The sequence below is a fragment of the Cyprinus carpio genome, chromosome B22 (genome assembly GCF_018340385.1).
Source record: "Cyprinus carpio isolate SPL01 chromosome B22, ASM1834038v1, whole genome shotgun sequence".
In the NCBI taxonomy this organism is placed as follows: domain Eukaryota; kingdom Metazoa; phylum Chordata; class Actinopteri; order Cypriniformes; family Cyprinidae; genus Cyprinus; species Cyprinus carpio.
The window spans coordinates 27079079-27151167 of record NC_056618.1 but is presented as its reverse complement, the minus strand read 5'-3'; the positions used below and the strand labels follow the sequence as shown (position 1 = coordinate 27151167).

Below are 72089 nucleotides of genomic sequence, written 5' to 3'. Positions count from 1 at the left end.
GAACAATGGCAGTTGGAAGCCCAGCATTCATTTAAAGGGGGTCTCCCCTGTGGTTTGTTTCATGATGGAATTCTGTGTATATTCCGCCCAAAACAAGTACCTGCTCCAGTCTGATTGTCGTTGTTGGCAATATGATCGAAGGAACCGGATAATTTCCTGATTCAGGCATTCTGTTTGTCCACTGGATTGAGGATGGTAGCCAGATGTGAGGCTGATGTTTACATTTAGGTGTTTGAAGAAGGCGGTCCATACCCTTGAGGTGAACTGGGGACCCCGTTCTAAGACAGTGTCCTTGGGTAAACCATAGAAACGAAACACATGATTGCACATTAGTTCAGCCGTTTCGAATGATGTGGGGAGTTTAGGTAGGGAAATTAAATGGCATGCTTTGGAAAATCTGTCTGTAATTGTGAGTATAGTGGTATTACCTTGAGAGTTGGGCAGGTCAGTGATGAAGTCGATGGCAATATAAGACCAAGGGTGTTGTGGCGTGGGCAATGGTTGTAACAGGCCTGCTGGTAGTTGTCTGGGTGATTTAGAAGTGTAGAAGGTAATACAGTTTTTGACGAATTTGGTGGTATCAGATAACAGAGTGGCCCACCAGAATTGATTCTTGAGCAGATGTGCAGTGGCAGTGATTCCGGGGTGTCCTGAACTGGACAGAACATGTACCTGTGTCAATAGGCGTTCTCGTAGTGATTTTGGAATGTAGGTGAGATTAATGGGACTTTCAGGAGGTGGCGGGTTCTGGAGATTCAAGTTGTTTGCTTTGGTCATGATGTCCCACTGCACAGGTGCGATGAGAAGTTTCTCAGGATGGTATTTGTAGCTTAACTTCTTCGTGATACGTAAAACTTTACCATCTCCAATGGGTTGGCCGTCTAGCACCTCCACTGCCAAAGGGAAATCACAAGGGGTGAGTTTGAGTTCATGTTAAACAAAGTTATCAGCTCCCCCGGAATCTAACAGGGCAGTAGTGGAAATCGCTTTACCATTGACAGTTATTTCAACCGGCAACTTTATGCTTGAGGAAGAGGTAGTGACTAGGGTGTTGACGCTGACCGTTCGGGGGTTTGGATGATGGACGGACTGAGCAAGAGGAGATCATGTGTCCAGCCTGACCACAGTAGAGGCACAGTTGGTTCTGCATGTGGCGTTCACGTTCTTCGGGAGTGAGGTGAGTGAATCCTAGCTGCATCGGCTCTGTTGCAGTATTGGTTTCTAATGTGAATCAAGACATGGACCGGGTAGGATGTTGTAAGCAAATCAAATTGTCAATTTGAATGGTGAGATCAATGAATTCACTCAAGCTTTTCCCCTCATCTCGACAAGCCAATTCAGACTGGAGTTCCGAGTTTAGTACCCTTCGGAAAAAAACTTATTTTTAGTGTGTCCTCGACCCAAACTGTCTGAGCAGCGAGAGTGCGAAAGGACAAGGCATACTCGGCCCTGGTCTCCTTCCTTGTGAAAGTGTTAACAGTTGGTCCCCTGCACTTTTCCCCTCCGCAGGATGTTCAAAGACTTCACAAAAGTGTTGAAGAAATGTTGAAAAGTCCAAATCATCCAAGTGGATGCTGCACACTGGTGGTGGTTGAGGAGAGACCCCCCCACATGATTGTAAAGCGCTTTGGGTGTACAACAATACACAATAAAGCGCTATATAAATGGATCATTCATTCATTTATTCAAAAGGTGGGAAATGTGGAGCCGTCCATTCCCCAAACAGCGGTAGCCCAATCCTGCACCCTCCCGGTAAGCAGTGAACACACAAAGGCAATGCGGCTAGAATCCGTGGGGTATAGTGAGGGCTGTTGGTTAACGAAAAGCGAACACTGAAGCAAAAACCCTTTGCATCTGGCAGGGTCTCCATCGAATTTCTCCGGGAAAGCTAGTTGTGGGCTTACTGGTGATGTTATTCGTGGTGTGACTAGGCGCCGGGGCTTGAGCGGTTGTGACCGGGGCTGGTGTTACTTGAAGGCCTTGCAGTGCCTTCACTAACTCCTCTGTGAGTGTGGTAAGCCGATTTAGCTGATGGTGATGCATGGCGAGCTGTGTGGCCTGCGCAGATAGCTCATTGGAGAATTGCATGAGTGCTGGTGGATCACTGTGCGGCAAAGCCTTCTGTTGCGGAGCATCAGCAGAATCGGGATCCATTTGCAGCTTTATTGGATAACCAGACAAGACAGGGTCAATCACCAGTAGATACAATAGTAGAGCCTCCGTGAAGTTGGCCCCCCACTCAACGCAAAACATCAGCAAAATAGTCTCAATCTATTTTTTGCTCCGTTTGTGCTGTAAAAAGTTTTGTTTGTGCCGCTTTGTTTTTTTTTTAGATATTAAAATAATATTTATAGGTCATTCTGAGGTCACTCAGCCCCATACATGCTCCAAATTCACAAAAGTGGTCTTGTTTGTTTGTGCTTCATTTGTGCTGGTTTGTGCTGCGTAAAACATTTGCTTGTACTGCTTAGGTTTTTAAGATATTAAAATAATGTTTAGTGGTCATTTTCTGATGTCACTCAGCACCCCACATGCTCCAAATTTACCCCAAATATTCTTGTTTGTTTGTGCTTCGTTTGTGCTGGTGATATTTTCTTTTTTGCTACTGTGTTTTTTAAAAGATCTTTTTCCTAGTCAACTAGTCCCATGTTTATATTAAATTGATTAATATAATAACCTATTAAACCATCCTTTAATATATAGGCATTTATAGCCTATTCCATTTAAGGTTTATATAGATCTAAAAGCATTGTGATGACGACTTTCATACCTTTTACCTTGGATACTGCTCCGAGTAAACTTTGCAGTTTTTCGTCTGTTTTTACTTTTTTTTTTGTTGTTCTACGTGTTGGATGTTGTTTGTATAACTGTCTACGATAGACACACGCTTCTGAACATCTGTTGGTTCCTACGTCGCGAAATGCGGTCTTTGTTTTATTTATTGAAGGCGGTTTGTTTGTTTACACCGCATCAGAGCCCTTTGTCTGGGCTGCGCGGGCGCGACCGAGGAAACGCCGCCGGAAAAGAGGAAAGAGAGCCGGCGTCCTTGTCAGACTCAGACGTCGTCCCCTCCGACCTCCTCTCTCCCATCCATTTTGCTGGCTAACGTTCAGTCACTGGACAACAAACTTTGCGAACTGCGGGCACGTATCTCATACCAACGAGAAACAAGGGACTGCTGCATTGTTTGCCTCACAGAAACCTGGATGTCTGCAGTGGTTCCAGACTCAGCCATCGAGCTTATGGGGTTCTCCGTGCACCGCTCGGACAGAATGAACGAGTTCACAGGGAAAAGCAGAGGTGTGATGAAAGGAACCTACACTCTATTAAATCCTTCTGCTCCCCTGATCTGGAATTTCATATGCTTCTGTGTCGACCATTCTGGCTACCGAGGGAATTCACAGCGGTCATAATCACCGCTGTTTACATTCCCCCTCAAGCCAACACAGACCAGGCACTCAAGGAACTGTATGGGAATATAAGTGAGCAGGAAAACCGCGTACCCAGATGCAGCGTTTATTGTTATGGGGGACTTTAACAAAGCCAACTTCAGAACAATAGCTCCGAAATATTTTCAACACATCACCATCAACACGCGTGGTGATCGTGTTCTGGACCACTGCTACTCTCCTTTCCGGGACGCCTACAAATCTCTCCCACGCCCACCTTTCGGCAAATCGGATCACTCTTCCATTCTGCTGCTGCCTGCTTATAGGCAGAAACTGAAACGGGAAGCACCCGCCCTCAGGACAATTCAGTGCTGGTCGGACCAATCAGACGCTATACTACAAGACTGTTTTGATCACGTGGACTGGGACATGTTCCGGGCAGCGTCTGTTGACGACATAGAGGCGTACTCAGAAACTGTAACGTGTTTCATCAGGAAGTGTGTAGAAGATGTAGTGCCGACAAAAACAATCCACATCTACCCCCAACTAAAAACCGTGGATTAATAGCGATGTTCGAGCAGCCTTGTCAGCGCGGACATCCGCTTTTAAATCCGGAAACGCTGATGATCGCAAAAACAAGCCAGTTACGATCTCAGGAAATCCATCAAAGCCGCAAAAAAAGACAATACAAAAACAAAGTTGAAGAACAATTCAACACCAGCGATGCAAGAGGCATGTGGCAGGGAATCAATAAAATCACAGACTTTAAAGGGAACAAACCAGCTACTGTGAACATTGCCGCCTCTCTACCGGACGAGCTGAATAACTTTTATGCTCGTTTCGAGGCTCACAACACCGCCCACACAGAGAGCGCTCCCGCAGCTGCTGCAGAAGAGGTGAGTGCACTCTCCGTCTCTGTCGCGGATGTAACCCGATCCTTCCGACGGGTGAATATCCGCAAGGCAGCGGGTCCTGATGGCATCCCAGGCCGTGTGCTCCGAGCATGCGCATTCCAGCTAGCGGTGTTTTTACAGACATTTTCAACCTCTCCCTCTCTCTCTCTGTGGTTCCCTCGTGCTTCAAAAAAATCCACCATTGTGCCCATACCAAAGAAAAATAAAATCACATGCTTGAATGACTGGAGGCCTGTTGCTCTCACACCCATCTTCAGTAAGTGTTTTGAGAGACTCGTCAGAGACTACATCTGCTCTGTGCTGCCTGCCTCACTGGATCCGCTGATATTTTCATATCGTAGCAACCGTTCTACAGACGATGCTATTGCTTTCACTCTACACACTGCTCTCTCCCACCTGGAAAATAAGAACACCTATGTGAGAATGCTGTTTGTGGACTACAGCTCAGCATTTAACACCATAGTGCCTGCCACACTTGTTGCGAAGCTCCAGACTCTGGGACTAAACAGATCTCTGTGCAGCTGGATCCTGGACTTCCTAACAGGCAGAAGTCAGGTGGTCAGAATGGGCAAAAACACTTCATCCCCGCTGACCCTCAACACTGGTGCTCCTCAGGGCTGTGTCCTCAGCCCGCTCCTGTACTCCCTGTACACACATGACTGTACAGCCACACACAGCTCCAACGTCATCATCAAATTCGCTGATGACACAACGGTGATTGGCCTGATCACCGACAACGATGAGACGGCCTACAGAGAGGAGGTGAGCACCCTGACTAAATGGTGTCAGGACAACCACCTCTCACTCAACATCGACAAGACCAAGGAGCTGGTGGTGGATTTCAGGAGACAGAGCAGAGAACACACACACCCATCACCATCGACAAGACACCTGTGGAGCGGGGGTAAGCAGCTTCAAGTTCCTCGGTGTTAACATCAGTGAGGATCTCACCTGGTCTACACACACTGATGCAGTGCTGAAGAAGGCACATCAACGCCTCTTCTTCCTGAGACGGCTGAGGAAGTTTGGAATGAGCCCCAGCATCCTCAGATCGTTCTACACCTGCACTGTAGAGAGCATCCTGACGGGCTGCATCACTGCCTGGTTTGGAAACAGCACCGCTGGCAACCGCAAAGCTCTGAAAAGGGTCGTGCGAACTGCCAGCCACATTGTTGGAGGTGAGCTTCCCTCCCTCAATGACATCTACACCAGGCGGTGTATAAGGAAATCCCGGAGGATCATCAGTGACTCCAGCCATCCTTCCCACAGACTGCTCTCTCTGCTGCCCTCAGGAAGACGTCTCCGCAGCATCCGATCCCGCACTAGCCGACTGAGGGATAGCTTTTTCCCTCAGGCTATCCGACTTATGAACAGTCTGAACTAATACACCCTACAGCATACTCCACAATATGGTATGCCACACACTGCACTTTAACTTTGACAGTTCAACACCGAACTATTTAACACAATAATCTACCTGCTACCACTGGATTCCATCCAATGCACATCCATAACATTTCTGTATCCAGCCCACGTACACTTAGCATATTTTCATGCGTATATATGTCTACATAATCTAGAATGTGTACATTCTGTGTATAGTGTATAATGTGTAGTGCTAACTGTATGTATGTACATATTGCGTAAAATGTGTAGTGCTAACTGTAAGTATGTCCAATAGTACACTGTGTGTACTGACTATATGTATTGTGCATATTGCATATTTTCACCTGTTGAAGTCTGTATGGTTATATGTTAACTGTTTCTGCAATTTCTGGTGCACGCTCCCAAGAATTTCACTCACCAAGGCACATGTGCTGTGGTGATGTGACAATAAAGTGACTTGACTTGACTTGACTTTTTTATATGTGCTGTGGTGATGTGACAATAAAGTGTGATGTGCCCCATTAACGAAGGCTGCATTAGACGACAGAAAGCACATCCAAAAAAAAATTTCTGCAGGGGCAAAAAAAAAAACAATACGAGGGATTACGCGGGCGCCTCCATATCATACAGTAACCGCAATAATACTCCCACACTCCTCATAAACACTTGAAATGTGCCTACAGTGATTTTATTATTCATATAAAAATAATAATAATACCCTATTTCGGTCATATTCACTATTAATGGCCCAGCTCCCCATCAATGGTCTAGCACAGAGACATATAGAATATAGAATATTAGAACAGATATAGTTCTAATAGTAATAAGTAATAAATAATTACAATGTCTTCTTTTTCCCCTACGCATTCAATCAATACTTTCGTCAGTGCTTTGCGGCAAGCTTTATGCGCGCGCTTGAGCGTGGAATAGGCTATAAATGCCTATATATTAAAGGATGGTTTAATAAGTTATTATATTAATCAATTTAATATAAACATGGGACTAGTTGACTAGGAAAATTAAAAAAAAAAAAAACACAGTAGCAAAAACAAAAATATTACCAGCATAAACGAAGCACAAACAAAGAAGATTATTTGGGGTAAATTTTGAGCATGACCTCAGAATGATCACTTAAAATAAAATAAAAAACGAAGCATCACAAACAACATTTTGACGGCACAAATGAAACATAAACAAAGAAGATTATTTTGGGTGAATTTGGAGCATGTGGGGGGTTGAGTGACGTCATCGTCTATAATTCATTATCAAGTCAAGTCAAGTCAAGTCTGCTTTATTGTCAATTCTTCCACATGTACAGTACAAACATACAGAGAATTGAAATTGCGTTACTCTCAGACCCATGGTGCATACAGATAACACTAACAGTAGAGCCTAAAAATACAGATAGATACAGATCAAATCTATCAAATATAAAATACAACTATACAAATAAGGGCATGTAAAATATAATAAAAATAAAAATAAAGTTAAATAAAGCAGCGCAAGGCACATGGCAGATAGAGTGCAAAACCAGTGAGGTGTACAAACAGTGCAGATAAAAATTGTAGTGCAAAAAAAAAAAATAGCTTATTCAGTCTGATTAAAGTGAGGAGGGCTCAGAGAGCAGTTCTTTTATTTAACTGAATGAAGAAGTAGTAGAATGATGTCAGTTCTATGCTGAATGAGGTAGTGAGCAGACCAATGCTGCACAAAGCGACTGGTGCATGTCATCATATGTTAGTGGGAGGGGGGGGGAGTGGAAGAACCTGGGGATGTTGGACCTGGGGGGGGGGGGGGGGGGACATAGTTCAGTGGTGCCTGGGGCAGAAGAGGGAAGGTGCGGGGGGTGCAAGTTCGGGAGCGAGTTCAGCTTCCTGACAGCCTGATGAATGAAGCTGTCCTTCAGTCTGCTGGTCCTGGCCTGGAGACTCTGCAGTCTCTTCCCTGATGGCAGCAGACTGAAGAAGCTGTATGATGGGTGTGTGGGATCACCTGCAATGCAGAGGGCTTTGTGAGTGAGATGGGTTCCGTAAATGTCCTGGAGGGAGGGGAGAGAGACACCAATGATCTTCTCAGCTGCTGTCACTATGCGTTGAAGAGTCTTCCAGGCAGGACGTATTGTAGGTGCCATACCACACAGTTTGCGGAGGACGTAGAGATGTTGCTGTGCTTTCTTGGCCAGTGCTGCGGTGTTGTCGGTCCAGGAGAGGTCCTCTGTGATGTGCACACCCAGGAACTTGGTGCTGCTCACTTTCTCTACAGTCGCACCGTTGATGGTCAGAGGAGCATGCTGAGTGTGCACTCTCCTGAAGTCAACAACAATCTCCTTCATCTTCTCCACATTCAGAGAGAGATTGTTGTCACTGCACCACCCAGCCTGGCGTCTCACCTCGCTCCTGTAGTTTGTCTCATCTCTGTTGCTAATGAGACCCACCCACAGTCGTGTCATCTGCAAAATTAATAAAGAGGTTGGAGTTGTGTGACGGTATGCAGTCGTGGTTCAGCAGAGTGAAGAGGAGGGGGCTCAGCACACATCCTTGGGGGGCCCCAGTGTTCAGTGTGATGGTGCTGGATGTGTTGCTGCCGACCCGTACTGCCTGAGGCCTTCCAGTCAGAAAGTCCAACAGCCAATTGCACAGCGAAGTGTTGAGCCCCAGCTCGACCAGTTTGTAAATGAGCTGTTGAGGTATGATTGTGTTGAATGCTGAACTGAAGTCTATGAACAGGATTCTGACATATGAGTCCTTTTTGTCTGTATGTGTGAGTGCTGAGTGGAGGGCAGTTGCGATGGCGTCATCGGTCGAGCGGTTGGACCGATATGCAAACTGGAAGGGGTACAGGGAGGTGGGGAGGGCAGACTTGATATGGTGCACGACTAGCTGTTCAAAGCACTTCATGAGGATGGTAGTCAATGAAGCAAGATGGAGACGGCTTCTTCGGGACTGGAATGATGGTGGTTGCTTTGAAGCATGTGAGAACAACAGTCTGACTAAGCGAGATGTTGAAAATGTCTGAAGACATCAGTGAGTTCCACTGCACAGTCTCTCAGTACACACCCAGGGATGTTGTCAGGATCCGGAGCTTTGCGTGCATTGAGCCTGCTGAAGGATCTCCTCATGCTGTCTGGGGTCAGCGTCATCACCTGGTCTCCAGGAGGAGGTTGAGTCTTCTGTGCAGTGGTGCTGTTTTGTGCCTCAAAGGGAGCGAAGAAGGTGTTCAGCTCGTTCTGCAGGGAGATGGTGCTGTCACAGGTCCGCGGTGGGGGCTTGTAGTCCGTAATGGTTTGTATCCCCTGCCACAGGCTCTGAGTGTCTCTGCTGTCGCTGAAATGATGGGCTATCCTCCTGGAGTATTGTCTCTTAGCCTGTCAGACTGATGGCGCAGGATAATGATGTGGCAGCCTGCTTTACATCTACATTTACATTTAATCATTTAGCAGACACTTTTATCCAAAGCGACTTACAAATGAGCACAATAGAAGCAATCAGAACAAACAAGAGAACAACAACAGTATACAAGTGCCATGACAAGTATCAGTTAGTCTAGCACAAAACAAGTTTTTTTTTTTTTTTTTTTTTAAATAGGATAGACAAGAAAAGAAAAGGGCTAGTATTAGTTGGTCAAGTGCTGGCGAAAAAGATGAGTCTTTAGATGTTTTTTGAAAATGAGTAAAGACTTGGATGTTCGAATTGAGATTGGGAGGTCATTCCACCAGCCACGCACAGTCCAGGAAAAGGTCCGTGAGAGTGATTTTGAACCTCTTTTGGGATGGCACCACAAGGCACCGTTCACTTGCAGAACGCAAGCTTCTGGAGGGCGCATAAGTTTGAACTAGTGAGTTTAGGTATATTAGTGCCGTATTCCAGTCAGCTTAAACATATTCCAGTCAGTTATGTCAAAACAGTCTTGAAGAGCCTCTGACGACCCTTCCGGCCACCCTTGAATATGTTTGTGAACTGGTTTGGCGAATTTAACGAGCGGTCTGTATGCAGGCATTAGCATGACAGTGATGTGGTTTGAGGCACCAAGGTGGGGGAGGGGGAGGGATTTGTAAGCTCCCCTCTGTGTGGTATAAACAAAGTCTACAATGTTTTTACCTCTTGTTGGAAAGTTCATGCGTTGGTGTATTTTTGGAAACACACTCTTTAAGTCTGCATGGTTGAAATCCCCAGCTATGCTAAGAAAAGCATCAGGGTGGGCTGTCTGCTGCTCACTGATGTGCTGGTACAGTTCATTTAGTGCATCGTTCCATCGTTCCATTATCTAATATTTTAAAAACCAAAGCAGCACAAACGAAGCACAAACAAACAAGATAATTTGGGGTACATTTGGAGTATGTGGGGTGTTGAGTGACATCAGAAAATGACCACTAAACATTATTTTAATATCTAAAAAACCAAAGCAGCACAAACTAAAATATTACCGGTACAAACCAGCACAAATGAAGCACAAACAAACAAGACCACTTTCGTGAATTTGGAGCATGTATGGGACGTCATCGCCTATAATTTAATGTCTAATATTTTAAAAACCGAAGCAGCACAAACAAAAATATTACTGGGACAAACCAGCACAAACGAAGCACAAACAAAGTCTATTTGGGGTGAATTTGGAGTATGTGGGGGGCTGAGTGACGTCATCGCCTATAATTCAATGTCTAATATTTTAAAAACCGAAGCAGCACAAACGAAAAAATTACCGGCACAAACCAGCACAAACGGAGCACAAACAAACAAGACTATATGGGTTGAATTTGGAGTATGTGGGGGGCTGATTGACCTCAGAATGACCTATAAATATTATTTTAATATCTAAAAAACCAAAGTAGCACAAACAAAAATATTACTGGCACAAACCAGCACAAACGAAGCACAAACGATTGAACCTGTTTTGGGTGAATTTGGAGTATGTGGGGGGCTGAGTGACATCATCACCTATAATTCAATGTCTAATATTTTAAAAACTGAAGCAGCCCAAACAAAAATATTACTGGCACAAACCAGCTCAAATGAAGCACAAACAAACGAGTCTATTTGGGGTGAATTTGGAGTATGTGGAGTAGGCTTGAGACAAATCTAGGGACAGGCTGAAGGTCGAGGCAGACGACAAACAATCACAGTGGCAGAACCATCTGAGTCAGGGCAGGCAGAGAACAATCAGAAAACAGTAAACAGTCCAAGGTCAAAACAAGTAGGCAGAATACAAGGGGATAAACGCTCAGTAGTGACAGCCGGGGCAAATCAAGATTTCACAGTGAGCTGGCGTGAGTGTGAGGCTTATATGTGTAAGTGTAATTAGATGCAGGTGTGTGTGTGCAATCAGTCCCAGGTATGAGACATAAGGGGAACTGGAATCCAAATTGATATAGTCAATATTCAGGAGAGAGTTCCCTCTGGTGGTGAGGAGGCGGCGGTACGGGAGCCTCCTCTGTAACAATATGACTGCGCAACTCCCTGCTAATGTGATCCCTTTTTTGGGGGGGGGTAGTTGACTTTTGGGGAAGTGAGGCAGAGAAATATTTACTGTTGCAGTACCTCCTATGGGCTGACAGCTGTATCAGTGCTGAATTACCAGTAAATTGCATATGCTATGAGTATTTTTGCATATGAGTATTTTATTGAAGTTTACTACTTACGAGATTAAAGGGACTGGTACACTGAACTCTCTTTTTTGACGGGGCTAATATTAGTGTTTTTTTTTTTTTTTTTCTAGTATTCCGTCTTCATTTTGAGTTCAGTTTGAGGACTGAGCACTGAGATTTGGTAACTGTGGTATAAAATAAAACCTACATTTTCACTAGACCATTCAGACAGCATCATCTACTTTTTGTTTTTTTTTCATGGAGTGCCCCACTGCACCTTCAGTAACATCAGACATCCTCAAATAGTGGAGCACAGTCCAGTTCCAGATGCTGGCTTGGTTAGGCAGACTGTGAGAAATATTTTACTGTTTCTATTGTTTAAAATGAGCAGCACATCAAAACAACAGAATGTACATAATATGTACATAATAATACATAATAATAATAGTATGGCACCATTTTATCTAATATTATTATCCAGGGCCAAAGGTACTTCATTCAAGCCCCTTCTGCTTCTGCACGTTGCATCTCTGCCCTCCAAGCACTACAAGAGCTGCAGATAACACGGTTATATTAACAACAGTAACAGAACACATTGAGGCTGTAATAGTACAAATAACATTAAATATGCCTTTTTGCATCCAACTTTTTTCTTTTTTTTTTTGTTAAGTGCTTTGAACTATTTTTCATCTGTTTATTTATAATGAGACAAAGCAAAACACTGTTTTGACTCAAACATTAAAAAGGTTACTTTTTGGATGAAAGGTCTGTACAGTACTAAAATAGAGTTGTCCTTGCTGATCTGAGGTGATCTCACTAGTTATCAAGTTATAAAATTATAAATTATATACAATTATCGAAAATATGAAAGTTATTATTAACAGTCTCTGCAAATATGATTTCATCTTTAAATAAAATTATTTAAGTGTGAGGTGCCATGCTCAATGGTAATAAAGTCTACTGCTGTTACTGAATATTTGCAATAATACCCTTTCTTAATGTGTTTAATAAAAATAACTTTATTTAACAATTATAAAACTGTCCACAGATCCTGCCATGTCTAGTTCCAAGGTTCATCCAATGTTACTGCAGTTTCACATTAAAATAGATAAACTAATATGGACTTTAACAATTTTTGAGATTAAGGGCCAGGGTAACCTAACCTGGAACTGATAGGCTCTGATTTGGTCCTCAAGCCAGGTCTGTTAACAAAAATGATTATTTGTATAAAAAAAGTACAATAAAAATTTAATTTTCTGTATTATACCTTACTCCATAGCTATCTATTAAAAACTCTAATTTTGTTGCTTCAGCATTGTTTCATGTGTGTGACAGAACTGGAAAAAGAATTACCTATTTGAATATAAAATGAACAGCATTTCACTGTGGACGTTGGCATGAAGAATGTCACTATGTCAGGCCAGGTTAACCTAACTTTTAACTGATATTTTATGTTCAAATAAGTTGACTTAAGTTTTTTTCTTGTGTGCAATTTGATATGCACTTAAATACATTGGTTAATAATTAATTTAAGACTTAATACTTGGTCAGCAAGAAACCACTATAAAAGGTCTGTTTCTCTGAAGTGTTCTTTACAAACCATCAGCATGAGAGCTGTTGTGCTTGCCCTGACTGTGGCCCTTGTGGGTAAGTGAAAATATATTTATATATTTTTTCTCATTTTCTCTCTTTATACTCTTTTTTTTTATATAAAAAAAAACTCTTAGAACCTCTTAGAAAAATAAAAAAAGCTTTTTTATCTTTATTTCTTTCAGCAAGTCAACAGATCAACCTTGGTAAGTAATATGACTTGGAAAATGAGTTTGTAAGTGGTAACTTACACTGCATTACTGCTTAAAGTTAATGGTCATGACAACAAACTTAAATCAAAAATACTCTACTCTTTTCAGTCCCTGAGTTTACCCCTGGTAAGACCTATGTGTACAACTATGAGGCTCTACTCTTGGGCGGTCTTCCTCATGAAGGTCTGGCTAGAGCAGGTATAAAAGTCAACAGCAAGGTTCACCTCAGTGCTGTGACAGAGAACACCTTTCTGATGAAGGTAATTATTATTAAGAACTGTAGAAATTGCAAGATTTTCACACTGAAAGAAAACAACAACAACAAAAATATGCCATCATTGGATGTTAAAAGCAACAATGCCCTCATTTAAATGGAAAATATCCCCTTACAGCTCATGGACCCTCTAATCTACGAGTATGCTGGTATTTGGCCCAAGGATCCATTTGTTCCTGCCACTAAGCTCACCTCAGCACTGGCTGCTCAGCTTCAGATTCCCATCAAGTTTGAGTATGCTAATGGTGTGGTTGGAAAGGTATTTGCCCCTGCAGGAGTCTCCCCTACTGTATTGAATTTACACAGAGGTATCCTCAACATCCTTCAGCTCAACCTCAAGAAGACCCAGAACATCTATGAGCTGCAAGAGGTGAAAAATTAATCCTAGTACATTTATAAAGGCATTAAGAAAGTCTTTTTGAGTTATGCAATCGTATTTAATTATTTATTTTTGACTTGTGCTTTGGCTGGAGCTCAGGGAGTGTGCAGGACCCACTATGTCATCAGTGAGGATCCAAAGGCCAACCACATTACTGTTACCAAGTCTAAGGATCTGAGCCACTGCCAAGAGAGAATCATGAAGGACGTTGGCTTGGCATACACTGAGAGGTGTGCTGAATGCACAGAGGTAATGAACAAGACTGGAAAGACTTGAAATATTTACTCAACAATACAATTTTTTTTTTTTTAAATGTTAAATTCATCATATACCTTTCTCTCAACAGAGGATCAAGAGTCTGATTGAAACTGCAACTTACAATTACATCATGAAACCGGCGTCCGCTGGTGTACTGATCACTGATCACTGAAGCAACAGTTGAGGGAAGTGCATCAGTTTTCACCCTTCAATGAGATCCATGGTGCTGCCCAGATGGAAGCAAAGTATGACTGATCCTCTGTGAGAAATATGAACTAACAATATTCCCAACACATTTCATTACTTAAAATTAATTATTTGTTTCAGACAAACCTTGGCTTTTGTTGAGATTGAGAAGACCCTTGTTGTTCCAATCAAAGCTGATTACTTGGCTCGTGGATCCCTGCAATATGAGTTTGCAACTGAAATTCTTCAGACCCCCATTCATCTAATGAAGATCAGTGATGCACCAGCCCAGGTATTACTTTAAACAATCTCAGAGTCAAAGCCTTTGAACCAAGCTGAAGACTTCAGCTGAGACTAGCTCTTACTCTCTCTAGATTATCGAGGTCCTTAAGCACCTTGTTGCAAACAATGTGGCCATGGTCCATGAAGACGCTCCACTTAAGTTTGTTCAGCTCATCCAGCTCCTGCGTGTTTCCACCCTGGAGAACATTGAGGCTATCTGGGCCCAATTCAAGGACAAACCAGCTTACAGGTACAATTTGTCAGCAATAAATTAATAAGACTTTTTTAAATTATGTATATATTTTAAACAATGACTCTGGTAGGCGCTGGCTCCTGGATGCTCTTCCTTCTGTTGGCACACCAGTCATTATAAAATTCATCAAGGAGAAGTTCCTGGCTGGTGAACTTACCCTTCCAGAGTTCATTCAGGCTCTTGTGGTTGCTCTGCAAATGGTCACTGCTGATTTGGACACCATCCAATTGACAGCTGTGAGTAAATCTTAACTATACTCAAAATGCTCTTCTTCAAATCTTGCCTAATTCAAACTAATAATTTCTTTATCTTAACAGAGTTTGGCTATGCACGAGAAAATCGCCAAAATGCCAGCTCTCCGTGAAGTTGTAATGCTTGGATATGGTTCCATGATTGCCAGGCACTGTGTTGCAGTTCCCACTTGCTCTGCTGAGCTCCTCAGGGTAAACACATCAAGTCTTACATTTCTACCAGTCACTTACTTTTTAATATTTGTCTAACTGTATGTGCCTCAATCTCCTCAGCCCATTCATGAGATTGCTGCAGAGGCAACTTCTAAGAATGATATTCGTGAAATCACTTTGGCTCTTAAAGTTCTGGGCAATGCTGGTCACCCTGCTAGTCTCAAACCCATCATGAAGCTCCTGCCTGGTCTGAGAACTGCAGCTTCATCTCTGCCCCTTAGAGTCCAGGTTGATGCCATCTTGGCCCTGAGGAACATTGCCAAGAAAGAACCTAAACTGGCAAGTGTCAGACATTGTAGGAATTATTTATTGTAAAATGGCCCTTTTTCTTCCAATAATAAGCTGAACTTGTTTCTTGCCACAGGTTCAGCCAGTGGCCCTGCAGCTTGTATTGGATAGAGCTCTCCACCCAGAGGTGCGCATGGTTGCTTGTATTGTGTTGTTTGAGTCCAAGCCATCAGTGGCTCTCGTCTCCAGTCTGGCTGGTGCTTTGAAGACAGAAACCAACATGCATGTTGTGAGCTTTGCTTATTCCCACATCAAGTCCTTGACCAGAATCACTGCTCCTGATATGGCAGCTGTGTAAGAAAAACAAAACATTTTTGCTTAATTTACTTTACCATGCCAAATGAGCACAATCCAAAAGTAATAATGGTTGTCTATTTCAGTGCTGGTGCAGCTAATGTTGCCATCAAGCTCATGAGCCGCAAGCTAGACAGACTTAGCTTCCGTTTCAGCAGAGCCCTTCAGCTGGACTACTATCATAGTAAGTGTTGCAAAATTCTTAAGAAAGCTAACAAATGATGTGTTGGGTGTTTATTAAAATGTTTAAAAGACTGCATCAATGGTATTCTTACCTATGTCTCTGTGCAGCTCCTCTTATGATTGGAGCTGCTGCCAGTGCCTACATGATCAATGATGCTGCCACCATCCTTCCCAGAGCTGTTGTAGCTAAAGCACGTGCTTATCTGGCTGGAGCTGCTGCTGATGTTCTTGAGGTAGGCAAACCATATAAAAAAAAAAATCTGATTCATGGTTTAAAAATGTTTTCGGCCTCCACTCAATTCTTGCTCTCATACAGATTGGTGTGAGAACTGAAGGAATCCAGGAGGCTCTTCTGAAATCTCCTGCTGCAGATGAAAGTGTTGACCGTATCACAAAGATTAAGCGCACCCTGAGAGCAGTACGTTTTCATGTCCAATGCACTGTATAATTTTATACTTATAAGCAATATTACAAACATGACATAGGCAAAATGTGTATGACTTATGTTTTACCCCTTAAGCTCGCAAACTGGAAGGACTTACCAAACGATCAGCCACTGGCTTCAGTCTACATCAAATTTCTTGGACAAGAAGTGGCTTTTGTGAAGATTGACAAGACCATCATTGAAGAAGCTATACCGGTATTGTGTTGTAGTTTATCTCTCCTCTTTCATTACTGTTTCTTTTTGAGATCTGTCTCACAAATAATTTTCACAATTAAAACTACATTTCTCAACAACACTTTACCCAGATTGTGACTGGACCCAAACCACGTGAACTGTTGAAGGCAGCTCTTAAAGCTTTGCAGGAAGGAATTGCCTGGCAGTATGCCAAACCCCTGCTTGCAGCAGAAGTGCGTCGTATCTTGCCAACAGCAGTTGGTGTGCCCATGGAGCTCAGTTTGTACACTGCTGCTGTTGCTGCTGCAAGTGTCAATGGTATGTTTTTTCTTAGAATTTTATATCTTTCTTCTGATATGAGGGGGTCACCACTTTGAGGTGGTCAGTTCCATTTATCCTTTTAGTTAAGGCCACCATTACACCTCCTCTTCCTGAGGAGATTGAGACTATGACTCTTGAGCAGCTGAAGAAAACTGATGTTCAACTCCAAGCTGAAGCTAGACCAAGGTAAATTTTTGCAGCTACATTCATGAAGATGAGATATAATGCACACAACATTCGCTTTACAAACAATCTCCTTTATTCTTTCAGTATTGCTCTCCAGACCTTTGCTGTGATGGGAGTGAACACTGCCTTGATCCAAGCTGCTGTTATGGCGAGAGGAAAGATCCGTACAATTGCTCCTGTAAAAGTGGCTGCAAGAGCAGACATTCTCAAGGGCAACTACAAGGTGGAGGCTCTGCCTGTTGAGGTCCCTGAACATATTGCAACTTTGAGGTAATGAAATCTTAGTGATGCCAGGGTAGCAAACATTTTGAATCAATGATTAATTTATATTGTTTCTGAAAAGTGAAATGCAAGTCACCTTCTTGTTCTGACAGCTTTGAGACTCTTGCTGTGGTCAGAAACATTGAAGAGCCCACTGCTGAGAGGACTGTTCCTTTAGTACCCGAGTTGGCTGTGCAGAATTCCCAGACACATTCTGATTATTTGGTAAACTTTGAACAGAAAAACCCAATTTATATATGTTAGTATGCTGAGAATTCATTTGTTTCATGTTGTAAGACTCGTTACAAATACTTGATTTTTCTTTCCAGTCATCTGAGAATCAAGATGAGGTTCCTGTGAGAGCTCCTGCTCCATTTGACAAGACACTCTGTCTTGCTGTCCCATACATTGAAATCAAGGGATGCGTTGAGGTGCACTCTCACAATGCTGCTTTTATAAGAAATGATCCTCTGTACTACATAATTGGACAACACTCAGCCCGTGCTACAGTGGCAAGAGGTATACTTACAGAAATTATTACATCCATGAAACTCAAGGATTTTCAAATAAAATGACAATTATTTGTTGTTTTGGCTGTAGCGGAAGGTCCTGCTGTTGAAAGACTGGAGCTTGAAGTCCAAGTTGGTCCTAGAGCTGCTGAGAGGCTCCTTAAGCAAATCAGTCTCATTGATGAGGAGACTCCAGAAGGAAAGGCTTTCCTGTTGAAACTGAAGGAAATCCTGGAGACTGAAGATAAAAACAGGCCCGTCTCTTCTGAAAGCAGAAGCAGCAGCAGCAGCCGCAGCAACCGCAGCAGCAGCAGCAGCAGCAGCAGCAGCAGCAGTAGTTCAAGCTCCTCCATGTCCAGCTCTCGTGTGTCCAAGGTGAGGACAAGGAATGTCATGTGTTGGTTAAATCGCCAATGTATGTGTCATAAATCTGTATATTCATTTGCACTGAATTATTTTTTATTTATTTTCAGACTGCCACCATCATGGAGCCTTTCAGGAAATTCCACAAGGATAGGGTAACTACTGGAAATAATTTTGTCAACAATATAGTTTCTTTAGATCAGACACTTATCATGTTTATAACCTTATTTTGCTTGCAGTATTTGGCACCCCATGGTGCCTCAAAGAAAGTTAGCAGTGGAAGTTCCGCATCTAGCTTTGAGCGTATCCAGAAACAGGTGAATCAGTTAGTGTAATTTGTCTGGTCATAATAACACAAAACTACAATTATATTAATATTTGTATGGTTTATGCTTACAGGCCAAGTTCCTTGGAAATGCAGTTCCACCTGTTTTTGCTGTCATTGCCCGTGCTGTGAGAGTTGACCACAAACTGCTGGGCTACCAACTTGCTGCTTACTTTGACAAACCAACTGCAAGAGTGCAAATTGTTGTTTCTTCCATCGCTGAAAATGACAATCTGAAGATCTGTGTTGATGGTGCTCTGCTGAGCAAGCACAAAGTGACTGTAAGACTGGAAAATAACTAAAAAATAAATTGTTGGGATATATTTTTCATGTTAAAGTGAGCACAAATCTGTTTTTCAGGCCAAGCTTGCTTGGGGTCCAGAGTGCCAGCAGTATGCAGTCACTGCTAAAGCTGAGGCTGGTGTACTGGGTGAATTCCCTGCTGCACGTTTAGAGCTGGAATGGGAGAGGCTGCCGATTACTGTCACCACCTATGCTAAAAAGTAACATTCATCAGCACAGACCAACAAATGTGTAGTGCAGAAAATGGCACTGGTTTAATTATCTACTCTTCTCTGTGTATCCTGTCACAATCAGAATGTCCAAACACATCTATATGGCGGCTTTCCAGGCGGGATTCAGACTTGAAAGAGTAATGAACAGTGAGAAAGAGATTGAACTTACTCTAGCCTTGCCAAATCAGAGGTCCTTGAATGTCATTTTTAGGATTCCAGAGGTGAAATAGTTTTCCTTCAAATTATGACTCTCACAGAGAGAGAAAAAAACACAAATAATTAAGTTTCTTCCTCCTGCTCTAGATGACACTGTCAAGAATGGGTATTCATCTCCCCTACGCCATTCCCATCAATCCAGATGGATCTCTTTCCATTCAAATCGATGAGGACATTCTCTCCTGGATCCAGAGACATATAAAGGAAGAATAAGATGTGAAGAATTACATTTTACATTTAAGAAAATGTGAGTTGTATTCACATGTAATTGACTGGTTTTTGACAGTTTAATTGAATTTTACCACTGCTGTGATGTTACACTAATAAACACCCTGCAAGTTAATGAGTTGCCAATTGTTTTGACTTCACAGTAATTTCCAGTATTGCTTACTGATTGTTAAATAATGTGAATGTACAGGTGGAATGGCATTTTCGAGAAACTTGAAATAATGATTATAAATAATTATGTTGAATTTGGCTCTACATTCTTATAAGGATAAACTGGTACACATACTAGATACCAGAGCAATATTACAGCAAGAACAATTACAAGAAGGTTCTTCTCAGACTGCCACAAAAAAATCAAAGACATTGACCAGTATTTTAAAGAACCATGAGAAAATCAAGAAACCTTAGGTTTACCTTAACATGGGAAGTGTTGATCCTGATAATTTTTATTTAAATGAAGATATAAATATCCAAAAATCTCCTTTGCACAACTGACCTATCAATAAGCCCCTCCCCTTGAACACAGATGAGCCAATGGCAGTTGAGTGTCAGTTGCACGGGGACCAGCTCGGACATCTTCAGGTTCCAGCACCATAGAGAAACACTGAAAGATCCGAAGCTCTCTTCTGTTTGACGGTGTTCACGCTACAAAAAAAAAAGTTAAAAAGATGTGCTTGGGGTACTTGTAACACTGATTCCAAGTATCCTGAGAGGACAGGCAACGGAATTTGGAATTTATATTGCAATTGTCACGAGGATGCAGGGATGAACTCAAGTGCAGACAGGATGCACTACACACAAGGTTTATTACTGACAAAAAAGGAAAACAAAACCCACGAGGGGAAAAACAATGACTAGGGAAAAAGATGAACACTTAACAAGACTCTGACTAGACTGAAAACACACAGTAAAGCAAAAAGACTCTTCACTCTGGTTTTCACACGACAGAAATACAATCCACAGGTCAGACAATGTGTAACAATGAACCACCCCAGACAGCGAACACAAGGGGATTGAAATAGGGAGACTAATGATAACATAACAGGTGACACAGGGAAAGCAATAATGACAAAACGAGGATAACAAGGGGGCGTTGCAAGGGAACGAGACAACACAAGCACATGACCCAAAGATAAGGCCATGTGCTTGCACACAAAACACGTGTCTGTCATGATCCTGCCTCAAGACTAGAGAAAAATCAAGGACAAGAGGGCAGAATCATGACAGAACCCCTCCCTTAAGGAGCGGCTTCCAGACGCTCCTCAAGGGGACATCAAATGCGGGAGAAATGACTGACTGTGACACAGACACAAACCAACAAAACATGACAAATAACAATAAAGGTAAACAAGAATACACAACGACAGGGTTCGGGTGACATATCAGAAATAACAAACAAGGAAGGGGAGGAGGCGGGATAACAAAGTTTGTGGGGAGAAGTCCATGGTGGATGGGTGGAGCGGAGGTCTTAGGTTGACGGGATGATGGCTGATGACGTGGGGTCCGGGCAGGTCTGGATGGCGTAGAGTGGGAAGGGAGCTTGGGAGAAACAGTCCGGGGTTGTACTGTGACAGGGGGTACAGCAGGCAACTGTGGAGCGGAAAAAGGTGCTGGGCTCACAGAAGCAGACCTAGAGTCGATGCTTCCCCACACCGAATCGACACTCGGCATCTCGGCCTCTGTAGCGGTGTCGATAGAAGCTGACTCTGGGTCAGCGCTCTCTGCAACCGGCTTGGGGTCAGCGCTCTCTGCAGCACTCTCTGTGGCCGGCTTGGGGTCAGCGCTCTCTGCGGCTTTAGGGACAGGGTCTGGGGACAAGATAGGTCTGACAGGAACCTCTAGGATTTGGACAAGGCGTGACAAATATTCCGACAGGGTCTTGCCAGCAATGACGACAGGCATCTCCTGACGAGCTGAAACAGACTGTAAGACTGATTTAGCAGCAGAATCGACCGCGCCTCTCTCCTCAGCTCTCACCACTGCAGACTCAGATACTGCTCTCTCGGTTACTGGTTCGGAAACCTCCCTCACTGCAGTAGTTTCAGGAACAACAGTCTCTCCTGCAGTCTTCGGAACAGCCTTCCCTTTTGCAACCTCTGAAACCGTGCTTACAGCGGCAGGCTCAGGAACAACGCTCTCGGTTACAGTGGCGGGTTGGGGAGCCATCGCGGACTCAGGGGGAGCTGGGGACGGAGGACAGAGAGCACCCCTTTTCCTCCTCTTTCTCCTTGGCCGCGGAGCAGAGGCAATAGCCGGATCTGTGATTGGTTGGGGAGGTTCAGCAGGAGCCGTGACTGGTAGTGGAAGGACAGTCTCAGGCAGGGTTGACTCGTTGCTGAGGACTCCGAGGCAGACTCCCACGAGATCCGTCTCCCACGTTTCCTGCAGAGACTGATAGGTGAGGAAGATGCCTCGGGATTCGAAGAGGGATGAGCCTGATCACACAGTGTTGCCACTGCTAAGACACGACCCTCTGAGATCACAGGCAGCTTCGCAGAAGGTGGGGACCTCGAGGAGGAAACCTGCGGCTACTCCTGGGAGAAACTCTCCCAGAGTCGGGCATACTCCCTCAGGATCCACTCACTCTGGGACGAGAATGGAAGGTCGACCCTCCTCTTGTCGGTGGGGGACGGCAACCAGCATTGTTCCCGGAACTCTGATTGTCTCTGGAGTTGGGAGGACATCCTGTCTGCTGGGTTCATTCTTTGGCGGTTCATTCTGTCACGAGGATGCGGGGATGAACTCAAGTGCAGACAGGATGCACTACACACAAGGTTTATTACTGACAAAAAAGGAAAACAAAATCCACGAGGGGAAAAACAATGACTAGGGAAAAGATGAACACTTAACAAGACTCTGACTAGACTGAAAACACACAGTAAAGCAAAAAGACTCTTCACTCTGGTTATCACACGACAGAAATACAATCCACAGGTCAGACAATGTGTAACAATGAACCACCGCAGACAGCGAACACAAGGGGATTGAAATAGGGAGACTAATGATAACATACCAGGTGACACAGGGAAAGCAATAATGACAAAACGAGGATAACAAGGGGGCGTTGCAAGGGAACGAGACAACACAAGCACATGACCCAAAGACAAGGCCATGTGCTTGCACACAAAACACGTGTCTGTCATGATCCTGCCTCAAGACTAGAGAAAAATCAAGGACAAGAGGGCAGAATCATGACAGCAATTCATCAATAACATAAATTTTCTGGTTGTCATACAGTTACTTATGAAACTTATGTCATTAAGTTACAAGTTTCGTCTGCTCAAGCAGAATGTTAATGTCATCTTGTGCTTCAGCAAGGTATATCTGGCTAAAAGTAGCTTAAAGTTAGTGAGTCCATGCTAACATACAAACCAAAATGGTTAACTGTTCTTGCGTCAGTGTAGTTTAAAAACACAAAAAATAAGGTCTACATTTCAGTGCCTCTCTATTTTTAACTGTTTAAAGTATTCATTCATTAATTCGTTCATTTTTATTTATAGGCGCCTTTCATGACACTCATGGTCACTTTACAATTCTCCCTATAACATCATCATTCAACAACAACAGCAAACCAGACAGACAATAAAAATACAATAAAACCCTAAAAATAAAATTAACTAATCAACACATTCAATCATAGATATGCCTTAAATAAATGAGCTTTAAGACACGATTTAATAGTGTGAAAACTGTCGCTGTTACGAATGTCCTGGGGAAGGGCATTCCGCAAGTGAGGGGCAGCATAACTAAAAGCTCTGGACCTCATACTTCTCAGATGGACATGTGGTTGAACTAGAGAGAGTGAAGAAGAGGATCTAAGAGTACATACAGGAATGTAAATTTGAAGAAGATCAGTGAGATATAACGGAGCTAAATTATTAAGGGCCTTATATGCAAGAAGCAGGATTTTGAATTCAATTCGATAATTAACCGGAATCCAGTGTAAGTGATAGAGAACAGGAGAAATGTGCTCTATAAAAGGAGTTCCAAAAATATTTCATGCAGTACAATTCTGGACCAGCTGTAGTTTATGTAAGGCTTTAAAAGGAAGACCATATAGAACAGAGTTGCAGTAATCAATACATGATGTAACCAAAGCATGTACAAGAGTAGTAGTGCTATTCAGGCATGTGCTGAGGTAGTGATTAAGTTGTGTAGAGAAAGTGTGTTTTTTGGTATTAGTGTTATTGGTTACCTTTTTTTGGTGGTTTTTTTTTTTTTTTTAATCAATGCTATTGGTCACCCTTTACGTCTGTCTGTCTGTTTTACAAATATTTAGCAAATGAAAGTTCTTAAAACGAGCTTGTGTAAATCTTATTCGATCCTCAAGCTGTCAGTAAGCTGATAACTCCGCCCCCTCTATATTCATTGAATCAACTGAAGTTCCACAGCAGCCGCACAGTAGACAACAGCTGAGCTGAACAAAGTTTTGCGAAGGGTAAATAAATATCTTGTTGTTTGAATAAGTACTACTAAACACTATGTCTATAAAGGCTCATATTTTATTTATTTGATGTCTGACTGACTCACTGACTGAGACATGTGGGACGTCACCTGAGAGAGAGGGCTAACATTTGCCATCTAGTCATAGCCAATACATAGCCAACACTTAAATAGCCTGTGCATACAGTAGCATTTCATCTTTTATAAAATGCGATTTTGGCCAAATGCATTTTACCAAAGGAAAAGTGCTGAGCGCTCCGTCTATATAGCTACAAAAACTAGTTTGTAACCTGTAGATGAAAATGTAATGTGAGGCGCCATCGCCGTTTTAATAACGGACAAAAAAAAACTAAATTCACATTTGCACACATTCGCTGGTCAAAAACTATATATTGATAAGTAATACAACAACATATAATTTTTTTTACCATCGGAAAATCATAACAGGTGCGCCCCCGCGCTGTTTCGTACTGGAACTTACACAAAGCGACGAGTGATCCTCGTCACCTAGATAACATATATAAGAAATTTCTTCTTTGATTTATGATTGCTGATACACTTAATTTATTAACATTTAGGCTAATCATGTTATGGTATACTCTCCACTCGTCGTCACATGTATAAAATGTAGTAAAAGATGGTTTTACTACAGTAATGTAGTAGTAACTAAAAAAAAATTACAGAAGATCACTGTGAAATCTTTATATTTAATCATGGAGAATGTAATTCATGATTCATTCCAAGGCTTCATTTATTTGACCCAAAATACAGCAAAAACAGTAATATTGTGTAATATTTTTACAATTTTAAATAACTGTTTTCTATTTGAATATATTTTAAAATGTAATTTATTTTTGTGATCAAAGCTGAATTTTCAGCATCATTACTCCAGTTCAGTACTCTTCAGTGTCACGTGATCCTTCAGAAATGCTTTTCACTGCAACTGTACTTTTCACACTATTTTTATTTATTTTTTCATTGCTGGCTTATTTTAGGGAAAGTGTAGTGAATAAGAAACCTTCAAGAGACCAACATCCCTGGTGCACCACAGTATCAAATTTTTGCCAGGTAGGCGGATGTTACATGTTGGATATGTTATAGTAACGGTATGGCTATAGTTTCTTATAATCTGGAATTGAGTTGGGCATAATTACTTAAATTATATTTCAAAAAAGTTTGTCAAAAATACTTGACTCATTGCTCACCTTCCCCTCTTCTCAATGTCATTCATAATCATGTTAACCAAATAATACAAATTAGCTTATAAAACCAAACAGAATAGCTAAAAAAGAGAATATATGGGAGAGGGACATCCCAGTGGATCACAGTGAAGTCATAAACATCTTCAAGCACATGGCTCACAGAAGGTTGCTGTTGTAATTAGGTTTAAAGAAGCCCTTAAAACCCTGTTAATCTATATTATCTAATTATCTAATATTATTATTATGGTTGTTATTAATCGTGAATAAATCTAAAGTTTTTGAGACTATTATTTTGTGTTATTTAATTTGTCATTAAGATGTGACCATTTATTTCTTTTGTTTTTGCTTACTAAATAATCTTGATATAAAAAAAGGGAGGGGGGTGCCCTTTTTCAGTTTCAGCACATGCCCCTCAAAAGGTCTGTGCACGGCCCTGGTGCTATTGCTTATCAAAAATGGACGAAGACACCTTATGTTACATATATGAAAGTTGGCCGAACGAATAATATTATTAATATGTTTTTCAAAAGATAAGTTGCTATTGTGGATGACACCCAGACTCTTTACCTAAGAGGAAGGAAAAACTGTTGACTCATCAATAGTCACAGAAAAATGACCAGATTAGACTTTGTACCTACAAGAAGAATTTCAGTTTTATCACCGTTAAGTTTAAAGAAATGAGATGAAAACCAATTTTGTATTTCAGCTAAACAGCTTAACAGAGAAGGAGGAGGAAATACCGAAATAGGCATGGAAGATATATAGAGCTGGGTGTCGTTACCATAGCAATGGAAATAAATTCCAAACTTCCTAAAAATTTGTCCAAGTGGCAGTAAATAAATAATGAATAGAAGAGGCCCCAGGACTGAGCCTTGGGGAACACCATCAGTGACGTGATAACTTTGATCTGAAGTTTTAAGTAGTACAAACTGAGTGTGACCAGAAAGATATGATCTAAACCAAGACAGGCAGGTGCCTGTAAATCTCAGGGAGACAAGCCTGTCTAAGAGGATGTTATGTGAAATTATATCAAGCAGCACTCAGACAGAGCAAAATAAGTATAGTCAGCTGTCCAGAGTCGCCAACCATAAGCAAATCATTAGTGATTTTTACAAGTGCGGTCTCCATACTATGAAGTGGAAGGAAACCAGATTGAAATTTATCAAACAAACTATTGTTAGAAAGATGATTTCAAACCTGAGTTGCAACTATCTTTTCTAGTATTTTATAAATAAATGGTAAATTTGAAAGAGGACCAAAATTGTCAAAATTAGTTGGATCTGCTCGTGGTTTTTTATGTATAGGGGTTATTATAGCATTTTTATGTGATATAGGAACAAAACCACACTGTAAACCCGAACAGTACTACTAACTTATAAAGAATAAGAACACTGCAATTAAAGTCTGTTAAATCGTTGATGCAACTTATAACAATTACATTTTCTGAACAAGGAATTTAGTATTATTTTTGTATAGCTCAACAGTTTTGAGTAAACTCTTCTACTTAAATGATTATTTTTAAGTTTACTGAGTGACGTAAAGTGACGTCATGTCATTGCTCTAACCGACGTTCAGAGAAGAATCCATTCAACATGGCGGAGACTCGCAAGTGACTGGAGCAAACTTAATGGAACAACTTGTAAGCATATTCGACAGGCTCATATCAGCTGATAATATCGGCTAAACAATATATTGGTCGGGCTGCATTGCTGTCTATGCAGGGTCAGAAAACTCCAGATTCCATCGAAAAAAATCTTAATTTGTGTTCCGAAGATGAACAAAGGTCTTACAGGTTTGAAACGACACGAGGGTAATTAATGACAGAATTTTCATATTTGGGTCAACTAACCCTTTAAGGTCCAGATTAATATAATCATTGCAAGCAATCACTGATCTTCATGGTTTCATAACAGCCTCAGAATAAAACTATAGAGTTAATGTAGAGTGTCCTATATACAGCCCGGTAGCCCAGAAGACAAACTGTCAATCCCGAGAAGTCCCGAAAAGCACTCAGACTATGCAAACAGGCAGTCTTTTCATCAGCGTCACTCAGAATAACAAAAAAAAAAAAAAAAAAAAAAAAAAACATCTTAAAAAGCCATGTCATAACATAAAATAGCTTCATTCCCAAGGAGGACATTGGCAGCCAACATCAGTGTACACCAACCGGTAAATTAATTTAATAATACCCTGCGGTACACAAACAGTGTTGATCCTGGATGTTTTCATCTGCAATCGTGCATTGTGATTGCTTGCACTGTGATCTGTAAATCCTTACTTCCAAATTTATCATTACCCACCATATTTATTTTTAAATCTAATATCCCTCTATGGCATATTTAAGTCCCACATATTTAATGGTCCTTGACGAGAGGTGCTCCTTCTGTGACCAAAATTTATCAAAAACATATTGGAACAAGGTTTTTAGTCTCGCATAGCCAGACCTTCAGACGGACAGCAGAAGTTTTGGGGGGTTTTGATGTTTTGAATGGAAATTATCCTGATGTTTGGCCATATGACTGACAGGTAAAGCAACCAAAAACATTTAGTTTTGTGCCGTGTCATGGTGAAAATGTCACCACAATAACAGACTCTTGTGTAAAACTCTTGGACATATTTTAAAGATTCTGTGCCGTGAACTCTAAAGGTCACAAAATTCATTTTATTTACAGCAGACAATTATGTTACTGGTCACGTGAGCAGCGCCTTCCCGGGTTCCAGAATTCCAGACTGGCCCTTTTAACCAGTTAATTAAGTATTTTCCTGTCCCGTACTGAACTTCCTGCACCCCAACAGACGACTGCATAAATAAAATTAATAAATAAATGGATAAAAAAATAAACTGAATTTGTAGTCAATGAATGTTTGTTTTAGAAATGTTAGTGTTAGTATTGATAAAGCACAGTTTGTACACCAACGTATTGCTCTATTCTTTATCAGAACTACAAGTAATTCACTATTACACACTAAGACAAACATTCACTATTTATCGACACATTTCTAAACAATTGCGAGCGAACAGATGCTGTTGGCCGGTTCGACGGAGAAGCTGCGCGGAGCGAACACAACACACACAAATACTACTTATTTTGCATGTTACAGTACAGAGTGCATGACAGCAACGGTTTTTATGAATAATAACTCCACTTTCAGACTACAAATTTCCAGGTAATTTACTCACCCCCATATCATCCAAGACGTTCATGTCTCCCTTTCTTCAGTCGTAAAGAATCTATCAGTCGCAACTTATATATCTTTTTTAAGACAGGTTATGTCTAAAAACTCCCAATACTTTTCTCCTCCAACTTTAAAATCATCCTACATCGTTGTTTTACCTTTTTTGGTGTTTTTGATCCTCCTTGCACGTTCACTTTGTAAACACTGGGTCGGTGCTTCTGCAGCGATGTAGGATGATTTTGAAGTTGGAGGAGAAAATGAGGTGGGTGTTTTTCGACATACCCTAACTACAGCTCCTCTCTCAGGAGCTCTGCTAAGAACACGCCGATTTTGGCCTGTCTAATTAATATTAATGAGCCTCTCTTTTGATTAGCCTGTTGTTTTCTGAGTGACACATGACCAGGCCAACCACAGGTAATAGGGTATGTATGCTGTAGCCTGCTGTGGCTTGGTGATACTCACAAGTAAGGTCAATAGAAACACCGGTAATGATGGTCACTGCTGAGCAGGGCCGTCGCTAGTGGGGTGAAAGGTGGTGACGATTATAGGGGCCCCCGGCGATCTCAACCTTCTGGACGCTCAGGAAAGTTGACAGGCCACTGCTGCGCGTCGTCACAAAAGTTTATCATTTTCACATGTTTTAAAACCTTGCCAATTTATTTCTCACAGACAGCAACATTGAACCGAGCTCTCCATTGTGAAGTTCTCCTCGAACTTCCTCCTGCACCTGAACGAACAAATACAAATCACAGTTTAAACAAACAGAAAAGGATGTGAAAGAGCCCAATTCAGCACCGCGGTGTTCTGGTGTTCAGGGCTCACGCAGAGAGAGGCTTCTCAAAACGCTTGAAACACCGAATTTGCCTCTTTTGCTCTTGTACTGACAAATACATACAGCATATATCAAAATATCCATCTTAGAAAGTATGTTCGAAAAAACTGTTGGTTATGTCTTAAGTGAAAGTAAACAGTGGAGAAAAAATCCGATGTGTATTATGTTGAGGTAGCCACTCCGATGGGGCTGACTCGATACACTTCGAAGGGAGGTTTATCGAAAGGGCCGATCATGAAGCCTGACACTATTTCTTTTTTGATTAATTTATGTATGACGTCGGGCTCTGCGTGTGCGGACTGGAGATTATTGCATATGAAATTTTGGGAGAGCACGCATTCAACGCCGGGACTAAAACCATTTCTGAGGCCCGAGAGAAGATAATTAGTGAATTCTTTGTCTGGGTGGTGAGCGAGTTCGATGGTCAGGCGACAGATATTCACAGGAGTCGATAGGTATTTTTTAGATTTTTTATTCACACTTTTGAGAACTGGGCAGACAATGCGAGCGTGAGCTCCGCCGCAATAGCTGCAAATGTGGAGGAAATGGCAGCGCTGTCTCACACATTTCTTACTGTTGAATGCGTAGCATGTTTGCCTGCCGTCTGCTGCTAAAGGGGCATTTTGCTCGGGACTCGAGAAAGTCGTGGTTGCGGTTCTTGGGACGTAGCTGGTAGATTTCGTTGAGGTGTCAATAAATGGGGGTATAGAGGGGTTAACTTGTGGGCAAGACATGGTGGAATGGGCGACTGACCTACAGATTGCGCAGGAAATATTCCTGCAGCCTAAAAATACTCGGCTGTGGAGATCTGGGTCAATTGCGCCCCCAATATGGGCACTGGTTCCATTGGCTGACTCTTACTGCGCATTTAGCGGAAAAAAGCTTGTGGTACGTGTAAAAGTGACCCCCTCCGTAGGACAACGCGAGTTCGGCTATGATGGACAGATAATCATTGAGTTCGCGTCGCCTGTGGGGGAAGGCTGAACAGATGATCTCTGTGAAACAACTAAATGCGATGGTGAACTCCGAAAAAGAGAGTAGTCTTGCTGAGAGAGGATTCTGATTTTTTAGAGTGACAGAGAAATCTCCATAATCTATTTGCCGGTTTGAGTCCGAGGTTGGCAGGAGGGAAAGGAGAGAAGAGAGATCGACATCTGCACCTGCTAATATCTGCGCTCTAATGTTGTGTGCCACTTGTGGAGGTTCAGAGGCGATGGCGTTTGATGGGGCTGGCATTGGTGTAGCAGTGAAGAGTGAGTATTGGGATTTTGCTTGAAGGAGAGTGTTGAAGGGGACTGGGGGCGGGGCTGAGTTTGGCAGCGAGTTCGGCCAAGCACTGGCTTGAGCCATGGACCCCAAGCTGGAAGGAGTGGGCGGCGGGGCTGTGTTTTGCGGCCAGCTCGGCCAAGCGCTTGCTTGTGCCATGGGCCCAAAGTCGGAAGGAGCGGCCAGCGGGGCTGTATTTTGTGGCCAGTTCGGCCAAGCGCTTGCTTGAGCCGCGGACCCAAAGCTGGAAGGAGCGGGCGGCGGGGCTGTGTTTTGCGGCCAGTTCGGCCAATTGCTTGCTTGCGCCATGGGCCCAAAGCCGGAAGGAGCGGGCGGCGGGGCTGTATTTTGTGGCCAGCTCGGCCAAGCGCTTGCTTGAGCCGCGGACCCCGAGCTGGAAGGGGCAGGTGGCGGAGCTGTATTCAACGGCCAGTTCGACCAAGCGCTTGCTTGGGCAGCAGGGTCTGGATTTAAAGTAGCGTGCTGTGGGGCTGTGAACGGTGGTGGAGGCGGCCAAGTGCTTCCTTGAGCTATGGCCCTCTGTGCTGGAACAGAAGCCGCGGTGAGAGGCTGGGCTGCGGCTGACGTCGCATGTACCCTTTCGGCAGCTGGATCCAGGGTGCGGCCCAGGCTTGCTGATGGCCTGTTGCCGCGGTTTGATCGACTCTGGGAACCCAGCCTTGCGCAGGAGGAGGACGGTGGAGTGCGGCGAGGCGTGTCTGTAATTTTCCCTTTCTTTTTGCTCTTCTTTGGGATTGAGGTGGATTCGGGAGAGTTGTTAGTAATTTGCAAATTTTCTTTTGGCGGAATCGTAGGCCTGGCCGAGCAGTAGGAGGACGCCGGGGAGTCGACCGGGGTTCTCTCCGGAGGAGGCAAGGGTAGGCCTAGGCGTCTTGGGAGGAGAGTGACTGCTCGGGCTGCACCGCGCCCGCGAGTTGGAGCTTGGGGCTCGATTGGGGTGTCATGCCGAGGAGGAGTGGCCTTGGAGCCGGCAGGTAGCGGTGTTGGGACCGGAGGAGAGTTAGGTGGGTCTTCGGACGAAGAGCTTTGGCTTTGCGACATTGTGCTATCCAAGCGCACCAAGATGCTGATAAACCGTCAATGGACAGGGGTAAGTCAGATGTATTTATACCCTAGTGTTGATTATCTTAAGTGAGCTCCACCTGTGCTAATTAGGCTAAGTATCTGACGTGCTCCTCCCGAACCTTGTTAATGAAACATCATTTAATGCACAGTCAAACCAACAATTATTCAGACACCAGATATAATGTTTGATTTTTTTTATTTTTTTTTTACTAGTAGGTACAGGACACTATAATTTATGAAAGTGAGTATAGCAAAATAAAGCGAACTGTGACATATACCCAAAAATTCTTCATACAGTGAACTAGTGAAACTGATTAAAAAAAATATTCAGAGACTTTGACATGACCATTTTTTTTTTTTTTTTTTTCCTGAATTGCTAATGCTACCTTTTCACACCACAGACTAAACAAAATTAAGCATTGCTTGGTAATTAGTCAACAAAGTATTGATAGATGTGTAAATATTGTCATACTAACAACTGTCTGAAGTTTTGGTTGATTGTAGTCCATTACATACATTTCTATCAAAGTTATCTAACATTATCAAGATGAATTTGTTCTTAGACAGTTTAACTTTGAGTTCTTGTCATATTTCATTACCATTTTCTAAACTATAGCAAATAAACTGTGATAATGTGAGAAATGTTGTAGGTGTCTGAATAAATTTTGGTTTGATTGTATATTTATTTTTTACAGTGGAGACTTAAGCAGTGCTACTTTACATTTAATTATTCGGTTTTCTGTACCTGGACAAACTTGAATAAACTAAAACATTGTGTAAATAGCACAAATAAATAAATAGAACAAACATACAAATTAAACAATTTCAAACAGGGATCACTGTTACAACCTGCACCGGGGCCCCACAAACCCCAGCTACGGCCCTGCTGCTGAGGGCAATGTCCGGCCTTACAAGTTTGAGCCGAACTCAGACCCCGAATTGGCGACGACAGGTGACAACGAACCACCTCCTCAAACATGCTTACAACAGGATGTTTCAGAATGATGATTATTATTTCATTTTTTTTTACACCAAATGCAGTAAGCTATGTAACTATTGATATTAACTTACTGATACAGTAAGTTGACGTGCTACAATTTATTTTACAGTGTTACTTTTGTACTTTATTGTAAAATGTTACACCTTAAAAGGTGTACTTGTGCTAACTGTGCAAGGATGCCCACAGAACGCAAGTTTTGTGGCAATCATAGACTGTACAAAAAACACAACATCAGCATCAAGTTAGCAACACGTTTGCATTGCATAGCCATTTACAAACTGTAATTTCAGATTATGTTGGCTCCATAATATAAAATGTGTGAGAAGTTTACTTATTGGTTGCGAATTTGAGGTCGGACCCAACTATGTAAGGACTGCAGCATCTTTGAGGAGTATAGCTTCTTTGAAAAACCAGCTTTGAACTGTGTCTGATTGATGAAGCTGTCACTTTTGAAATGTGCAGAACAGACGGTTAAGGTCAAACTAAATTGCTGTGGTATTTCCGAATAAATGAACATTAGCCACTGGTCTCTTATTTTAATGTTGTTTGGAAGCCTGTGCAATGATGTAGTTTCCTGACATCCATCGACTGAACAGCATTTTCTCTACATGTTTCTGTGTTGTTGTTGCTCAGCAATGGCATGGACGCCATGATGTCTGGTGGGATGGTGGGCAGTGACTGAAGGCGGTGAGTGAGTAGTTCTGACATCACATTTTTACGGAAGTCACAATGGCTTGTGAAAAGACATAGCTACTTTATGCAGGCTGTGTGCATTTGACTGTGGATTTACTGTTTTGAAACTTACATGGTAGCTAGACCTCAGTTATCATGAAAAAAAGCCAGGAAATTTCAGTTTTGACAATATGGGACCTTTAATAAAACATATGTGAAAATATGTTAAATGTATTGAATTGAAAAAAAAATTATTTGCATTTAGAACCTTGTGACAACAGATACTATTACTATGACCGTTTTTGCTGTTGTTAAAATATGAAACTGTAATTATTCCACAAGTTATTTCTTTATTTGAATAAATACTGAATAAAGCATTTGAAACACTGCGTATAGCGCAGGGGTGGCAAATTCCGGTCCTGGAGAGCCGCAGGCCTGCAGAGTTCAGCTCCAACCCTAATTAAAACTCACCAAAACTCTGCAGGGCTGCGGCTCCACTGGTATAGAGTATTATTCCATAGCATTGCAACTTCATAAGATTATTTCTTAGTATGTTTTATATCTAAAATCCATTCATTTTAGAATCAGTTCTTAAGTTATTTAAGTATAATAAGTTGACTCCATTAATGACTATATTAATGAATATATGACTATATTAAGCACTATATTCACATGCAACAAGAAAACTTTGTGGTTTAGGAGTTGATGTAAACAATGATGGTGCACAATGGTGTACATTGATAATTTACAAAAAAAAAAAAAAAAAATGCACAATGTCATCAGTGGACAAACTATTTGATCTAGATTAATAATGCATTATTATTTACAACTTAGACTGAAGGGACCATAATATACAATATATTCAGCAACAAAAATTAAGTTACTAAAAATGAACTGTTGGTAAGGGTAGCCATAAAAGCTATAACTAATAGAACTACAACATATCAAAAACTAAAAATATAAAGAGTTAATTTCTTTTAGCAAAACACAATATGAATAATATGGAATTTCTAAATAAAAATGCAAAATTTTTCAAAAAGATATTGATGTTGATCAATAATCAATCTATATGATGATATTTAAACTATGCTTTTAAAACGTTAAAATTCAGAGGCTTATAAGATTCAGTAGCCTTTACTCTTACAATCCTATCACAAATTGACAAAAAGATTCTATTTAAAGGGGTGGTTGACTGCTTTTTTTTCTAGAGTTTATTGTGTTTATGGGGTGCAGTCTAACATGTTAATGCTTCGTTTAAAAAAACAAAAAAAAAAAAAAAAAAAAAACAGTATTTTTTCACATAATTTACCTTTATTCCATACCACTCTGTCCCTTCTCCTATGAACACTCCGATGATTTCCTGCTTTTATGAAGCCCCTCCCTCAAAAGTATGCAATGGGCTCAGATTGGTTAGCTGTCCCAGTGTGTTGTGATCGGTTGTGATTCACTCAACTGCTTGGTACACATCCAGAAATGCCACACCCCTCACCTCAGAATGCACTCCATTTGTATTGTAAACAATGGCGTTGTCAATAATGCTTATCAACTTGAGCCCAATTGAGACCCAGTTAATATTACTGAAGAGGATTGTGCAGAACCTGTGCAAGCACAGCTCTTACAGGTTATTTGTAAATGCTACTGCTTATGTTAGCTTTTAATATATGGTTTTATCCTGAGTAAAGCCTTAAAGGGTTAGTTCACCCAAAAATAAAAATTAACCTATTACTTACTCACCCTCGAGCCTTCCTAGGTGTATATGACTTTCTTCTTTCAGACGAATCCAATCTGAGTTATATAAAAAATGGTCCTGGCACTTCTAAGCTGTATCAATGCAGTGGGTGGGTGTTTCTGTTCAACAGTCCAAAACACATTAAATAAAGTGCGTGCCTCCATAATAAAACATGCCTCACATGGTTCCAGGGGGTAAATAAAGGCCTCCTGTAGCAAATCTATGCAGTTTTTGTGAGAGAAATATCCATATTTCAAACATAATAAACACTTCTCTCTCACTTCATTTAATTGTCGTACACAGAAGCCATTCTGGCAGTTGACGTAGGACGTCGGCGTTGCGTGATTAGTGACAAACACGAATTAAAAGTACAAACCAAGGATATGTAAAGAGAAATGTCAGAGGAACAGGATTAAGAACCGCTGCTTTAGATTTTGGAATCTGTTTCATATTTCATATATTTTGTGATACGTATATGAATAGATTTTTTCGTGCACCCCTAGTTTTGACAGCATGCAGCAACTCTTCCTCTTCTCTAAAGCAGTGTAGCATGGCCTCGCCCCCTTTGTTGCATGTTCCCGGAAGCGGGGTTTATGTAAATGACTGGGTTTGTGATGTCACCAACCCGGCAAGAAGCTCATTGTAGTCCCTATGAGCCATTTTTTTTACTCTTTAGACTTTTTTGTTTTTGATTGAAATTATATCATTTTGAATTGAAATTTCTGCTTTGTATTTTTGTTTATGTTTTTTATGTTTGAGGATATTGTTTATACACTAACTAAAGTTAAAAAAGTGAAATCACAATCAACCACCCCTTTAATATTCAAGTCCATAAGCTGAAAGTTCTTCATAAAGATACTTGCAGACTTCATTCACATTTATATTGGTTCCTGGTATCTCTCCTCTGGTGTTGAAAAAAAATCAGAAGGTTCATCTGCAAGCAGTTCCATGGATGAGACTACAGATGAGATTTGCTCACCTTGCCAGAAATTGAAATGAGCTTCTCTTCACGACCAGAATCTGACAAAATCAGGAAATTCGGAGAAAAAATTGTCAAGATTAGTTTTATTTCAAAGAGAAATTAAGCTAGTAAAAAGGATAGACTAATCACTCACGCTTTGAAAATTCATCAGCCATGCGACTTTGTGGTTTCATCTGGTCTGCAAATGTTGTGTTAAGAAACTGGTGTTTGAGCCACATTGCACGATCATCCTCAAAACATTTCCTCTGAAGAGAAAAAGAAAAATGTGATTAAAATCAGGATAAATTTAGAGCTGAGTTCAGAAGTATGTTAAAACCAATTATAAGCCAAAACCTCGTGGCCCAATCTGATGGCAGCCTCTGTGAAATTTCTCCTTTCCATTTCAAAATTTTTCCTCTGTTCTTCAAACACTTTCCACTCTTCTTTCAAGCGTTCCTTCTCTTCCAGCATGTAGGAATCATTCAGAACAGCTGCAGTCTCCTCATCACAGGGAGTGTTGAGCTGTTGCTGTAACAAGTAAAACAATATTCATATTATCTTGCACTGGTGAAGCTGGTCTACATTCTTCAGGCCAATTCAAACTACATAGACAGACACCAACAAATGGCAACAGACACGCTTGTCAGATTTTGTCTGATAGGTGTGTTACCCCATTGGTGTCTGCTGACGTGATGTACTTGTACTCGGTCAGCTGTTGCCATTGTTCTGCATCTGTCGATGTGGTGTGAACTGGCCTTTAGAAATAAAGGTTCTTTACTGACATTAATGTTTCCATGAAAAACCTTTCAGCAATCACAAAATCTTTCTACTGAACAAAAGGTTCTTTATAGTGGAAACGGTTTTTTGGATTGGAGGTTTTTGGTTTTTTCACAATAAGAAAAAATGGTTCTTTTATGAACTGTACACTGAAAGGTTCTTTGGTGAACCAGAAATGGTTCTTCTATGGCAAAACCCCTTTTGCAGCCGTTGTTTTAAGAGTGTAGGAAAGCATCTCTACTTGTGTTTGCTTGTGATTTTAAAGTGATGGTTCACCCAAAAATGTCAACGTATTTATACTACTTGTTTTAAATAGTGGAAATTATCTGCACCTTCGTTTTGTAGTAGATTATAAAACAATATGTAATAATAACGTATTGTGTGTAAATGATCATTTTCATTCAAATTATTAAATGGATGCCACCATAGTGGGACAATATAAGCCTTCCCTACAACTACCTGATGTGATTTGAGATTTGAACAAGGAGAAAAAAAAAGTTTGTCAAAAGGTGCAATCGAACCCAGGTCGATTGCATCAAACCATCTACGGCACTGGAGCTGTTACTAAACTATCATCTTTTGTAGTAATCTTATGTTGGAGGATGGAGTTAGTCTAAATAGCCTCTGCCAACAAGGTAGCCTATTTGCACTTTACACTGATGTTCGGCTGTTCTTATTAAGTCAGCTTGATTTCGGGTCATCATCATAAAAGCCCTGCCTGTAAACACTGTCACAGACACAAAGATAAATCTTTCATTTCATCAAGCAGAATACTCACTAACTGACACAGTCATCACATTTTCAGGCCATTTCAAGTTTTATTTTGATGTGACACAAAGCAGTGATATCTATGCGAGTGAATTGTTTACTTTATATTTAGACAATTATGCCATTTATTTTCTTCATTCAGGCCAGAGCTGAAAAATCCAGCATTGCTGGTCACCAGCATAAGGTATGTTATGCATGCTGGGACCAGCATGGGATGCTGGTGTGCTGGTGGACCAGTATTTGTTGTCTTTTGGGTGCTGGTATTATCCCAGCAAGGCCACACCAAAACTTGCGTATGTGTTACATATCACGTTTCTTTTGAAATTGGTTTGTGTTTGTAGTTAAAGACCAAGACAATTTTCCAAATTAAATTTAATAAATTATTTAAGAAAGAAAATCAGAAGTTGCTGGTTACATGTTTACAGAGTAAAATCCCCAGTGTTAAACAAACACTGTTCAGTTTTTGCATGGTACTGATCTATAGAGAGTAAAAGCAACACTGAAGCAGTGTTGTAGTTAATGAAATAAAGTAGATTACTCTAGAAGTGATGACTGAGCATTAGTGATGACACCTATGATTAACAAGCAGAATCACTGAGAATAAGAGGGACAGTGAGAACAGAAAAAAGTGAAGAGGTGGGCAGACACACATCAGCTACTTACAGCAACACAGCCTTAGATGAAATCAATATCTCATCAGCTAATGATTAAACAACTGCTAAAAAAGAAATACCATATTCACTTATTGCAAACCAGTTTGGCTTTATTTCTTTCATATGGTACATGTACAAAGGTTGCTAAGGTGTGTCACCATAATGGTAATTAATGTTCATTTTAGTTGGGCTCTTGGCCATTGAGTTTGGTTGAATTAACTCTGTTTCACCAGATGCATGCAGAAAGTGCACCCTATCACTATTTTCAATACTATTTCATGGTCCTCACTGCACTAACATACCTTTTTCTATGTGTACTTTTTTAAATCAGTGACTGACAGCTGGATTTGGACATATGTGACTTCCCAGATAAGTATGAAAGTCTTTAAAAACAACAACTTTCAGTTTTGAACTTTTAATTATCAAGTTGTTTTTAACTGTCCCATTGAAATAATTCTTCTCATAACCCCTGTTATTGAACAAACTGCTTATGATCAAGCATTTTTTGGTTTTCATATCTCTAAATGAATTTGTTATGCAATGTACTCAAGCTCTTTTCTATAGTATTAAGCCTCAAATGCCAACTATACATTGGATTGGTTCCTTCTTTAAATAAATAGGTAAAAATATGCATGGTATTATAATGTTATACTAAAACTAAAATTAAAACAATGGAAAAACCCTTAAGATAACATGTAGAAAGAAAAAAAGCATCTTAAGCATGCAGAGTAACATAAGTGGACTTTGAATGATTAATTGCTCCTTTGAACGATTATGTAATTGTGGCATCCGTCAATGTAATCGCAATTAGAATTTCGATTAATTGTGCGGCCCTAGTCTTGCGGGTTTGGATGAGTAATAATGATCGAATTTTCATTTTTTGTGTGAACCATCCCTTTAAGCATCATTGACATTGACTTAAGGAAACTGTGCCTCTACTTACTTGGAGAAGTTGCTGTTGAGTCTGAATAAACTCTTTGCACTGCTGGATTTCTAGTTTGAGCCTCTCCATCTCCTCTTCATGCAGCTGTTTGGAGATAACCTCTTCACTGTCTCCATCTTGCACCATGGATGCTCAACACAAAACACAACACCTTTCACTGTATTTTTATTTTTACAATAGGTTTGTGTGTCTAATGTGTAACGTTCTGTGCATTAGATGATAAGGCTGCTCAAGAAATAAAGTCAAGAATGATGATGAACAAAAAGGTGAGATTTAATTCTGTTTGCCTTAAAAAGTCTGTGAATGGTATCTTCTACCTTGGCTGTCTAATCTCTCAACATGGTGCTTGAGTTTCCTCCACTGCTGACGAATGCTGTTGGTGAGTTTCTCCCGAGCATGATCACATGACATCTCAGGATGTCCTTTCAAAAGTTCATCTTCATCAGAATTTGTCTGCAGAGTTGACTGAAATATGATCCCCAACCCCCCCAAAAATAACATTAGCAAACACAAACAATTATGAGCTGTATCATGAAGTGTTTAGTGAAAAATGGTTGTTATGGACATGACAGGCATACTGTACCTGATCAATATCATTGCTTTGCTTCTCTTTCTTTTGGCTCATCTCCTTTGAATTTAAAACCCCCACCATTTCTCGTTTCATTTGCTGAAGCACCTTTTTCAGCTCTATGTTTTCCACCATTAGCTCCCTCTGACGGTTATCAAATTCATTGAGAAGAGTTTTGTACATATCTCCCTCATGTCTGAAAAAATAAATAAAAAATACATTAAAAATGTCTAAAGTTGTCATATGATATTATTGTGAAGGGGAACTATAAATATAATCATTAAATACTAACAAACAACCAAAATGAGGGTCTTTTACCTGGATTCAGTTTTTCCAGTTTTCCAAAGACATCTCCTACCATCCGACCTTCCAACATAATTCAAAACTTCCATTCCTGACACAAAGCAGAAATTATCTTCAAAAGATTTTGAAATGATATTAGGAACACTAAATAATTAAAAATGTTCATTTTTGGGTGAATTGTTTCTTTATGCAAATAAAGTCAAGAGTGATCTTCACTGGTTTTGAGTGTATATCAGCATAAACACTGCCATTCAGAACAGATGCATTCATCTGATTAAATGAGATGGAAAAGGCTTTGCTACAAAATAATTCACATAAACGCTATTCCTTTGAACTTTACAATTATCCAAAGATAAAATGTGTTATTATTAGAATGATATTAGAATGATTTCTGAAAGATCATGTGACACTGAAAATTCAGCGTTCCCATCACAGCAATAAACTACATTTTAAAATTTATTAATATAGAAAAGTTATTTTAAATTGTAATATTTTTTTACACAATATTACTATTATACTGTATAAGAAGTCTTACAGATGCCAATAACACAGTATATTCAGTATGGTATTCTATTAAGAGATATATTTAAAGGGGTCATGACATGGATTTTTTATCATTTTAATATGTTCCTTGAGGTTTACTTGTCAATAAAGTTTTGTGCACAAAAAAAAAAAAAAAAAAAAAATATGTGGAAAATTTACCAGACATGATCAGTTTTGATTGGCTAAAGTCATTGTATAGGAAACAGTATCAATGCCTCCTCGCTATTGCATGTGAGTGTTTTGACAGCATGATCAAAATAAGATGGTAATTTGAGACAAAGCAATATGAAATAATTTACTTATGGTTTGTGATGCAGCTGCAGTCAGGTCTAGTACTGCTTCATCTTTCAACAAATGTTTCTTTGTGAACTCTGTGACACTGTGCATCGTTTACGATACAAAATGCTCCGATCAATCCTCAGACATGATCTGGGATGCCATTAAAAATAAACTATCCATTTGTTCCTTACGCTGGGATCCTTCTGATATCTGTACAAAGATGCAAACAAGCTGTTTAAACCAAATTTGTCAAAGCGAATGTTCTTTCACTCCATTTGTCCTGTTGACGACAGATTTAAGCGCGTGTCAGAAAGTGAATGTGCATCTGTATACTGTATCCAGTGTAGACAAGATCATTTCTTCTCAGTGACTCTAATTTCTATCTGCTTTTGACGCAACGCAACGTGACACTTGCATTCAGTGTAATCAAGTCTCAAGCCATTAAGCGACTGAATGCAAGTGGGCGGGGCTTATGGTGAGAAGATGACTATTCATCAAAGCGTTTCTCTGGAGGTAGTGTTATGCAAATGTTTGTGCCTGGGTGATGTCAGCATGCACCTCAGATCCAAAATGAGACGTTTTTGGAGCTTGATTAAATAAATGCTTTTTTTATAATGAGGAGGATGTTTTAAGATACAAAACTTCCAGGATGTTTTAATGGTACGAAGACCTCTTATATGCCAAAAGATCAAGACAAATTTGATTTCTCATGTCATGACCCCTTCAACTAATACATATTACCTTGCTTATTTTCCTTTTTGGCAATGAGCAGTTGATTGAGGCGCTCCTTTACTCTGTTGTGCTCCCTTTCTCTTCTCTTAATGTCATGGTTGTATTGTGTGGCACGACTTGCAATGATACCCTGCAGCCTTTGTACCTATTAAAGTAAAAAGCATATTTGATAAAACATTTTTTGAGAAAAAAAAAACGGTACATGACATTACAGCTTTCTCGTTCATTTTTCATACCTCTTCTTTTGTATCTTTTAGGCAGTTTTGCAAAGACTTTAAATTTGTTTCCAGCTGACGCTCTCGCTCATGCAAGCGCATGTTTTCCTTTTTCGAAAGTTCAAGCTGGTCCTACAAAACAGTGAAAATTCATAGTAAAATAAAAAATATAATAAATAAATAAAAGTGTGATAAAAAAAAGCCAAACCTTTAGCCTGGAGTTGGTGAGATGTTGGTAGTGGAGGTCACTGCTGGACTTCAGCTGCTCCACCTCCATCTCCTCCATCATCCCAACAGCTCGACGGTGCAGCTGAAGCAAGTCATATATGTTGTTTAGGGCAACCACAGCATCCAGATCACGAATGTTGTCTGAGTTTTGGAAAATTGGTGGAAAGCACAGGGACGACAACTCCTGTGAATGGAAAGAGTGGCAAGTCCATTACCAATACGAGATTCAAGTTTGTTCTTGTTTAGATTCTTCTTCTTCAAACTCAAAAGACATGTTGCAAAAACAAAAAAAAAGTGCACCTACCTGATTGATGTATAGTATGCACTCAGAGACATTCTCTTCCGTGCAGAAGTTGCTTGAGACGCTGAAAGAGCTTAAAGGCAGAGGGGGCATGACTGATGCCGTGTAGAGTCTTGAAGGAGACATTGTAGTCAATAATGCCTATGTGTTCTAGAAAAGAACGAGAAACATAGACATAAATAGTTAGCTGTATAAAATAATGCATAATCAGAAAATGCACTATTAATTGTAAAGATTTGTCTCAAGTACATCTGGTACTGGTTCTGAGTGAATGCGAATACTGCTCTAAATTAGGTTAGGAGGGGAGCCTGTCCTTAAAATAACTTTCCACGGTATTTTGAGTCGCCTAATCTTTCCCTTTCCCGATGAGACTTTGGTTATTTGGAGCGCCAGCTAAAATCTCTTATTTTCTTCGCCTAATTGCTGAAAACTTGAATAATATGCCAAATGCAAATGTTAATGAATGTTAATGTTATGTTGTTTACTCAGCCTTAGCACTCCAAACCTGCTGTTATTACAGTACATTTATCAAGTTCCATAAAGGAGAAAAAGTGGTAACACTTTTGTTTAGCGACCAATTCTCACAATATAGGTTTAGAGTTATATAGTTGCTTATTAGCATGCCTATTTTTAACATGCTGGCTGTTTATTAGTACTTATAAAGCATATATTCTGCATGACCATACAGTATTCTACATGTAGGACACCCAATACTTAAATACCTAATCCTACTTTATTAACTATTAACAAGCCGGAAATTATGAGTTTATTTAATTTTTTATTTTTTGTTGTTGTTGCTGTGATGCCATAAAAGAACCATTTTGGTTCCCCTAATAACCTTTCATTGAACAGTTCATAAAATTAAAAGGACTGTTCTTAGTTTAAAAAACATTTTTTAAAAATCTATAAAGACTATAAAGATTATTTGTGGAATGGAAAGGTTCCATGGATGTTAAAGGTTCTTCATGGAACCATCAATGCCAATATATATATATATATATATATATATATATATATATATATATATATATATATAGTGTATAGCCAGAATGGCTATATGCAAATGCAAATGCAACAAATAGGGCACCATGTAGTGTATTAATATGAAGGAATTTTCATATTTATTTTTATAGGTGTTGTACTACAGCTCTATCAGGAAAAAAAGAGTACATTTGAAATGACAGTTTACCAAATGACAGCGCAGATTGCAGACTGCTATGAAACGATATAATTATACAATAAATAAATAAATAAATGCATGAATGAATGAATTTAAAAAAGAAAGTAAGTTACTGAGACAGTGTATAAATGCATATTCCACTAAACGACTTAATATAAAAATCCATGAAAAGCTAGTACACACATAGAGCACACCATGATCAGATCTAAAGTAGGTTAAGGTGAACAGAAGGATTTCTGCACTAGGACGCCGAATTTACACAAAAGTGCCTGATGATTATGCGCCATAACAGCGTTTGAGAAAACCATGCATATGTCGTGGATAACAAATGAGGAGTTTAAGTTGCAAACCATCAGAGGTTCACTTACTGCGTATCTTTCGGCATTCAAAAGCACTCGTGAGGTTTGTCAGCCTCATTTCCCGGGATTCGGCACGGATTGATACATCTTTTCCAGATTATTTGCGTAATAAAGTGTCCTACCGTGGCACGTCGTTACATTGATGCAGCACAACCTTGAACGAAAACACTTACAAGCGAATGCGTTGCCATGCAACGAAAACGAGGGCGTGTCATTGGCTTAACTCATGCACCCCCGCAGAACATCCACCAATAGGCGTCGTCGCAGTCAATGCAGAGGCTAAATACTAAAATAGGTTAGTTACTGTAATAAAATAATGTAGTTTATTGTGATATAGTTATAGTTTTAATAAGGTAGTGCCAAATTATAGTTTATCAGTGCAAAACTAAATATTTATAAGAACAATTGCATCAGACAAATCAACTTGGACATTTTATTCCAGCATATCTACATTAAAATACAACCTATGCACTGATGAAGATAAAATAACCACAGATATTTAATGAAAAGATGTCTCTACGAACACATCTGCCCTTCATATGACAAAGACATTTTAAATCTTCCAAACACAACATATATAACATCTCGTCTAATACACAAAACAATAACAGCAGTAATATTTCAACATAGCAGCAATCAAATGTAATAGCACATACTTATACACCAACAGTAAGTATACACTTAAGTCAGTTAGCATATCTGCTAAACTTGTCTATTTGTTTGTTAAGGTTTCTGTCGTGACCGTAGCACATAGGTTAACTGCTAACAGGAACAGGAAGACCCAACGGTTCGTCTTCACTGAACAAAGGGTCTGTGGGGCTTCTTTTTGCCTCCAGCCACCAAGTTGTCATTTCGCCTTTCCCCTGTTTAACAAAGAGTCACAATTAGTAAATCTCCTCCAGTGTATCTTAAACACAATACTCTGAAGAACAGCATCATACAAAAGAAAGAAAGAAGGAAAGAGGGGGGAGAGCGACAGAGCAGAGGTGTGTGTATTCACTTGTGCATAATGAACAGACATCACTTAAGTGAAAACACAAAAGCCAGCTGAGGCCGAGTCCTAATGGAGATAAATCACAGCTGTGCTAAGGTCTGCAGTTCAGCCTCAGGGGACCATCCCATCATCTCAGGAAGAAAAAGATCAATAGCAGATTGATTTGGTAGAAAGGTCTGTAATATACCAGATCAGTTTCTGAATGCAAAGATCAAATCTATTATAAATAATATAAAATATGATAATAAAAGCACTATAAATACTACAAATAAATAAATAAATAATAGAGGACAAGCACACAAATCATGAGCTCACTACTCATTATTAGCAATTACATATTTTCAAGAGTTAATACAATGTAAAAAAAATAAATAAACTTCTTGCGTTCTCTCGCAAATATATCGATTAGCTTAGCAATTTCTCATGAAACTTTGCATTTTTGAAAAAGTATTGCGTTTCTTGATTTTGCATAACCCTGAGAAAATTTGCATTCTCTCACAAAAATATCACATTCCCCAGAAAAAGTTTGAGTTATGTTTAAAGTCTGCTTGAAATCAAAATTGACTTTATTTACTTCACTAGCACACATTGTTAGTCTTGATGTAAACAATTAATCCGTGCAAGTTAATCCGCTGAAAAAATTGTTTGTTTTGGTAAACTTTAATCAAAATTTGAACATTTGCTTCCGCTTTGAATTAGCGTTCCTTCACTGATGATGTCAGTTTGATGGCTTGGGCAGAATATCCTTAAACACGCCCCTCCAACAGTTAGATTGCTATGAGTGAGAGACAGAGAGGAGGAGCGCAAAAATAAAACCATGCCCTCTATTCAAAATTCCAGTGTAGTTGAAATACGTCACTACACTGAAATAAAGTCGGCAGCAACTTCCGGTTCACGCGGACTTTAAAGAGTGTTGTTGCTCTTCCTCAAGAAACGTTGAACTTGCTAACTAAATTTTTGCATAACCCTGAGAAAAATGTGTTCCCTCGCAAAAATATTGCGTTCCTCCGATAACAGTCTCTTGCAAAATGTTTGTGATATGGAAAAAAAAATGTTATGTTTCCTCAAGAAACACTGCATTCTCTTCCAGAACTGTTGCATTACCCCAAACATAGCATTAGCTTTCAAAACTATTGCGTCCCCTGAGAAAATTTCCATGCGTTCTCAAAACTTTAGCATTGTCAAAAAAGTACTGTTTTCTTCAAAAGCATTGCATTTGCTTGCAGAACTTTGGCATTACCCCGATAAACCCAGCATTAGCTTGCAAAACTATTGCATTATTAAAAAGTATTGCGTCTCCTATACTAAGGTGACCAGACGACGTGCCCCTTCATTCTGCTGAGGATTTCTAAATTGCCTAAAATAACAAAGTGCGGCACAAGAAGCCATCTGCTCTGCTCTCTGTAGCTCTCAAGGTATTTAGATGTCAAACAACAATCAATCTGTGCAGCGCAAACAGCCAAAAGCTGGTTAGTTTAGCCAATTTAGAAATCCTGGCCAGAATGTGTGTGTGGGAGGTGGGTGGTATGTTTGATTTATTTTTACACTTTTATTGTTGCATTGTTGAAATAAACGTCTGAGAGGCTTTTCAAAGATGGCCGTGGAGTAAAATGACTTGGCATAAAAGAAACTTCTGTCAAGACTAGTGCGTTTTCCTTCAGATACCTTGCTCACAAAAGCAGAGAAATATATAAGATACCTCGCTCAGTTTTGCAGGGAAATTTTTTTTTTGATTCGTGATAGTTTTGCAAGACAATGCAAAAGTATTTAAATATACTGTCCTCCCATTTCATTTTTTTTTCCATCATCATCATTCTTTAGAGACTTTATGGTATGCAGAGTTTTGCGAAAATTAAGAAGTTATCCATAGCAACCATGGTGAGTAACCGAAATATTTTACCAAGCTAAATTTATGACTCTGTGGGTGGCTTCTTTGCATACACAGACAATTGCTGTATAAACAGTGACCTGACCATCTTAAGCCCAAAACACACAGCACGATTTTCAGCTGTCCCAGACGAAAGATTGTCATCGTGAAACAATCGTGGAGATTTCTGTGATCGTGGCTCTTAATCGGTGGTGCTGTGTCGTACAGTGAGAGAGGTTCAAAGACGACCGTAATCACGGTCTTGCAACCAAAGATCGTTGGTCTTGGTTGTTGGTTCTTTGTCGTCTTTACTGCTATTTGCGATCCGGTTTACTGACCATACCAAATAAATATGCCAATACATGAAATCAACTGCTGACATGATGGCTAAAATCAGCTAAAAACTGGCTCACCTCAAGCTCTCATCCCTTTCTCTTTCGCTGCTTTCACTTTTTTTCAGCACACATAAAAACTACAGCTGCTTAAGTGTGATTTATCATGCTCTCTTTGTTTACCACTAGCGCCATGACTCAATTTATTTCTACTTATTGTAACTGTGCGTCGTAGTGTAGGATCAATAGCTGTCATACATCGTACAGTCTAGCAGATCCATGTGTAGGCAACAAGTGAGACATGCAAATGAATCTTATAATCGATTGCCCTAAAATGGAGCATGCATCATGTCTCATAGGCCTTGTTACTACACATCGTATTGAGTTTTGATGACCGCACGGACAACATCAGCCACGATATCCAGGTAGCCCAAAGTGTGTGTAGAAGATCTGCTTGTAGCAGCGCACTGCACTTCCTAGGATGCTTTAAAGCTGTTATAACATTCATAAAACACCCGATTAGCAAACATAGGTTGAAATGCAGTCATTGTGCCATGAGAATTCGTTTAGCTTTCGAGCTTGTTTGAGCTTTACCCATGAAGTTCGAAATATTCGTAGTTATTTTATTATGCATTTTAATCTCCTTATATAAATCACAGTTGCACAATATCTTACCAATAAGCTTCACACTCCCCCACCCAAAGATAATGGTTTGGTACAGGTTGCAGTTACTTAATTGACTCTGTGCCAAACAGCAGTCTGCCATTTGCCCAAATCACCTTCACTGGTGCGACTCCAATACGGGATGCTGTTGTTTACAGTGTCGCCAAACTAAGCAGTACACGTGGCATCATTTTGGTGCCAACCACCCCAGCTACAACGGGACCTAAGATAACATAAAAAAACATCTTTTTAAGGGGGTGTATTTTGACTATGTTGTTGAAGAGATGTGGGGGTTATATTGACCTGAATGAATGCATTTTGGTGCCAACCAGTGTAAGTGGATGGGTTTGTGTCGGGGATTGTTAATGGACTCGTGCTACAGACACTGATCAAGGTCCCAGTTGCAGCATGCATGACGCGATTGTCCGTCGAGGCAGTGAGTTGAAGTCAACGTTCTCAGTTTCGGTACGCCCGGAGGACCACCATATCTGGAGAAGGGAGAGGTGTTTTTCGAATTTGGACTTGTATTGTGTAATTTGATCCGGGGGTGTGTTTTTCATTGGTTTATGTGTATTTTTATTTGTGATTTGTTTTTAATTTATTTGCTCCTGGGTTAGTAAGTTTCAACTTTTGGACACATCTGTAGTAGTTGTCGTGAGTGTCAGTGCAAATGTGTGTGTTAAAGCTTGTTGAGGACCTACAACAACCCTATGGTGAGGGGTGCTGGAGCCGGACAGCTGGGTGAAGCCCACTATGTCACTGGCCAATAGAAACACAAAATAATTCATTAATATTTGATATAATAATAACTATTCGTGCTGTCAAACGATTATTCGCAAGTAATCCCATCCAAAATATATATATATTTTTTTTTGTACCTGTCTGTGCATGTGTACTGTTTGTTATGATTATGTAAAAATAGCAAAAAAATATCATGTATGCTATATTATTAAGGAAAAAATGTTCTGGTTATGAATTCAAGTTATTGTAGATAATATTAAAAATATAAAAATATGGATATATAAATGTATAAACAAATATTTTCAAAATATACACTGTGTGTGTGTGTATTTATATATACACATTATAAATATAGACAGTACACATACATATATAATGTGAACAAACAATTAATTGTTTGAAATTTTTTTTTGGTTTTTTTACAATACATAGTTCAAAAGGTTGTGGTCAGTTATTTTTTTTTTTTTTTTTAAGAATATGATATTTTTATTCAGCATAATGCATTAATATTATCAAAAGTGACAGTAAAGACATTGCAAAAAAAAATAGTTCCAAAAATGTTCTATTTCAAAATGATTTTTTTTTTTTTTTTTTTTTTTTTTTACTACATTTTAAAATAGAAAACAGTTATTTTAAGTATTTCAGATTACTATTTTTACTGTAAATCCAACCTTGGTAAGCATAAAAGACATTTTATAAAAAGTTACTTTATATTATATTATATTATATTATATTATATTATATTATATTATATTATATTATATTATATTATATTATGTAACCAAATATCACTTGCTGCTAAAAGTAAATATTTATTACAAATATATCAATAATTTTCATGCTTGCCTGAAATATACAGTGGCATTGGAGTAACTTTGGGCTTCTGCTGTACGTCCCTGACGAAGATCATCAGCCACTGCTTTTGGTAACATGCCTGTCACAAAATAAATAATATATTAATTAAAAATATATTAATCGTAGGTATGTGTGTATATATATATATATATGCATAAAAAATCTCAGGTTGGAAACAGTCACAGCACATGTACTTTAAATGTCCACTAGGTGGAACCATTTGGACAACATTTATTGAATATCTTTATTTACAGAAGTGTTTTTTTTTGTTTGTCTGTTAAAGTAATAATGATTATGAATTATTAACTTTCATAGGTCATAAACACTTTTCCCACTGTAATTTTAAATACACTTCCATACTATAGAGTAAACGGTCAGTCTTCTGCTTCTCCTGAAGAAGATCCTGTGTTCTCTCGGCTACAATGCTTTCCAAATGTTTACTGTACTTTTCCATCTAGAAAAAAGAAATTATATATATATATATATATATATATATATATATATATATATATATATATATATATATATATATATATATATATAGTATTATTCTGTGTTCAGTCACTTTATGCTTATTGTGCTTTCAATAATTGTATTATTTTAATAACTGTAAAAGAAAGACTTGATTAGATGAGATACATACCAGGTTCATCATCATATCCACAGGGCTGACCTTGTGTGGGTTCATTTTATCGAGAATCTTTTTCACCTGCTCAAACGTCGGCCTCATGGTCACATTGTGGTTCCAGCATCTCTTTATCAGCTGCGTGAAGTTTGACTATGAACACTGAGTGCTTTTCATTTATCCACAGTTATCATCTTTTAATCAGGCATGGTAAACATTGGCATCAACCGCAATTCATTGAAGTAATTGCTCTTTAACGAATGTGCTTGCTGTAAGTAAATAGCATGCATCAATTATGTCCATACAAACCTCACAGTAATCATCAGGATCTGGGCAATCATTGTCTGATTTCCCAGCCTTCAGTTTGGGAAGTGATGGGCGCCACATGACATCAAGCTTCACTGAATCTGCCTGTTCCTGCTCATGGAACAACAATTGAACTTCTTTTCATCACCTCTTATGCAAAAAAAACTGTCTTAAAACCCCAACATCTTCCTGATCTTTGAATACTTACTGAAATGAGGTCACTGCGATGTGTGTACACTAGCAATTTCCACCAAGATAATAGAGTAGCTTGAGAAAAGGAAGAAAAGACAAATGTATATTTCATGCTTCTTAGAGACTGAGTTTTGTTTGAGAACAAACCTCTGCTCTAGGATGCATCTATAAAATATACAAAACATTTACATGTATCCAAAGAAAAGAACAACGATATTCCTGTCACATCGGACATTTTCTAGTCTTTAATACCTTTAATATAATTTTCTAGTTTAATGGCTTTTATTTATTTATTTGTAATTTTTTATTTATTTATTTTTTATTTTTTTTTTTTTAATTTTTTTTTAGTTTTGTTTTTTTTTTTTAATCTTTTTTATTTATGTTTTGGGTATTTTGTTTGGATTTTTTAATAATTTTAAAGATTTTTTAACTCTATTATTAGAATGATTTCTGAAGGGTCATGTGACACTGAAAACTGGAGTAATGATGCTAAAAATCTAGCTTTATATCACAGGAATAAATTACATTTTAAAATATATTCAAAAAGAAATCAGTTATTTTAAATTGTAATAATATTTTACAATACTACTGTTTTTACTGTATTTTTTATTAAATAAATGCAGCCTTGGTGAGCATCTTTCAGAATTTTTTATTATATAAATGCAGCCTTGGTTGGCAGGTAGTGTATTTATTTATTTATTTGTTTGTTTGTTTGTTTGTTTGTTTTAATTGAAAAGAGAAGTGAATATGTGAATATTAAATATTTTTTTAACTTTTTATTGAGTTTATTAACTATTTATTGAGAAATATTAAAGATTTTAAAATTAACTTTATATGTATTTATTAAATAAATATGTATTTATTTGCTGAAACAAAAGTTTTGGGCCAGTTAAGAAAATAAATACTTTTTTTGTAATGAGGGAGGATGTTTAAGATACAAAACTTCCAGGGATGTTTTAATGAATGCAGAAGATATGCCAAAGATCAGAACAATTTGTGGTTCTCACGTATCGCGGCCCTTCAGCTTCGTACATATTACCTTGCTTATTTTTCCTTTTTTTGGCAATGGAAGGCAGTTGATTGGCTCCTTTGCCTCTGTTGTGCTGGAGGTCACTGCCTGGACTTCAGCTGCTCCACCTCCAATCTCCTTCCATCTACCCCAACAGCTCCGATCGGTGCAGCTGAAGCAAATCATATATGTGTGTTTTAGGGGCAACCACAAGCCTCCATATCACGAATGTTGTCTGAGTTTTGGAAAATTGGGTGGAAATCCACAGGACGACAAGACTACCTCCCTCTCAGGCTTTGAATGGACAGGAGTGGCAGTCGGTCCGCGCCCCATCACTTGGACACTTTACCCCTCAAGTTTGTTCTTGTTTAGATCCTTCTACTAGATTCTTCAGCTTCCATAACTCAAAAAGACAATTTCAAAAAAAAAAAAATCAAGGCACCTACCTGATTGATTGTATGTATGCCACTCAGAGACATTCTCTTTCCTTCAGTGCAGAAGTTGCTTGAGACGCTGAAAGAGCTGTAAAGGCAGAGGGGGCATGACTGTCTGCCGTGTATGAGTTCTTGAAGGAAGACAGTTGTATCCAATCAATAATGCCATAGAGTCGTGGTATCCTTACTGAAAAGAACTAGAAAACCTAGACAGACCACTAGTTTAGCTGTGTATAAAAGCAATGCATAATCAGAAATAATGCACCTTATTAATTGTAAAGATTTGTCTCAATTACATCTGGTAGCGTGGCTTCTGAGTGATGCGAATACTGCTTCTAAATTAGCGCTTGGAGGGGAGCCTTTCCTTAAAATAACCTTTCCACGGTATTTTGAAGTCTGCCTAATCGTTCCCCTTTCCTTCCCGATGAGACTTTTGGTGATTTGGGAGCGCCAGCTAAAATCTTCTTAGTTTTTCTTCGCCTAATTGGCTGAAAACTTGAATAATATGCCAAATAGCAAATGTTAAGAATGTTACTGTTATTTTGTTTACTCAGCCTGCTAGCACGCTTCCAAACTCCTGTCTATTCATTTACAGTACAGTTTATCAAGTTCCATATAATGAGAGAAAGTGGTAACACTTTTGTTTAGCGACCAATTTCTCAGGCAATATATGTTTAGAGTTATATAGTTTGCGTTCTTAGCATGCTACTTTTTACACATGCTGGCTGTTTTATTAGTACTTATTAAAGCATATAGTCTGCATGAACCATACCATATTCTACAGGTAGGTACACCACATACTTTAAAGACCTAATCCTACTTTATTACTACTATTAAACAATGCCGGAAATTATGAGGTCCTATTTAATGTTTTTATTTTTGTTGTTGTTGCTGTGATTGCCATAACCGCAACTTTGGTTTCCCCTATAACCTTTCATTGAAAACAAGTTTCATAAAATTAAAAGTGGACTGTTCCTTCAGTTTTAAAAAACTATTTTTAAAAAATCTATAAGACTATAAACATGAGTATTTGTGGAATGGAAAGGGTCCATGTGATGTTAAAGTTCGTCATGGAACCATCGTACTGCCATATATATTATATTTATAGTAGATATCATATATATATCTATATAGATTATATATAGTGTATAGCCAGAATGGCTATATGCAAATGCAAAAATGCAAACAAATAGGGCACCATGTAGTGTTATTAATATGAAGGAATTTTCATATTTATTTTTATAGGTGTTGGTACTACAGCTCTATCAGGAAAAAAAGAGTACATTTGAAATGAACAGTTTACCAAATGCAGCGCAGATGGCACGACCTGCTATGAAACGATAGAATTATAACAATAATAAATAATCCAAAATGCATGACTGACTGAATTTAACAAAAGAAAGTAAAGTTGACTGAGAACAGTGTATAAACTGCATATTCCACTAAACGACTTAATATTAAAAATCCATGTAAAAGCTAGTACAACACATAGAGCAACCCATGATCAGTATCTAAAGTATGTTACGGTGAACAGAAGGATTTCTGCACATAGGACGCCGATTTACAACAAAAGTGCCTGATGATTATGCGCCATCTAACCAGCGTTTGAGAAAACCAATGCATATTTTGTCGTGGATAACAATGATGAGTTTAAGTGTTGCACATCAGCAGAGTTCACTTTACTGCGTATCGTTCTGGCATTCAAGCAGCACTCCGTGAGGGTTTGGTCAGCCGCATATTCTCCGGGATTCGGCACGGAATTGAACATCTTTTTTTTCCAGATTTATGTGTGCGTAACTAAAGGTGTCCTTACCGTGGGCACGTCGTTACATTTGCTGCACCGCCAACCTTGAACGAAAACACTTACAAGCTAATGCTTTGGCCATGCAACGAAAACGAGGGCGTGTCATTGGCTTAACTCATGCACCCCCGCAGAACATATCCACAAATAGCGGCGTGGCGTCGCAGTCAGTGCAGAGGCTAAATACTAAAATAGGTTAGTTACTGTAATAAATAATGTATGTTTATTGTATATAGTTAGAGTGTGTAATAAGTTAGTGGCCAAATTATAGTGTTATCAGTGCAAAACTTAAATATTTATAAGAACAATTGCATCAGACAAATCAACTTGGACATTTTATTCCAGCAATATATACATTAAAATACAACCTATGCACTGATGGAGATAAAATAACCACAGATATTTAATGAAAGAGATGTCTCTAAATCGCTTACGAACACATCTGCCCTTCATTGACAAAGACATTTTAAATCTTCCAAACCCACAGATCATACACATACTCGTTCTAATACATGCAAACACTACAGCAGTAATATTTCAACTATAGCAGCAATCAAATGTAATAGCACTACTTCATACACCAACAGTCAGTATAACACTTTACGTCAGTTAAGCATCTCTTGCTAAACTTGCTCTAGTTGTGGTGTTAAGGTTTCTGTCGTGACCGCGTAGCACATAGGTTTAACTGCTAACAGGACAGCGAAAGACCCACCGGTTCGTCTTCACTGAACAAAGGGTCCTGGTGGGGCTTCTTTTTGCCGTCCAGCCACCAAGTTGTCATTTTCCGCCTTTTCCCCTGTTAAAACAAAGAGTCACAATTAGTAATCTCCTCCAGTGTAATCTTAACACAATACTCTTGAAACAGCATCATACAAAGAAAGAAAGAAGGAAAGAGGGGGGAGTGTGTCAGACAGAAGCAGAGGTGTGTGTATTCGCCTTGTGCATAATGAACAGACACTTCACTTAAGTGAAACACACAAAACGCCAGCGGAGGCCGAGTCTCTGAATGGAGATAAATCACAGCTGTGCTAAGGTCTGCAGTTCAGCCTCACGGGACCATCCCATCATCTGCTCTGATTAAGAAAAAGCCTCAATAGCCAGATTGATTTGGTAGAAAGGTCTGTAATATACCAGATCATGTTGCTTCTGAATGCAAAGATCAAATCCGATTATAATAAGATAAAATATGATATAACAAAGCACTATAAAATACTACAACTAATCAAGAAAATAATACAGTGAAAAGCACCCAGCCAATCATGAGCGCACTACACTCATTATGAGCAACTACACTATTTATAAGAGTTAATACAATGTAAAAAAAATAAATAAACTTCTTGCGTTCTCACGCAAATATATCGATTAGCTTAGCAATTTCTCATGAAACTTTGCATTTTTGAAAAAGTATTGCCGTTTCTTGATTTTGCATAACCCTGATGAAAATTTGCATTCTCTCACACAAAATATCACATGCCCCAGAAAAGGTTGAGTTATGTTTAAAGTCTGCTGTGAAATCAAAATTGACTTTATTTACTTCACTAGCACACATTGTTAGTCTTGATGTAAACAATTAATCCGTTGCAAGGTTAAATCCGCTGAAAAAATTGTTTGTTTTGGTACACTTTCAATCAAAATTTGAACATTTGCTTCCCGTCCTTGAATTAGCGTTCCTTCACTGATGATGTCAGTTTGATGGCTTAGGGCAGAATATCCTTAAACACGCCCTCCACGTTTAGATTACTATGAGTGAGAGACAGAGGAGGAGCGCAAAAATAAAACCATGCCCTCTATTCAAAATTCCATTGTAGTTGAAATACGTCACTACACTGAACATAAAGTCGGCAGCAACTTTCCGGTTCAACGCGACTTTAAAGAGTGTTGTTGCTCTTCTCCTCAAGAAACGTTGAACTTGCTAACTAAATCTTTCTTTTGCATAACCCTGAGAAAAAAATGTGCTTCCCTCGCAAAAAATATTGCGTTCCTCCGATAACACAGTCTCTTGCAAAATGTTTTGTGATATGGAAAAAAAAAATGTTATGTTTCCTCAAGAAACACTGCATTCTCTTCCAAAACTATTGCATTACCCCAAGCATAGCATTAGCTTTCAAAACTATTGCTTTTGCTTAGATGATTTAATTGCATTCTCAAAACTTTAGCATTGTCAAAAAAGTACTGCTTTTCTTCAAAAGCATTGCATTTTGCTTGCAGAAACTGTGGCATTTACCCCGATAAACCCAGCATTTAGCTTGCAAAAACACTAGTTGCATCTATTAAAAGGTATTTGCGTCTCCTATACTAAGGTGACCAGACGACGTGCTCCCTTCATTCTGGCTGAGGATGATCTAAATTGCCTAAATAAACAAAGTGCGCGCACAGAAGCCATCTGCGCTGCTCGTCTGTAGCTCTCCAGGTATTTTAGATGTATCAAATGGCAACAATCATCTGTGCAGCGCAAACAGCCAAAAGCTGGTTAGTTTAGCCAATTTAGAAATCCTGGCCAGAATGTGTCCCCGGGAAGTGGCACGTCTGATCACCTTATCCTTACACTTGCATTGTTGAAATAAACGTCTGAGAGGCTTTTCAAAGATGGCCGTGGAGTAAAATGACTTGGCATAAAAGAAACTTCTGTCAAGACTAGTGCGTTTTCCTTCAGATACCTTGCTCACAAAAGCAGAGAAATATATTATTTCCAACACAAAAGTTTTGCAAGCAAAGTTATAAGGGGAAACGTGATAGTTTTGCAAGACAATGCAAAAGTATTTAAATATACTGTCCTCCCATTTCATTTTTTTCCCATCATCATCATTCTTTTGGGACTTTGTGGTATGCAGAGTTTTGCGAGAATTAAGAAGTTATCCATAGCAACCATGGTGAGTAACCAAAATATTTTGCCAAGCTAAATTTATGACTCTGTGGGTGGCTTCTTTGCATAACACAGACAATTGCTGTATAACCGTGACCTGACCATCTTTAGCCCAAAACACCAGCACGATTTTCAGCTGTCCCAGACGAAAGATTGTCATCGTGAAACAATCGTGGAGATTTCTGTGATCGTGGCTCTTAATCGGTGGTGCTGTGTCGTACAGTGAGAGAGGTTCAAAGACGACCGTAATCACGGTCTTGCAACCAAAGATACATCAAGATCATCGCACAATGTGTTTACTGCTACGATCCACGTTTACTGACCAACCAATAAAATGCAACATGAAATCAACGCGACATGATGCTAAAACATAAAACTGCTCACCTCAAGCTCTCATCCCTTTCTCTTTCGCTGCTTTCACTTTTTTTCAGCACACATAAAAACTACAGCTGCTTAAGTGTGATTTATCATGCTCTCTTTGTTTACCACTAGCGCATGCTCAATTTATTCTACTATTGTAACGTGCGTCGTAGTGTAGGAGTCAATAGCTGTCATCATCGTACAGTCTACAGATCCATGTGGCACAGTGAGACATGCAATGATCTTATAAGATTGCTAAAATCGTGCATCATGTCTCAGGCTTTACCTTCACATTGAGAGACCCACGACACATCAGCACATATCCACCAAGTGTGTGTAGAAGATCTGCTGTAGAGCCACTGCACTGGATCTTTAAAGCTGTAAACATCATAAAACAACGATTAGACATAGGAAAGCACATGTGAGAGAAAGCTTTAGCTTTGTTTGAGCTTTACAGAAGTTCAAATATTTGAATTTTATTACATTTTAACCAATAAAACAGTGCAAATATTTACAAGCTTCCACTCCCCCAGAAATGGTGGTACAGGTTCAGTTACTAATTGACTCTGTGCAAACAGCTGCATTTGCCCAAATACCTTCACTGGTGGACTCCATACGGGATGCTGTGTTTACAGTGTCGCCAAATAAGCAGTACCGTGGCATTTTGGTGCCAACCACCCCAGCTACAACGGGACCTAAGATAACATAAAAAAACATCTCATTCAAAGGACGTAGCTTGACACTAAGTTCCAGACAGATGAAGGTCTGTTTTGGGTTGTATTGATGTGAGTTGGGTATCTTATGGTGTGTTTTGGAGAGTATCTGTGGTGATTTTGGACTTTTTAAAGTCGTGATGGTCAATTATAGAGTCATGTTGGCGTTTTGGCCGGTTTTGATTGACATCGTGTTTGGTGGGTTTGTTTTGTTTTTTTACTCCCGAGACCACCATATCTGAGAAGGGAGAGGTTTTTCATTGATTTATGTGTAATTTGATCCGAAAGTGTGGTGAACAAAGGAAGCTGGATCTCTGTAACCGCACTCACAAGCATCTCCTATAGTTTCAACTTTGTACACATCGTAGTTGTCGATGATGTCATCAAATGTGGTGTAAAGCTTGTTGAGGAAATCCACAACCTGGTGAGGGGTGCTGGAGCCGGACAGCTGGGTGAAGCCCACTATGTCACTGTCATGTTAGTGGCAAATAATGAAATTCATTATTATTTGTTATTATTTTAATATATTAGTGATTTATTAGTGATTATTCTAGCAAGTAATTCGCATGTAAAAATATATATATATTTTTTTTTTTTACATGTGTGCATGTGTACTGTGTATATTTATTATGTATATATAAATGCAAAAACATGTATGTATATATTTAAGAAAAATATGTTATGTTTATGTATTCAATTTATTTATATATAATATGAAATATAAAAATATGGATATATAAATGTATAAACAAATATTTTCAAAATATACACTGTGTGTGTGTGTATTTATATATACACATTATAATTTTTTTTATATACACCATACAGTATATAATGTGAACAAACAATTAATTGTTTGACAACACTAAATAATTTATATACAATACATAGTTCAAAAGGTTGTGGATCAAGTTATTTTTTTTTTTTTTTTTTTTAAGAATATGATATTTTTTATTCAGCATAATGCATTAATATTATCAAAAGTGACAGTAAAAGACATGCAAAAAAAAAATAGTTCCAAAAATGTTCTAATTTCAAATGATTTTTTTTTTTTTTTTTTTTTTTTTTTTTTTTTACTACATTTTAAAATAGAAAAAAACAGTTATTTTAAGTATTTCAGATTACTATTTTTATACTGTACCATCCCAAACCTGGTAAGCATTAAAAAGACATTTTATATAAAAAGTTACTTTATATTATATTATATTAATAGTTTATATTATTTTATTAATTATATTATTATAATTATATTATTATATTATATTATGTAACCAAATATCACTTGCATGCTAAAAAGTAAATATTTATTACAAATATATCAATAATTTTTCATGCTTGCCTGAAATATACAGTGGCATTGGAGTAACCTTTGGGCTTTCTTTGCTGTACGTCCCTGACGAAAGATCCTCAGCCCATCTGCTTTTGGTAACATGCCTGTTCACAAAATAAATAATATATTAATTAAAAATATATTAATCGTGAGGTATGTGTGTATATATATATATTATATGCATAAAAAATCTCAGATATGGAAACAGTCACCAGCACATGTACTTTAATGTTCCACTATGTGGACCATTTGGACAAACATGTATTGAAGTATCTTTATTTACAGAAGTGGTTTTTTTTGTTTGTATGTTAAAGTATAATGATTATGAATATTAGACTTTCATAGGTAAATACACAAACACTTTTCCCACTGTAATTTAAATACACGTCCCATACTATAGAGTAAACCGGTCAGATTCTTCTGCTTTCTCCTGAAGAAGATCCTGTTTTCTCTCGGCTACAATTGCTTTTTCCAAATGTTTACTGTACTTTTCCATCTAGAAAAAAGAAATTTATATATATATCCTTATATAGATATATAGTATATATATAGTCTAGATTATATATATATATATAGTAAGTATTATTCTGTGTTCAGTCACTTTATGCTTATTGTGCTTTCAATAATTGTATTATTTTAATAACTGTAAAAGAAAAGACTTGATTAGATGAGATACATACCAGGTTTCATCATCATTCCACAGGGCTGACCTTGTGTGGGTTCATTTTATCGAGAATCTTTTTCACCTGCTCAAACGTCGGCCTCATGGTCACATTGTGGTTCCAGCCATCTCTTATCAGCTGCGTGTGAAGTTTGACTATGAACACTGACCGTGCTTTTCATTTATCCACAGTTATCATCTTTTAATCAGGCATGGTAAACATGGCATCAACCGCAATTCAGTGGGAAGTAATTGGCTCTTTAACGAATGTGCTTGCTGTAAGTAAATAGCATGCATCAATTATGTCCATACAAACCTCACAGTAATCATCAGGATCTGGGCAATCATTGTCTGATTTCCCAGCCTTCAGTTTGGGAAGTGATGGGCGCCACATGACATCAAGCTTCACTGAATCTGCCTGTTCCTGCTCATGAAACAACAATTGAACTTCTTTTCATCATGAACGTCTTAAAACCCCAACATCTTCCTGATCTTTGAATACTTACTGAAATGAGGTCACTGCGAGTAGCGATTTCCACCAAGATAATAGAGTAGCTTGAGAAAAGGAAGAAAAGACAAATGTATATTTCATGCTTCTTAGAGACTGAGTTTTGTTTGAGAACAAACCTCTGCTCTAGGATGCATCTATAAAAATATACAAAACATTTACATTGTATCCAAAGAAAAGAACAACGATATTCCTGTCACATCGGACATTTTCTAGTCTTTAATACCTTTAATATAATTTTCTAGTTTAATGGCTTTTATTTATTTATTTGTAATTTTTTATTTATTTATTCAGAATTTTCCTTTAGTTATGTATTTATTTATTAATATATTTATTAACACTGCCAGACAAATGTTTGGAATATTTAAGACTTTTGTAATATTTTAAAAGATTTTTTAACTATTATTAGAATGATTTCTGAAGGGACATGTGACACTGAAAACTGGAGTAATGATGCTAAAAATCTAGCTTTATATCACAGGAATCGAAATTACATTTTAAAATATATTCAAAAGAAATCAGTTATTTTAAATTTGTAATAAAATTTCACAATACTACTGTTTTTACTGTATTTTTTATTAAATAAATGCAGCCTTGGTGAGCATCTTTCAAAAAAAAAAAAACTTTATTCCAAACTTTTGGCAGGTAGTTTTTTTATTTTTTTTTTTTTTTTTTTTTTTTTTTTTTTTTATTGTTTGTTTTTTACAATAAGTTTTTAAGATATATATGTGAATATTAAATATTTTATTTTTTAAACTTTTTATTGAGTTTATTAACTATTTATTGAGAAGAAATATTAAAGATTTTAAAATTAACTTTATATGTATTTATTAAATAAATATGTATTTATTTGCTGAAACAAAAGTATTTAATATTTCAAATTTAAATAAATGGTTAAAAATACATGAGTTTAGAATTTTTCCAACCTGTGTAAATCATCTGCTGCTGTTGTGATGGTGGTGATTTTTCTGCAGAAGTTCTTGTGGTGAGTAGTTGATGTGAGAGGTTTTTTTGTTGTTGGATGCTGCTGATGTTGTACTCAAAGTCCTCCTTTCTGTAGGCCATCAGCCCGTAATCTGTATCATTAAATATTATGTCTTATTTCAGATTTTTCTCAAGTTGTAATACATCTGAAAAGTGCGCCTCTAGAAAATCTAAAATGATGTACCTGATATTTTGCAGACCCACCGGTCGTCAATCACACAGTTGCGTGAATGAAGACGGCCATGGAACATTTTGTGCTGATGCAGGTAAGCCATTCCTCGAGCAATATCAGTAGCAAAAGACAATCTGTAAACATTAAGTGTTCATTTTATTTATGAAGTACCATCCTGAAGCTTTTAAAGAGCTTTCCCACAATACCACAAGACAGATTTACCGAAAACCCCAATTGATGGGGACATCCTCGTTCAACAGCACGTCTGCCATGCTTCCCTTTGGACAGTATTCAGTGATAATGCTTATGAAAGGAACTTCAATGCAGCCTCCTAAGAACTTGGAAAGGTTTGGGTGATCAAGCTCCCTGGTAAAAAGAAACAGTAACAGTCTTAATTTCTTCACCAAATATTTGGCTTGAATAACCCATCACAAAAAAGTGACTTGTCCAAGTAAAAGTACGTCTGATTTCAGTGTAGTTTCATTTGCAAGAACTGTGGTTACAGCTACTCACCTGACCTCTTTGACCTCTTTTCTGATTGTTTTGGTGAGGGTAAAGTGTTTCTTCTGTATGTGTTTTACAGCTACAGTCCTTCCATCACTGTAAAAACAAAAGAAAATACACAACAAAAAAAGTTAAGATATAAGACAACACAAAAAACAACAACGAGACAAGACAAAACAAGAAATACAAAATAAAGACAAAAAAACAAACAAAACAAAACAATCACAAGATATAAAAGCAAAAAAAAAGCAACAAAGAAAACAAGACAAACAAAAAATACAAAACTAAGACAAAAGTAAACAAAGGCAAAACATAAAAACAAAAACAAGGCAAGAAAAGAAAAGCAAAAAAAAAGAAAAGAAATAAAAGAAAAGACAAACAAAAAAGACAAAACAAGACCAGACAAACAAAAATTACAAAATGAAACAAAGATCAGACAAACAAAAAAGATGACAAAAAAAGACATAAAAGGACAAAAAACAAGATACAAATCAAATGAAATAAAGCAAACACAAAAAGTAAACAAAGACAAGACATAAAAACAAGACAAATAAAAAAGGACAGAACAAATCAAAGATTAGACAAACAAAGACAAGACAAAAAAGGACAGAACAAATCAAAGACAAGACAAAAAAGGACAGAACTAATCCAAGACAACACTGAAAAACTGAACAGTGAAATGAATTAAATGAAAATGAGTTAATTATCTCTAAAATAATAATGAAAGTTCATTGGACTTAACTGAAATAAGTTCTGTAAACTCAAAATGCTGTTGTAGTAAAGTGAACTTAAAATGATTGCATTTTCTAGTTCCCAGCATGCTTTGCAAAAAAATTTAGTTTGTTTACTCAAATATTTTGAGGCAATAAGTTTCCTCAAATTTTTTTGAGTATTCTTAACTTATGAGGTTTTACAGTGAACACAAACAAATCAAAACAAAGATAAGACAAAAAAACAAGACGACAAACAAAAAAGACAAGACAAGAAAATAACAGACAAAACAAAGACGAGACAAAAAACAAGACAAGACCATTAGTTTTAGAAAATGCATCAGTATAGATACCCAAGAGGCAGTATCACTGGAAACACTCAGTAGATGCCAGCCTGAATGAAGCGTGGTTTGAATTTGGTGTTGACTGCAGTGCAGACCGTCACATCTGTGACTCTACTCACACTGGAGTTCCTCTTTACAGTCTGAAGACTTGTGGTGCTACAAAACCCTGTGTAACACACTTTACCTGTAAGGCCCAAAAACAATTACAGCATAAATGCTAAAATATTTCATAACCAAGAAAACCAATTCTATTTTGGCATGAAACAGGATGTTCAGTTAGAAAATAAAATGTAACTGACTATGAATTGTTTTGTCATATAAAATAATACAAACAATGATGTTGTTAATGTAACAGTGGATGAGACTAAAACCTCTTACCAAACATGATATTATTGTAGTTGATGATCCAGCTCTCATCCCAAAACATTTTCTGTTTTTGGTATTGCAGCCACTTGTGGTAAAAAAATTTTTTTTGTTTTTGGTATTGAGTAATATGGTTTGTAACAAATGTAACAACTTAGCCAGAATAATACATTACTGACTATTTTTTTTAACCTCTAAAGGAACGTGGTGATAGAAAACAATATGAGATGCAAGCTAACAAAGTTTCTTAGGGGAAACACAAAGGTGTTGCAAGCAACCAAAGTAAATGCACAATTTCTTGGGGAAACACAAAAGTTTTGCAAGTGAACGCAAAGATTCTTGGGGCAACACAAAAGTACTGAGAGTGTATGAAAAGTTTCTCAGGAGGACTTAAACGTTTTGGTTAAATTTCGGTCGACGTCAGGTGACCAAAATTCAATGTCAATTCAACGTCTCGTCAATGTTGACGTTGATGGTGAAGTCAACCCGATTTTCATTCTCAACCAAAATTCAACGTTTGACGTAATATTGACGCGCTTTCTCTGCTGGGCAGGTTTTGCAAGTGAATGCAAAGCTTCTCAAATAAATGCAATTTTGTTTTTTTCAAAAGAACAGTTTCATGAGAGAACAGTAGTTTTGCAAGAAAACTCAAAGTATTTGCAAACAAATGCAAGGTTTCTCATAAGAACACAGCAGTTTTGCAGGTGAACGCAGAAGCATTTTAATTTTTTTTTTTTTTTTTTTTTTCCAAATCTCATATCTTTATCATTACCATGTCTCTTTGGAGGCTCTGCAAAAATGTGAGTGGTATATTTCCCTGTGAAAAACCCTTATAGGGTATTGTTGGTAATAGAGCATTGCTATGCATGTTGCTAATGTGGCTGCTGAGATGTGAGTTGATTGCTTACTTGGTTCAAATCAAAAGAGTCTCAATCAATGTAAGTTTCTTGTCCCATTTTATCCTGTTGCATCGACTTGCAAATCATTGTCAAGTATTGAACCGACATTCTCACCACCAGCGTCAAGATGAAACCACTGCAGAACAAGGCCACAGGAAGCCCAATGGCCACTTTGATGGAAGTGGGCATAGGACAAACCCCACAGTCAGCGGGACACGTCAGACAGCTCTCCTCCAGCTCACAGATGCCGTCGCCACACACTGATACACAATTACAAATGCCAGTATTAGAACAGGTCGACAATTAAACTTGCTTAATCAAACACTAGGTTTATTTTGAATAACATCTATATCCTTGATGTACCAATTGTTTGAAGACATCTTTTCTATAAATCCTTAAAGGATTAAACAAGTTATACTAACCTTGGGCGCTGACTACTAACACCTTGGACTCTAGTGCTGCATGCATCTGTCCCACTTTGATATGAGCAATGACTGATGTAACTCCTAAATGGACCAGCACCACCTGGGTAAAAATAATGAACATCACCAAATCAAATCAAATCTAAATAAAATCTAAATGAAATCTAAATAAAATAAAATAAAATAAAATAAAATTAAATTAAATTAAATTAAATTAAATTAAATTAAATTAACCTTTGATGTCCAGAGCAGTTGGCTCATCTTGCCAGCTTTGGATACTGTGTGAGTTACAATTTCACCATCATCTGGAATCCAGGGACCACAAATCCCTCCGCCTCTCTAAACAGACAAAATGCAATCATCTGAGTGTTAAAGGTTTAAAGGGTTGTGGAGCAATCAAGGCTAATATTGACTGTCAAACATCACGTACAAATTATAATAACAGCTTTCCACACAGTACAATTAATGGCACTAGTTTAAACAGAAACCTGAATAAGTGCTCATCAAGGCTGGCCCACTTCCCAGTGATGAGCTTCTGGCCCTTTCTGCACTTTCTTACACACACACACACACACACACACACACACACACACACACACACACACACACACACACACACACACACACACACACACACACACACTTAACTAAATATAGGGTCTTACCATAAACAAATTAGAACCTTATAAAGCTTATATGAACCAAAATTATACTACTGTTCAAAAGAATAGGATCAGTAATTTTTTTAAGAAATTAATACTTTTATTCAGCAAGGATGCATTAAATAGCTTTAATGTGACAGTAAATATTTAAACATTGTTCTGTTCATTGAGGAATAATAAAAAAAAGTATCACGGTTTCCACAAAAATATTAAGCAGCTCAACATTTTTCAATCATAATGATAATAATCAGAAATGTGTCTTGAGCAGCGTATTAGAATGATTTCTGAAGGATCATGTGACACTGAAGACTGGAGTAATGATGCTGAAAATTCAGCTTCAACATCACAGGAATAAATTAAGTCTGAGACTATATTAAAATAGAAAACCATAACTTTAAATTGTAATAATATTTCATAATTTTACAGCCTTTACTGTATTTTATCTAATGCCTTGGTTAGCACAAGAGACATGTTTTCCATTATAATTCATTGTATTTAATTTTTATTTAAATAACAATTTTATTAAATTCAATTATTTAATTTAGATTTTTAATAGATTTATTAAATGTTTAAGTTAATTTAAGTAATAATGAACTGAATTACTATATATTCAGTTATATTTAATTTAATTTAGATTTTAAATGTTTTAAGTAGTAATAAGTTTAATTAAATTCAGTGATGTTTTAATTTATTTAGGGTTTATTTATTTAAGTATTATTAATTAAATTGAATTGAACAATTTAATTTAATAATTTAGATAATAAAGAATTTAAGTTAAATTGTATTATTTAATTTAATTGAGATTTGTATTCATGTTTTTTGAGAATTAAATTCATTATTAATTATATAGAAATAGAATTAAAACATGAATACAAATCTCAATTAAATTAAATTATATTATTTTTATTTTATTCAGTTGCTAATTATTTGTTGTTGTTGTTGTTGTTGTTTTGTAACCACATTTTAATGACAACATGATTAAGATTTAGCTTACATCATTTCAGCAAATTTGTCCCAAAGCATAAGTAGTTTAGAAACACTCAGACTCACACACACAGGGTATACTGGTATACGTCATACTTCAGTACTGTCATTTTATGGCCTCTGATGTCATGCCAAAATGTGCCACATTTAGCCTAGTTTTTATTTCAAAGATTTCAGCAGCAGTGTGACAAAATCCAAGATCACTTTCAGTTGGCTTCACAGCACTGACCATGAGCGCAAGAGGACAGGAGTGAATGTTGGCGTGGTAAACGCAGCAGTTGTCTTCATTGGCGTTGTTCCAGTTTGTGGGACATTCGTGCTCGAGGCAGAATCTTTTGGCCTCTGAGGCATTACTGTGAGAGAAAGTGAAGCGTATAGGGAAACCAATATAACATAAAACCAACATTTCATTCATTGTGAATATGATATCACATCTGAGAAAAGCTCATGAGGTATGTTGAACATTCAGTAAAGTAAAAAGTGTTTTCTATACACAATAAAGGACATTTGATAATAAAGCATGTGTGTGTTGTGGTATGTTTGAGTAGGAAAATCTTGTTTTTAACGGCGTATTCATAAAAGGAATCCGAGGCAGAGACAGAGTAGGTGACGTTGAACTCCTCCCCATCCACAACCTTCTCTGGTGGACGTTGAACCCAAGCCATTTCTAAGCCTGTGAATAAATAGTAGAAGTGGGATTCAAGAATTTAAGGAAGCTTAAAAGGGAAATCTCCAAGTGATCTACCAAAGCAAATGTTTGTCTTCTTTAAGGAATTGTCCCCATGACAGTACACACTCAGTTTGAATCAACCTTCAAATAAATGACACTTATATTGTTGACTTATCGATTAGGAAACTTCCTTTAAGTTGTTGGCTTGCACATTTAAGGCCTTGTCTTCAATTCTTAAAGGGAGAGTTCACCAAAAATGTTGCCATTATTTATTCACCCTCAGATTCAAAACTGAATACTAAATTCAAACAAAACTGAATTCAGGCCAGTTTTGGTTTTATCAATTCACTAAAAAGTTTTGTTTTGATTTTTTTCTTGAATTGGATATTTTATATATATATATATATATATATATATATATATATATATATATATATATATATATATATATATATATATATATATATATTGTTCATGAATTAGATATTTTTTTTAAACATGAGAGTGACAAAAATATATCATTTTTGGATGAACCGTCCTTTTAGGGAATTAGCAACAACAATGAAAGCTACTGAATGTAGCTAAAAGGAGCACTTACCGCCACAGTTAATCATGTTGTAATCGTTTGGCTCTGCTATGGGCCAGCAGTCATATTCAGTGTTGTCCAGGTCATGCCAGCCTTCAGAAGTCAGAATCTGAAACCAGTTCATTATCGTGGTTATTCGGGATTGGTGTTTTTATCCAAGATACTGTATGTGACTCTAATGGATGTTCTATTGGTTTAGAGTCTTTAGAAATTAAAATAAAATAAAATACATTAAAATAAAGTCAAATCAAATTAAACAAATAAATACAGAAAATAAAATAAAATTAAAATTTAATTTCTTTACACAAGTCTTAATATGTACCAAGAACATGCTGGGAAAACTAAACTAAACTAAACTAACCTAAATTATTTAATTTTATTAAAAAAGTGTCAACATGTACCATGTACATGCTGGGGAAAATAAAGTCAAATGAAGTAAAATAAAATAAAATAATTACATGAAATAAAATTTAAAAGCAAATAAATAATTATTTCAAAAAGTGCTAATATGTACCGCATATTTTACATTCTGGGACATGACATAACAACATATATAACATAACATAACATAACATAACATAACATAACATATAACATAACATAACACATAACACTACATAACATAACATAACATATAACATAAAATATAATTATTTATTTGGTTTAAATGTGTTAATATGTTCCACATAACATTCTGGGAATAAAATAAATAAATAAATAAAATAATATAAAATGATTACTTAAAACAAGCTGCATACTGGGGGAAACGTAAATAAATAAATAGCATATATTGCAAACAAAGTGAATACACAGGTTTGTCATTCACTGCCTTATTCTGAACACAAGTGTTTCTGACATAGACACAAAAGCCATGGGTGACAATGTCTGATCCAGTCCATTCACTGACAGTTTTTTGGCAGAGAAGCTGATTACACCATCACTGTAAAACAGGTTATCTTAAAAAAATAAACCACCATCGTCTTTTTTTTAAACCCGTCCAAGTGATCAAATATATCCCTTGCATCATGAAAATATTGAGAAATTCCAAATTAAATCACAAAATCATACACTTACCCCAAGGAAAAGGACCGAGCAGGTTTCCCACAGACCCATATTGTCTTGCTTGTCGGTTTGGATGCACAGTGCAGACTGACTTGGTAAGAAGGGGCTGCCTCTTGTCCTCTGTTTTGTCTTTCTTTCTTTCCTTTTGGCCTCAATAGCCCGGTAATTATTCAATCAGCCGGAGAGCTGGCGCTAATCATAAACACAGTGGCTTTCTGCCCCTTCACTCTCCCAAGGAGATCCAACTCACCTTCAGCCTCCACTTGTAGTCTGCACATATGCAAAAACCAGTATAAAACAACTTATTATTTGAAATGCAGTCTAAAACTGTCAAATGAGATATTTGCTTGTAATCAGTGTGAACATCAGCTGACGGGATGCAAATTTTGCTATTAAAAAATAAATAAACAGAGGCCACATTCACTATGGTCTGTTTCTTATTTCCATTTTTTATCCATTATATTATAGTGGATACATTCTAGTTCAAAATTCTGGAATCAGTGTTTTTATTATTATTATTATTATTATTATTATTAATATTCAGCAAGAATGCATTAATAAGTAAGTAAAATTTATTTCTAAATATTACACTACATAGATCAAAAGGGATATAAGGACCTTTTATAATTTTAAGATATAATGTGAAATATATATGAAAAAAAAAATCATGTTTTACACAAAAATATTAAGAATTTTTTTTTTTTTTTACATTTTAAAATATATTCAAAAAGAAAACAGTTCTTTTAAATTTGAATAACATTTCACAAAACTGTTTTACTTTATATTTAATCAAATAAATGCAGCTTTGATGACAACTTTAGAGATGTCTTTCAAAAAAAAAAAAAAAATTCTTACTGAGCTCAAACTTTTGAACAAGTAAAAAATCGTTTGTAAAAATGTCTTTGAATAACATTTTCAACTTTGTAAATTACAGGTTATAAAAACAAACCCAAGTGTGAAACATGTTTATTTTTTTTAGCAAGCAAATGGACTTCAAAACATGATTGACTATGTAGCTACTTCAAACAAAACTGTGACTGCATTTTGATTGAAAGTAAAAGAACCGTTTTAACATTCTGATAGCTTTTTATAATATTCCATAAAAAACATCATTAGAGTTTCAGGAGTAACACTAGGGTGGACGATGACAAACATTCTGCAGAAGATCCGACTCAACTGGACTGGCCAAACTGGACCCCACTGACTCTCACTATATGGGCAAAAACAGTTAATTATTGAAAGGGGCACGTTTAAATGCAAACTTAAACAAACGGTAAGGTTTATAACTTATTTGGTTGCTTATCATATATTTCAGTGCTGTTACTTACCACAACATGCGATAATAGTTAAACTATAGTAAGAAATTAACCCTGGTTTGGCTACACTAATCTTTAACCATGGTATTGTAAAACTGTGATTATACTGTACAAATTGTATCAATAAGACAAAAAAACATGGTTAGCCTTCTACACTTTTACTACAATAAAACCATGGTTATTTTTTGTAAGGGCTATGTTTGCAACGGGTCGCCATGATTTTGCCAAGTATAAGACATGTTCCTGGATCAACATCTTTTGATGATCCTGGATCAACAGTATTGTCCAAAAATATAGACTTAACCCAATCCCTATCCCTAAAACTAATAATTTATTCCTGAAATCAGTGGGAAATGATACCTGATTAACAAGGATACACCCTGGTTGTAAGCCTAAAACAGATATGTCCTTTAAAGTTATATGTCAATTCTGATTGGTTGACTGAAAAGAGGGTCCAGAATGTTGCTACTTGGTGAAATCACGCTCACTGTTTGCGACGAGCGTTTCGGAAATTCGATTTCTGCGACAACTTAAATTAATCAATGACTAATTTACCTCAGATCCTGAAAATAAATGAAAGGAAACGTAAACGTTCAAACTGAGAAAGACTTCAGCTCCTTCTGATTGGCTGTGATTTTTGACTGATTTTGTCGCATCTCATGTAGACAAATTACTCATCGCTGGAATCTTATCGCATCGGGTCTAGGACAGTGTAAAACAAAAGCCCCAGGATAGACCTTGTGTACATTTCCTGTTTACAGCAGCAAAGTGACATGATCCCACTGTGGTTTATCTTCATGAAACCAGTGCCCACACCGGAAGAATAAATCATCCTGTTTATGGTGAAATACGTGACTGTCTCGACGCCCGACATGAGGACCTGCAGGTGGCTATTGGAAACATTTTTGCCCAAGTATCAACAGGAAAAGCTGGTTTCCCATGATATACAATCTGAAGCGCGTTTGTAGTTTCATCATGCTGTAATTAAGCCGTGTCGCAACTCCAGGTGCATGACTGGAGCTCAGGTGAGATGATCTGCAGGAGCTTGTTGCATCAGAGTTGCATAAGACGGGGAATATCTCGCCATTTCAAAACCCGAAGAAAGGAAACCGGTTTATTCTGTACCCCTGACCTAGCAGTTTAGATTTCAGTTTTAGATTTGAGCTTAAAGCACATTAGGAGGGGTTGTTCGGATTAAAACTTATAAGGACCCAATAATGTTAACCAGAGAAATAAGGAATTTACTTTATCATTTTTTTTTATCAAATTATAAATTGTATAAGCTATATTAAATAAGGTCGTTTTTTTCACCTCAGGAAAAAAAAGGAAGAAGTTACATTTTGAAATCTGAAGCCTCAACAAGTGTTGAAATAGATTTTATTTTTATTATTTTTAGTTTTCATTTTGAGTTTTGGGGGTATTTTCATTTAATATAATTTAATTCGATTAATTAATCGTAGCACCCTGTAATTAATTGGATTTTTGTTTTAATTATCGACTGACAGCCCTAGTTTTTATCTAGTATTTTATTTTCGTTCAACTTTATTTTAATTACTGGAAATTATTTTTATAGTTCGTTTTAGTTACAATAGCACACTGCTCTGTGAAATATAGTCACAATTTTGAAAAAATAAAATCAACTTTTTTATTTTGAAGTGTAAAAAGACTTACATAAAAATCATACAAAAAAAACATGTTTAATTTTTCTTAAATATCATTGTATTTTAGTTCAAGAACACAATGAAATTATAGAGAGAGAGAGACAGAGAGAGAAAATCTCAATAACATTGTAACTGCAGTTAACATGACCAATTAATTTTTCATATTTAGAGAATTTTTTTGTTTTTCTTTCTCCCCCTCACAGTGAGTGCATATGAAATAAGCAAAATTTTATAGAATTTGAACTGTGTAATATTGAATAATGGGAATCATTTACATATGAAACCCTAAGAACAAATTAGCAGTACCAAAATGTATTTATAAGGGCATAATTGACCACTTAATCATGTATTACATAATTATAATTCTAATATTTAAATGTAATATTCGACTATACACAGTAAAAATTATTCTCACACATGAAGACTATGAAATGCATATGAAATCTCTTAAATGCTTACATTAATATCTACATCATGTCTACATATGATCAACATACATCCATTTTAAGATTTAAAAAAGTCAAAGACTCATTTTGAACAGTACAGTATACTTAGAAAATAATTAAGAGATTCACACAGATTTTTACAACTGTACAGTATACTAATGAAATCTGTTACGGAACTTGAGAAATGGTCAGAAGCTGAATTAATGAGGTAAAGTGAAACTTTACAATTGCATTGCTGTGGGAGATGTGGTGTGGTGGGTAGTGCACATGCTCAGACATGCTGCACGCAGGCATTAATGCAGGCGACTATCACTGAAAATGGTAAATATAAGTGCATTGCTTTGTACAGTCACTAAA

General features: G+C 37.9%; 4 protein-coding genes across 4 annotated transcripts in view; 1 reads left to right on the top strand and 3 right to left on the bottom strand.

Moving 5' to 3' along the window:
- The first annotated feature begins 14128 nt into the window (after nucleotides 1-14128).
- On the top strand, nucleotides 14129-19591 carry LOC109055132 (vitellogenin-like). Its single transcript, XM_042749390.1, has 23 exons — nucleotides 14129-14228; nucleotides 14311-14461; nucleotides 14544-14701; nucleotides 14775-14940; nucleotides 15022-15147; nucleotides 15229-15447; nucleotides 15533-15750; nucleotides 15837-15934; nucleotides 16042-16166; nucleotides 16250-16351; nucleotides 16454-16573; nucleotides 16684-16870; nucleotides 16957-17059; nucleotides 17144-17329; nucleotides 17434-17545; nucleotides 17650-17839; nucleotides 17921-18204; nucleotides 18303-18347; nucleotides 18432-18509; nucleotides 18592-18798; nucleotides 18878-19020; nucleotides 19115-19253; nucleotides 19336-19591. Exons 1-23 carry the CDS (start codon nucleotides 14218-14220, stop codon nucleotides 19459-19461), a joined length of 3294 nt encoding a protein of 1097 aa, XP_042605324.1. The 5' UTR covers nucleotides 14129-14217; the 3' UTR covers nucleotides 19462-19591.
- A 16090-nt stretch (nucleotides 19592-35681) lies between these two features.
- On the bottom strand, nucleotides 35682-43965 carry LOC109067862 (afadin- and alpha-actinin-binding protein-like). Its single transcript, XM_042749397.1, has 12 exons — nucleotides 43703-43965; nucleotides 42158-42304; nucleotides 41834-42037; nucleotides 41647-41757; nucleotides 41420-41555; nucleotides 39872-39947; nucleotides 39569-39749; nucleotides 39303-39450; nucleotides 38986-39116; nucleotides 36199-36372; nucleotides 35999-36110; nucleotides 35682-35903 (listed from the first exon to the last, which is right to left on the bottom strand). Exons 2-12 carry the CDS (start codon nucleotides 42278-42280, stop codon nucleotides 35842-35844), a joined length of 1458 nt encoding a protein of 485 aa, XP_042605331.1. The 5' UTR covers nucleotides 42281-42304; nucleotides 43703-43965; the 3' UTR covers nucleotides 35682-35841.
- Nucleotides 43966-44112: 147 nt separating this feature from the next.
- LOC109058142 (atrial natriuretic peptide receptor 2-like) lies at nucleotides 44113-66449 on the bottom strand. Its single transcript, XM_042749560.1, has 15 exons — nucleotides 66221-66449; nucleotides 64580-64684; nucleotides 64346-64448; nucleotides 64038-64183; nucleotides 63040-63112; nucleotides 62701-62845; nucleotides 61617-61703; nucleotides 61326-61469; nucleotides 61116-61237; nucleotides 60874-61023; nucleotides 57779-57910; nucleotides 57670-57686; nucleotides 57332-57557; nucleotides 57022-57113; nucleotides 44113-44556 (listed from the first exon to the last, which is right to left on the bottom strand). Exons 1-15 carry the CDS (start codon nucleotides 66404-66406, stop codon nucleotides 44449-44451), a joined length of 1836 nt encoding a protein of 611 aa, XP_042605494.1. The 5' UTR covers nucleotides 66407-66449; the 3' UTR covers nucleotides 44113-44448.
- Nucleotides 66450-71256: 4807 nt separating this feature from the next.
- Nucleotides 71257-72089, bottom strand: part of LOC109058152 (lysophosphatidic acid receptor 3-like) — an 8528-nt gene continuing 7695 nt past the window's right edge. The window contains exon 3 of the mRNA XM_019075378.2: nucleotides 71257-72089. This exon is cut by the window's right edge and continues 456 nt beyond it. The gene's annotated coding sequence lies outside the window, so the exon portion shown is untranslated.

Coding starts and splice junctions, on each gene's coding strand:
- LOC109055132 (XM_042749390.1), top strand. Junction 14,702..14,774: donor AAGGACAAACCAGCTTACAG/GTACAATTTGTC, acceptor TGACTCTGGTAG/GCGCTGGCTCCTGGATGCTC. Junction 16,352..16,453: donor TTAAGCGCACCCTGAGAGCA/GTACGTTTTCAT, acceptor TTACCCCTTAAG/CTCGCAAACTGGAAGGACTT.
- LOC109067862 (XM_042749397.1), bottom strand. CDS start 42,280: ATGTCTCCTTCAAGACTCTACACGGCATCAGTCATGCCCCCTCTGCCT. Junction 42,038..42,157: donor GCATACTATACATCAATCAG/GTAGGTGCACTT, acceptor TTCCATTCACAG/GAGTTGTCGTCCCTGTGCTT. Junction 39,948..41,419: donor CAAAAAGGAAAATAAGCAAG/GTAATATGTATT, acceptor GCTTTGTGTCAG/GAATGGAAGTTTTGAATTAT.
- LOC109058142 (XM_042749560.1), bottom strand. CDS start 66,406: ATGAATGAAATGTTGGTTTTATGTTATATTGGTTTCCCTATACGCTTC. Junction 62,846..63,039: donor CTACAATAATATCATGTTTG/GTAAGAGGTTTT, acceptor TGGGCCTTACAG/GTAAAGTGTGTTACACAGGG. Junction 44,557..57,021: donor GTGGGTCTCTCAATGTGAAG/GTAAAGCCTGAG, acceptor TTTGTTAAACAG/GGGAAAGGCGAAATGACAAC.